At 36.2% G+C, this 72,089-nt stretch overlaps 1 pseudogene; it reads left to right on the top strand.

Moving 5' to 3' along the window:
• Positions 1–14,863: 14,863 nt before the first annotated feature.
• Positions 14,864–65,849, top strand: LOC149214206 (L-gulonolactone oxidase 5-like; annotated as a pseudogene).
• The last annotated feature ends 6,240 nt before the right edge of the window (positions 65,850–72,089 follow it).

Below are 72,089 nucleotides of genomic sequence, written 5' to 3'. Positions count from 1 at the left end.
TTAGAAGGTAGTTAGAAATCACCTGTAACACACACTCACTCATCTAGAAATCACCTTACACACACACTCACTCATCTGTTTATAAAAACTCCATTCCATCTTAGGAAGATAAATTGACCACAAACAACACCCCCAAACGACAAAAAGACTCTAAGAGGTTGCTTAAGTACATATAGTACACCTTCACTTCATCAGCTTACGAGCCCCGGGTTGACAATTAATGATATCAATTTAGGAACACTAAATTGACTAAACATTTTGGCGCCGTTGCCGGGGAAGTGAAATTAAGTAGCCATATTCTTAGAGAAAAAAAAAAACATAAAATTTCAAGGAAAGAAGTTGATAACCTATCAAAGTATGCTCTCCTCTTGCACTTCAAAGTGATCTGGAGGATCAGAAAAGAGAAAGTTATTGATTTAGTAGTTTCTTGAGTATGCTCTCTTATTGCACCTAGAGTGACCTGGAAGATCAGAAAAAGAACTATTAACTTGACTTGAAGAAAAATAATAAAAAAATGACATGCATAGAGCTAGAGATTCTAGGGGAAGGTTTTTAGCTAGAGCTCGAAGTTCAATTTTTACAAGTCCATCTGCTTCAAGGGATAGACAAGAGACACCTCCCTTATCTCCAACCGACACTCCTAGTCCTAGAATTCCTGGAATTCAAGAGCCAAGAGTTGAGTCTCCCACACCTTCTATTGAATTTGAACCAGGAAGAGACTCTTCTCTTTCTCCTACAGAAAGACCAATTGTAATTGAGGAAGTAGAATCACCTGAAGAAGAAGGAGAAATCTCTTCTCATTCACCTTTTGTAGAGGAACCAGAAGATTTTGAAATCCCTAGGAGAACCATCATGGCAGAGGAAGAAGGAGGTGGTAGAGGTAGAGGTAGAGGAGGAGGAGGAAACAACAACAACAATAATGGAGGTAGAGGTCCCCTTGGAGGAGGAAATAGAGATGGGGATAATTCATTTGGGTTTCCCATTGTTAATGAGGATTCCCGAGCCACTATGAAAAACATATCACCATCTGTCCTCCCAAATTTCCATGGGTTAAGAACTGAGGACCCTGAAACATTTTTATTTGAATTTGAAGTTGTGTGTCGAACTTATGACTATCTGGATGATACTCAGAAACTCAAATTGTTCCCCTCAACACTAAAAGATCAAGCTTTGAAATGGTTCATGGGGTTACTCACTCAATCCATTAGGTCTTGGGATGAAATGAAACAAACCTTTTTGGATAGGTATTTGGACTATTGTATGCCTACTAATCACAAGGACGAGGTATTTAAAATGATGCAAAGAGAAGATGAGAGCTTAGAAGATTTACTTGAAAGATTTCAATATAACTTGAAAAGAGCAAAAATGAGTAGCTTGGATGAAGAGACCTTAAAAGCCCTCTTATTAAAAGCCATTAGGGATGAATGGATAGATATCTTAAACATGATGGGGAAAGGGGATATTTCTCAACTTTCACTCAATGATATAGCAGAACTCTGTATCCATCTCTCAAGGGGCAAATCAAAAACTCAAAAAGGGCCTAGAGATCCATCTCTCCTTAGAGCAAATAAATCTGCAACAGGATCAGTAAGTAGGGCTGAAATCGGCAATATGCTTGATGAATTCAAAACTGACATCTTAGGGAGTCTTAGTGAACAACTAGATACCCTTAAGATTCACAATAAACAAAAAGCAGAAGCTGAGGCTTTGGCCATCTTTTGCCCTAAATGTAGAAAGAAACATGCTTTAAGGGAATGTCCCTTGGATGCACACGTTGTAGAAACATGTGTAATTTGCTCAGAAACTCATGAGACCAAGGATTGTCCTTCAATTCCTGGCCTCAAAGCAATCTTTCAAGAGGATCCAAATACTCTCGAATCTCTTTGTTTTGTTGCAAGGAGACCTTGGCAAGGGCAACAGAATCAAGGGTTTAACAACTCTATGAATTTTCAACCCCAACCAAATTGGAATCCTTGGCAACAACCTTGGCCTCAACCTCAAAATGCTTTTCAAGCATGGATGCAAAGCATGCAAAATCCTTATGGGAGACTTGCTCAATTCTATCAATATCCTCCATCATTTCAGAATCAGCAAGCTCCACAACTTCCAAATCAAGGTCAACAACTATCATTGCCATACCCTCAACAACAACAACCTCCTCCACAAAATCAAAATTCTCAACTCTCGCTTCAATCCCAGCAGAAGTCAAATCAACTTCCCTCTCAGCCATTACCAAATCCAAATAATAGGAACCCTCAAAATGCTTACATGATGGAAGGTCAACCATTCCCTACCTATATGGTTGTTCCTCTCAATGAAGTACAACTCAGATCAGGTAGAATCCTAGATCAACCTTCTACAAGTGTTCAACAACCAAGCATTTCTGAGGAAGAATCTCTCAAAGTCAATAAGGGTTCTGAAGTATTACTTCAAGACCAAAATATCCAAAAAGAAAAAGAAAAAGAATCAACCTCTACAACTCCCATAGTTGAGCAACCTACATCTTTAGCTACACCTCCTTTTCCTGAAAGATTACAAATTGACAAAGGAGTGGAAAAGCAAATTTGGTTGCCTGACTATAGTTTTCTAGATGAATTGAAGAATGTCTGTATCAAGATTCCCTTGTTACAAGCCATTAAGGAAATTCCCATTCTAGCAAAGACAATAAAGGAGTTGAGTTTGAAGAAAACAGTAAAAAGAACCAGAGATACCAAAAGGATACATCTAGTTGGAAAAATTGCAGACATTATGATGGGTAAGATTACCATGCAAAAGTATGTAGATCCCGGTAGCCCTATTGTCAAAACTCATATTAATGGGGTTGAAATCCCAAATACTTTGATTGACTTAGGAGCCGCTATCAACATCATGAGTAGACAGACCATGGATCAGTTAAAGCTTCCTAACCTTCTCTTTACACCTACTTTGCTGCAACTTGCAGATAGATCAATCATTAAACCTGATGGTGTATTGGAAGATATTCCAGTCTCCCTAGATTCTTGGGAATATCCAGTTGATTTTATGATTCTAACTCCCAAGAAAAATCTAGGAGGACATCCTCTTATCTTAGGAAGACCTTGGCTGGCCACAGCTGATGCTTTCATAAGTTGTAGGTCTGGGGACATGTATATATCAGATGGTAATTCTACCAAGAAATTCAACTTGTATCCTCCAGCAAAGGCAATAACAGAAATAGGAGAAGATGAGTGGGTTGATGATGAGGATACTATTCAACCTGTTCTAACCATCTCTGAAATCAGTGAGGATAGTCAAATTCTAAATACATTAGAAAATTTTGAAATACCTTTAGAATATGACTCTACACAGTTTCAGTTAGATGCAGACATTGAATATCTCTCCTCTAGACAGATGTCTCTCTTCTCAATGGAAGAGTTTGGTAGTTCTACAGTTGAAATCCTTCCAGAAAAAACATTGAACATTAACAAAAACTTGGAAAGACCACAACAAGAAGAATTAACTAAACTGTTGCAAAAACATTCCACTGCCTTTGCATGGGAATACACTGACATGAAAGGAATCGATCCTAAGACTTGTATTCATCACATCTATATTGAAGAAAACAGCAGACCTATTAGGCAACCACAAAGAAGGATGAATCCAAACCTTAGGGAAATCGTGAAAGAAGAACTTCAGAAATTGCTCAAGGTAAACTTCATTTACCCCATTTCAGATAGCCAATGGGTTTCTCCCTTGGTTATAGTGCCCAAAAAGAATGGTAAATGGAGAGTTTGCATTGATTATCGAGAATTGAACAAGGCAACCTTAAAGGATCATTTCCCTCTACCTTTTATTGATCAGGTACTAGACACTTTAGCAGGTAAAAAGTATTTCTCATTCTTCGATGGTTTTAGTGGGTATAATCAAATTCAGGTAGCACCTGAAGATCAAGACAAAACCACATTTACTTGTCCTTGGGGAACTTTTGCCTACCGAGTACTTCCTTTTGGATTGTGCAATGCACCCGCTACATTTCAAAGGGCTGTACTAGGAATCTTTTCAGATCTGATTCATGATTGTGTAGAGGTATACATGGACGATTTCACAGTTTATGGTAATACATTTGAAGAAGCTTTGGAAAATTTGGAAAAAGTACTGATAAGATGTAAGGAAACAAATCTTTCTTTAAGTCATGAAAAGTGTTTTATGATGTTTACTGAAGGGATTGTTTTAGGACATCATATTTCAGGAGATGGGATTAAGGTTGATAGATCCAAAGTTGAAGTCATCTCTAAGTTACCTGTTCCAAATTGCCAGAAAGATGTTAGAAGTTTTCTTGGGTTTACTGGATATTACAGAAGATTTATTGAAAACTTCACTAAGATAGCATCTCCTCTTTTCAAATTGCTTACCAAAGACTGTGAGTTCAAGTGGGATCCTGAGTGTCAATCTGCTTTTGAAGCTTTAAAGACTAGAATATCTGAAGCACCTATCTTAAGGGGGCCAAATTGGAAACTCCCTTTCCACATTTCTACTGATGCTTCAGATACAGCTCTAGGAGCTGTTTTGGGACAAAAGGATTTGATCCCTTATGCCATTTATTACACCAGTAAAAATTTGACTCCCACTGAGTTAAATTATACTGTTACAGAAAAAGAGTTCTTAGCTGTGGTACATGCGATTAATAAGTTTAGACACTACATAACCGGCTATGAAACCTTTGTCCATACTGATCACTCTGCCATAAGATATTTAATGAACAAACCTGTTGCTAATGGTAGAGTTACAAGATGGCTTTTACTCTTACAAGAATTCAACATTACTGTGTTAGATAGACCTGGAAAACAAAACACAGTAGCTGATTTCTTGTCTAGAATCCAAAACACTAATGAAGATTCTCCAGTAGAAGATAAGTTTCCAGATGAATACTTGTTTGCAGTGACTACCAAAACTCCTTGGTATGCAGATATGGCTAATTATCTGGTTACAGGGAAGCTACCTCTACACTTATTTCCTAATGAAAAAAGGAAAATCATTCAGGAGAGTTCACATTTTTCTTGGATTTCTAATGAATTGTTCAAAACAGGGCCAGATTGTATAATCAGAAGGTGTGTTCGGGAAGATGAAATGCCTGACATTCTTAAGGCATGTCATGATGAACCATGCGGCGGGCACTTTGCTGACAAGAGGACAGCCTATAAAATCCTTTCTCTAGGATATTATTGGCCTTCTCTCTTTAAAGATGCAAAGCAGTATGTTAGAAGGTGTGACATCTGCCAAAGAGTTGGGAGACCAACTCCTTCAAATGAAATGCCACTACAGCCTCAGGTATGCATCGAACCCTTTGAGAAATGAGCTCTAGATTTCGTTGGACCAATTAATCCACCATCAAAGCAAAAGAAGTATATACTGGTTTGTACTGATTATGTTACTAAGTGGGTAGAAGCGAAAGCATTGCCTTCTGCCACTGAAAATTCAGTTGTTCAATTTCTTTTTGAGGATATTTTCACTCGTTTTGGTGTCCCAGGGGAAATTGTGACAGATCAGGGCAGCCAGTTTACATCTAAATTGATGGAGAAGCTGATGGAGGAATATAAGATCAAGCACATAACATCTACTCCATACCATCCACAATCAAATGGCCAAGTGGAATCTACCAATAAAGTTCTTGAAGGCATTATCACCAAGACTGTTCATCTTCATAGAAGAGATTGGGCGGAAAGGCTTCCTGAAGCCTTATGGGCCTATAGAACTACATGGAAGAACACAACAGGACATTCTCCCTATGAACTTGTTTATGGGAAGGAAGTCCTGCTCCCCATTGAGTTTCAAATCAAGACCTTCAAGATGGCAGTCCAATTGGGAATGAGCCTCTCAGAAGCCCAAAAACACAGAATGGACCAGCTAAATGAGCTAGATGAAATAAGACAAGATGCAATTCTAAGGACCGATCTAGTTCAGCACCAAAGATCTAAATGGCATGATCGTCATATCAAAGAAAGAAAGTTTCAGAAAGGAGATTGGGCTCTATTGTTTGATTCAAAGTTCAAAGACTTCAAAGGAAAGTTTCAAACTCATTGGCTTGGGCCATATGAGATTGATGAAGTCTTTAGCAATGGAGCAGTTCGAGTGAAAACTATTGATGAATTTCATACTCCTCTTATTGTGAATGGCCATCGCTTGAAAATCTACCAAAAGCCATTCTCAAAAGAAGAGTTTGTCAAGTTGTTTAAAGAAGATTCTGCAATCAGGTTGGTGGAGAAGGATTCTTCTCCTCCATCAGCCTAAGCTTTGGTTTTTGAAAAAAAAAAAGAAAAAAAATAAATGTATAGGCCTGAAAACCAGTCTCTGATTGGCAGTCCTATACAGAAAATCTGAGGTGAAAATCAAGGCCACCTGACACCCCATATTTTCTATAAAAAAAAATCTCTTTTTCTTCCTTATTCCATCCCATTTCATCATTAACAGCCACTTCATCCACCATCTCATTCATTTAATCACTCTCACTCCACCTCATTTCTTTCCATCCATCCATTCATTACATTTCATTCCACCAATAAAGTCATTTTTTTAGATTGCTAAAGTTGTTTTGTGCAGCCGGAGAGTACCACTGCAGTTTCCGCAACTGTCTGGCAATTCTGCAGCCATTCAGCAATTCCGCAGCTCTCTGCACCTGCATAAAAAAAAAAACACAGTCTGTTTGAAAAATTTACAGTTCAGAAGTCATCAACAATAAGTGGAAAAGAGTCATGCAACAGCAATAAAAAAATGAAGGGTTAGTGGCAAATGATCAATAGCAATCCAAGCGCGGATATGAGGTATGATCTAAATCTTAAACCTACGGTTATATCATTTTGCAAAGTTTCCGGGATTATGTTTTTTTCCATTTAATGTAATGATTACCAGTCTTTCCCATCATGCGACCAAAAATCCACGTATTCCCCAAACTTATCGATCCTGTTCATCACGATTTTGAAACTCCATTACGGCTGCTCCTCCATTAAGGTTTTTGTACCTAAGTGACGTAGACTACTGTACTACGTCTCTCTACGTCATAATCCCGCAGCCAAGTGTAAATTCATGACCGATACCTAAGGACCTAACCGTTTCTACCCATCATTTCATAACCCTCCTACGCTCGTATCATTCCATTCACGCTGTTTCATTTCCACAGTTCCCTTATTCCGCTGTGCTCACTACGCTGCTACCTTAGCCATACTCTGTTTTACTACTTCCTCTCTACTAATTTTGATTACCAGTGAAAGTATGTTACGGCTGTTACATTAGAGCCGTAAATCTACTGTGTTAAGGCCACTGTTGAAGCCGTGTAACCTTTTTTCCAAAAGTTTTAGAACAGAGCCATAGAGCCAATGGGTAAACTCTTAAGGGCAGAACCAGAGGGTTCAAAATTTCTGGAGGGATATCCTCAAGTTAAAGAAGCATTACAGAAAGCAAACTGGCTTCAATGCATCCAGAAATTCAGAGGTTACCACAAAGAGGTTACGAAGGCCTTTGCACGATCTTTTGGAGACAAAGACAATCAAGTGGAGATAGGGGATTTAAAGTTTACAGTCACTAAGAGCAGCATAGCACAAGCCACTTCACTCCCACAAACTGGAGAAAGATGGTTTAAAAACCGGTCAGTACAAGATCAACAGTGGAAGCAAATTTTAAAGAATACAGGTATGGATACCAGCATTTTTACAAAAGGGATTCCTGTTACTTATGTCAAGGAAGAATGGACAACTTTACTTTTATTAGTGCAAAAATTCTTTACTTGTGAGGGAAGGTTTGGAGTTTTATATTTTACCATGCCAAAATCATGATGCATTTCTTAGGAGATGATATTAACCTTCCATATTTTCTACTCTCAAGTCTTAGAAAAATGTGTTCAATTGTCCAAAGGAACCCAAGAAACATTGAGCCACATCTGTATCATCATGGGCTTGTTAAAATGCTAGTTGAAGAACAGTTGAAAGCAAAAAGGGATACCTGGGAAAGATTTCTTGTGAGAAACCACTTCGAAGATGCAAGAGAAACCTCTGTGCCTAGAAAGAGTAGAAGAAAAAGAGAAGAGGTTACCCCAGAAACTGTTGTCCAAGAAGAAACTATCGAGGACCTTGTTGAAGAAGAAAATGTTGGCCATCATTCTGAACATGAAGTTGACCCTGAACCTGCTGTAGACATTGATCAAACAGTCCAAGGAATCATTACAGAAACCCTTTCAGAACTTGTCCAAGAAGCTGCTCAAAAGAGAAAGGAGAGTAAGAAGAAACAAAAGAAAGATAAAGGAAAAGCCATAGCCCAAGAATCCTACCTTACTCCTGAAAATTCCAGCGAAGAAGACACTCAGCCCTTAGCACAAAGAATGGCCAAACTCCATGAGACTGCCCTTTCCAAGAAGGTGGAAAAACAAAAGCAAAAGGCACAAAAAGAAAAACAGAGCATCACCACCGTGAGAAGGAGCAGAAGGATACAAGATAAAGTGGGGGCCACAAAGGGTAAAAAGTCACTCATCATTGACTTGAGCACACCTGAAAAGGTTGCTACAAGACTTGACTTTGAGAAAAGCCCTCCACACGCTGAGTATGTTGAGACTAGTCCTCCACGTGAGGAAAGTCCTTTTGAGCATGAACCTGAATCTGAACATGGATCCGAATTTGAGCATGAGCCTAGTCCAAAGAAGTCACCAGAGATTGACCCGGACCAGCAAAGAGTATATAACTATTTGGAAACATTAGAACAAGCTGTCGCTGGTCCAAGCACTGTTCTACCTCTTGAACAGCAAGTTCAATCACTGAAGCAAGAAGTATTTGAGCTAGAGGTACTAAATCGCCACATCAAACAAGAAAATGAAAGACTGAAGGAACAGAGCAATGTGGACAAGATGGTCCAAGATAATACCATGCTTCATATGGGCCTTTGGCAAAAGGAAAAAAAAAAGCTCAAGAAGAGATGCAGGAAGTTAAACAGAGCTTTGATCAATTTAAAATTCAGATGTTTGATGAAAAGACCAAGAGTCAATGTGGCCACACAAAGGAAGAAGAGAAGACTAGATGTCTTAGCAGAGGCATCTCAGCAGGTGGATTAAACAATGTTTTCGTTGCATGAGGACATGCAACACCCTCGTAGTGGGGGTATGTAGAGCTTCTAACTTGCACTTGATTATCCATCATTACCTACAACTTTTCCTCACTTATCTCTCTCTTTTGCCTTATTTTCCTTGTAAACCTACCCAAATCATTGCATTAGATGTCTTTAAGCATGATCAAGTGAACTTTGCTAATGTGTGACTGTTTTGTTTAGATTTTGACATATTTACAGAGATTCCGCAGCTGTCTGGCAATTCCGCAGCCATTCAGCGATTCCGCAGCTGTTCAGAGATTCCGCAGCCTTTTTGTTGTTTGATATGCTCCACGTGTCTTCTCAAGGAACGAGCCACATGGGCATGTTGGGTTGGATGTACACATGGATTGTATGCTATTGGTTGAGCCAAACCAGTCACGTATGCCCTTGGTCAACGCAGGTATTCCCTCGGTCAAACGGTCAAGTTCTGAACGGTGGCACGGGAGCCGTGAGCAGTTGGGACACGGAACTGTAGCTGGCACCTCTTCCATGCCACGAGGACAGCTAAAGACAGGATCCAAGCATAGATTTGTCTCCCATGATGACCGTTTCCCTTAAAAGTGCACGGATTTACCTACGTGTTTGCTGCACAAGCTAGTTAGCTATGACTGCGTATTGCTGCGTAGTTAATAGGTTAAGCTGTAGTTGCTTAGTTCACGCAGAGAGTAGTTGCCTCTGTGCTTATAAATAAGCGTGTGCTAACGCTTGTAGATTAGCTTTTGGATTATTGTAATTGCTGCGCTGATTTTGTATAAAAACTCTGTTTTAAGAAGGCTGTTCCTACAGCACTTTTCACTGTATTTTTGACATGTTGTTTTTATAAAAGAAGACTGTTCTGTTCACCTTTTAGTAGCTGATCTTTCAAGTTGGCTGCGTGGATGGAGGGCCCCCATCTGTGACAGCCCGTGTACATAGTGTTTGGTTTCATTTTCATGCTTTCAGCAATCTTTATTTCTTTCATCATGTATAATAGCATACCATTTGATTTCATGTCATTTCATTTCCAGCCTTTATTTTAAACTGATCAGTATTGTTCTTTTGCAGGTTTTTAACCTGGGATTGTTTTTGTCTTTGTGTATTTGCTTTATATCTGATGGTATTTTCAGTTGACAGATTCAAAGTTGCTGCCTTTACTTTATTTTCATAGCTGATTTCTAGTTTAGTTTCTCAAAGTTGTCTGCTAACATATTGATGGTCTCTTTATCGTAAATTGTTCATCTTTTAGAGATCAGAATACTAATAAATCACAGCTGGCTTTGAGTGCTTTTTAGACTAATCTTTAACTATTTTCTAATCGTGCTTTACATAGTACCATATGTTGGAAGCATAGAGTTAGGAAGAGCTGAACATTATAACTAGTCTTTAAAGTAGATTTTTCTCATTTTTGATCACTTTTTAAACTCATCTCTAACTACTTCCTAATCGTGTTTTACATAGTACCATATGTTGGAAGCAGAGAGTTAGGAAGAGATAAACATTATCATTGGTTTTTAAAGTGATTTTCTTACCTTTTATTTGCAGCAGCATGAATGGTGTCTAGTGCCATTAGAAAGTGGTTCTTTGCTTTCAGTTCATTTCAAGTTATTTATTTCTTTCAAGCTTTTTCTTTGCAGTTTAGAAGGTAGTTAGAAATCACCTGTAACACACACTCACTCATCTAGAAATCACCTTACACACACACTCACTCATCTGTTTATAAAAACTCCATTTCATCTTAGGAAGATAAATTAACCACAAACAACACCCCAAACGACAAAAAGACTCTAAGAGGTTGCTTAAGTACATATAGTACACCTTCACTTCATCAGCTTACGAGCCCCGGGTTGACAATTAATGATATCAATTTAGGAACACTAAATTGACTAAACATGTATCATAACAATTTAGTCAGTTTTGATCTGAGTATGGGAATGCCTACCTCAACGATGATATGTCTACATATATATATTTTGCATTGAATGTTTTTACAGGTTCCGACTGGGGTGTCCACAAGATGATCCTTGAAATGATAAAGTACTTCACTCTTCATAAATGACAGACTCTATCTTCATCTATTACAGACTTCGCACTTTAGGGGGCAATCTGTTGCACTAAAAATTGTCACCTTGACATTCTGCAATTTGTGTGAGTCCATTACCACTCATACTTTCCTCCTTTGCAAGTCTTAAGCCTCAGTTCCTCATATCAAGCCTTGAAAACAAGAGAAATCCCTCAAAAGTCTTTAAAACTCTGGTTCCACACTTTCTCTTTGCATTACCTGCGGTCCCGCACCTAATGGTCATGTCCCCTACACACCTGACCGCTCTATCTCTGTGTGATGGGTGCGGACCCCTGTAAAAGTTAAAAAGGCGCGAGTACATTCTGAAAAACTTACTTTCAGTCATTTCTAGAAGCTTCTGGAAGGAATCTTGTGGTGACAAGTTCGCTCTCTTAAGGTTCATGCATCCCATACCTTAAGGAGCTAACCACTTGATGTGAGGAGCTTATCCCTTTGAAGGAGGATTCTATCCCTTCATAGGTGGACCTGTAACCTCCTCCTCTGCACTATAAAATGAAGCATTGGGCTGGTTACTTGGGAGGTTAGAAGCTGAATATTTTTGAGGTGAAATGCTGTTGGAACTTAGTCTTCTTTAGTTGAGCTTTTATGAGGAGTGATTACATACCTCTAAGATATCATTTGGAAGAGTGCAAGGCTTGTCAAAGTAAAGGAAATTCCTGTTTCGGACCCCAGGAAGAGCTTGTTCAATATCAAGGTTGAAAAGGTTGTGAGGTTCTTCTACTTCAAAGTTAATACAAATAAGTTTGTTTTTCTCAATAAGCTGTTGACTCATGGTTTATTTTATGGATTCCTTGATCACCATAATAGGCATGATTTATAATACTTACTATGCAGGTGCTATTTAATGTTTGCTTATTTGTGATTGTAAGTCTTTAAAGATAACTCTTTCGAACAATTGAAGGATGACTACTACGAACAAGCGTTGGATCTAAGGTAGGATCTTAACACCTTTGTAGTATTTACTTATAAATCACATATGTCTAGAGAAAGATAGGTTTGTTTGTCCGTTTGTTGCTAGACTATCTTCTGATACTAGAGAGATTGGCCTTGTCTGCAAGATCGATTTATCCGGCCAACACTCATCCACTGAGAACTGTGAGGATCAATTGTCGAGCTTCTACGACCACAACAATGGCATCAAACCTTGCTCGCAAACTACTGAAAACTTTCTCAACTATTCTTATTTCTTCAAGTGTATCACCATGAGACCTGATTTACATTCTCAGGCTCTTTCATACAAAGTGTTTCAAAGTCTCTTCTCAACATTTGCAGCTTTGTTGTCTTGACTTTTGCCATGCCTTGGTAAGCTGTCTAGAGGGTGTCCCATGCTTGCCTAGACTTCGTTGCTGCTGCAACCCTTGGGAAAACACTTTCATGAACTGCTTGAAAAATGTAGAAAAGGTCTTTTGCATCCTTCTTCCTGTTGTCTCTTAACAAATCTCTTTCTACTTGAGACATGACATTGTATGCTGATACATATTTTGGTTCTTGAAAACCATTCTCTAGCAAATCCCAAATGTCTTGATAAGAAATCAGGGCCTTCATTGTAATAGCCCAATAATCATAATTTTTTCCATTAAACTAGGTATTTGAGGATTACTCTTGATGTTTGCATTTCTGAGTATAAGAAAAAAAACTCTTTACCTGCTGGTAAATATGCTAAAAATAATCTACCCTAAAAATAATTTTAACTACTAGTAAAAACACTTGTTTTTACATTAACAGAGTTTAACCCGCTATGATACCATGTTAGAAAAATAGAATTTATGCGGAGAGGCAGAGGGGAGAGGTAGAGGGAAGTTGTTTCACGAATTGTGCAGCTAGATTTCGCCCAGTTAGATTTAGCGCAGCTATACAGAGCCTTAATAAAACACAGACTTCACTCACTGCAAAAACAGAGTAAGCTTGAAGCAACACAATAAAACTTAGTATTAAGTTCAAATCCATGAAAATACATTCAGAGGGTTAATAAAACACAAAATTCACTCACGGAAAAAACAGAGTAAGCTTGGAGCAACACAATAAAACTTAGTATTAAATTCAAATCCATGAAAATACATTCATATGAGACTGGGCTCATTCACAAGTAAAAACAAAGGTTTATAGTGATTTACACTTGACCGGGGGTTGCCGAATAACACACAATAAAACAGAGTAACTGTTGTTTTCAGACGCCCACCAAAATTTGCTCCACGATTTTCTCCTACCTACCTCAGAGACTCTTCCTAATACAAAATGACTTTTACATTCATATTTATCTCAACATACAATTTGACATTAATACATGACATAGCAAAATAATTAATATGTTGTTGTTGTTGAGTGTGGACAGTAATATAGCGCAGGTGTTTATGGAGTATGGGCAATAGTTGGGGCAGTAAATGCTTGCCCGTATTTGCTAAAGTTCATTAAATTCCTTAACCTCTGTGATGTGTTGTGTAATGGTTCGCGTTTGTTCTGGCTTCAATCCTTTTAGATGTGTTGTTAATGGTTCGGGCGATACTTCTGTTCTAGCTTCAGTCCTTCCATCTTCAAACAAAGATGCAACCTACAAATATACTTCTCACAAGTATGGCTGCTATCAGGGTGTTTAACGCAGTGGTTAGGATTAATATTTCCAATATCCTGAGCACAAGTGCCTAGAATCCCCCTAACCAGTAAAAATTATATAGAACTAAAATTTATATCTTTGAGCCTAGAAGCTTGCTTTATCACTGAATAATAGAAAAATAATATTTTGTATAAAAGAAATTGAATATATTATAAAGTAATTAAAAGTAAAAAATTCTCATTAAATTATTTAAATCTTATATTTTCCAAAAATATTTCAATAAGAAATTTAAATAAACTATTTGAAAATCTATATTAACTAATTTATATAGATATCAACTTCATATATATCTATATATATAATTAATTATTAAAATAAAATATTTTAATATTATATAAAAAAAATATATTATATTTTAATATATATTATTAACATATACTTAAAAATACATTAATAAACACAAATCAAAATGTTACTTCAAAATTTTCCTTTCATTCCCGTGCTAGAAAATCCAAAACAACTCCTATCAAACCACGGATCTAAACGGAAACTGAGCAATATTTCCTAACCTATTCATTATTTAATACAACTTTCACATAGTACCCGATGAGCCATACATCCAGCCATAGCTTTTATAAACCCGTTTTTCTGATGAGTAATTCTGGTCCGAATTACCAGCCATGGCTTTTATAAACCCGTTTTTCTGATGAGTAACTCATCGTGGTCCGAATTACTCAATCGTAAAAACGGATACATGGCCCAGTCAAAAACTTGTATTAAATAACCAGAAACTCATGTCCGCAACTTGCGAGAGAGGTGACGTCAATAGATGAGATCAGCGATTCCTCCTACCTGAACGCCCTAGTGATCGTGTGGTTCTCATGCTCCGCTTGCCCAAACTATTTTCTGTAGTGTGTGCGCTCTGTTATTGGTCATTTGTGTGTGATCTCGTGCTATGCTTTCCTTCTGTTCGCCCCTGTTGTGAAATCTAGTCCAGCCGGACCCGACCCGTCATTGAATGTTCGGATGGATTTACCAACCGTACAGTTTCTAACGCTTATGGTGTGTTCCCCGACCTTAGTACCTGCAGGGCTGTGCAAGTTGTCTATCCTGCCACCGAAAAGAAACTTCTGGCCTCCGTTGCCGAGGCCGTTCAGAAGAATCAGAAGATGAGAGTTGTGACTCGTTACTCGCACAGCATTCCTAAGCTTGTATGTCCTGGTGGAGCGTCCTGTCTGATCATCATCACACTACATCTACACCGTATTGTCTCTGGACAAGAGCAGAATGAGGATGACGTTCGAGAGCGGTGTGACTCTTAAGGATCTCATTGATGCCGTTGCCAAAGAAGGTCTTGTGTTGCCTCATTAGCCATACTGGTTGGGTGTAACTCTAGGTGCAATGCTAAGGACTGGTGCTCACGGTAGTTGCCTCTTCTGTAAGGGCAGCGCTGTTCATGAATTTGTTGTGAGTATGAGATTAGTAGTCCCTGCATCGCAGAACGAGGGATATGCCAAGGGTGTGAGCCTCACTGAAGCCGACGAGGATCTTAATGCACTGAAAGTTTCTTTGGGGGTTCTCGGAGTCATTTCTCAGGTATTAACGGAATAACCTAGAAATATATAGCTGAATTCAGATATTAATTTAATATCCTAGAAATATATAACTGAATTCTATTTAATTTTAATAGAACACATTTAGAATTTAAGCGATCGCATAATAAATATTCTCCAATAAAACTATGATGTACTTTTATTGATGAGATGAGTGTGAGATTTAGATGAGATTAGTTTTCCGAGAGAATCACATGGATTTTTATTTATTATTATTATTATTTATTATAATGTTAGATTTAATATATTAATATTTTTTAAAAATAATTTTTTGGACAGATTACATCGAGTAATTATTCGGAACCAATGTATCGAACCCTCTACTGTGGTTCATCAGGGTAAATGTGGAGAATCTGATCTAACCTCAACAATATATATAGGTGTACATGCTCTAGAGAAAACGAGAAGAAACCAAAATGAAATGTTGGAAAATCAAAAAGTCAAAGAAATAAAATAATTTTTTTTTTAATTAAATAAATAAATAAGTAAATTAATAAATAAATTAGTAATAATAATAAAAGTAATAAATGTTGATGTTCGGAACTACTAAATTTATAGAGAAATTTAAGGGAATCAAAAAGCAAGATTCATTTAAAAAATAAATAAATAAATAAATAAAAATTATAATAATAATAACTATAAAACTTGAATGAATAAACAAAATAAAATTGGAAACATAAAATAAAATAAATAAATAAATTGAATGAATAAATAAATTAAAATTGGAAATATAAGAATATGCAATGTCTTAAAAATAATAATAATAATAATAATAATTTTAGGAATGGAGAGCACGGATCCAGTTGCAGCGAATTTTCCAACCTTCATCCCTATTCAGATTTTTACCATGCTTCTCAATTTCTAAAGCCTCCCTAAACTTCCTATGATGGAAGTGCTCGATTTTGGCTAAAACATGGGAGTCTTCAATACATATGTGGTGTTTAGTATTAGACGCATGTTCGGGTAAGGCAGACGAACGAGATCTATTATGTGTAATATCTGCCGCATGCTCTTGGATCCTTTGCTTGATGGAATGACCCGTTTCCAAAATAGGGTGTTCCACATGAGCAAGAGACCAAGTAAACCCCTTTCATTTTTGTTTCAGCCTTGAAAAGTCAAAAAGTCGAAGAAAAAAATTAATTAATTAATTAATAAATTCAGTAATAATAATAAAAGTAATATATAAATAATTTAAGAGAATAAAAAAGCAGACTCATTTAAAAAATAAAAATTATAATAATTATAATTATAAAAATTGAATGAATAAACAAAATAAAATTGGAAACATAAAATAAAAATAAAAATTGAATGAATAAATAAAGTAAAATTGGAAATATAAGAATATACAATGTCTTAAAAATAAAAATAAAAATAAAAATTGGGAATGGAGAGCAGGGATCCAATTCTGCTAATTTTCGAACCTTCGTTCCTATTCATATTTTTACCATGCTTCTCAATTTCTAAAGCCTCCCTAAACTTCCTATGACGGAAGTGCTCAATTTTGGCTAAAACACGAGAGTCTTCAAAACATATGTGGTGTTTAGTATTAGACGCATGCCCGGCTAACGCAGACGAACGAGATCTATTATGCCTAATATCTGGTGCATGCTCTTGGATCCTTTGCTTGATGGAACAACCCGTTTCTCCAATATAGGGTGTTCCACATGAGCAAGGGACCAAGTAAACACCTTTCATTTTGGTTTCTTATGGTTTTCTCTAGAGCATCTACACCTATATATATTGTTGAGGTTAGATCAGATTCTCCACATTTGCCCTGATGATGAAGCACAATAGAGGGTTCGAAATGTTGGCTCTGAATAATTACTCGATGTGATCTCTCCGAAAGTCTTTTTAAACAATATGTTAATATTTATTATTATTTTTTAATAATGTTAATAAATGTATTTATTTTACAATAGAATTTTAGAATTTTAATTTAATTATTAATAATTATTAGATAAATTGCGGTGATTTTATTTATATAGAATATTTTAAATTTATCTCAAAAAATAATTATACATTTTCTTTTCTTTAATTAAATTGATTAATTAAAAAATGTTATATTAACAATTTTTATATAAATGAATTATAGTTTAATTAAAAAAAAATTATATTAATAAATTTTATATAAACCAATCATGATTTTTTGGTATGTAATATTGGTAAACCATGATATTAACTTTTGATATTATAACAAAGTCTATTTATATATTTAGAACTTCTATTTTAAAAATAGAATCAATTTTTATAGTTAAGAATTTTGTTAGATGTTGTTAAATGAGTTTTGCTAAAGCAGTGGAGGCACATATTGTGCTTCTCGTAGTGGCGGGTTCAAACTTCTGAAAACATGTTTTACTTTATCGAAATTCTGAAAAAAAAAAAATGTACAACCAGGTTCTATTAAAAGCATTAATAATCCTTCTACCTAAATTTTGTGTAACCTCTAGATTTTGTAGAGCACTAATCTTGATAACTGTGTGTATTTACATTTTTACTATACTTAAATTTAAGAAAATAAATATTATAAAAAAAATAAATATGATAGTATAGTGTCAACTTATGAGATGAAGTATTTTTGAATTTAAGCTTCTGTGATCCATAATCTGAGTTTATAAAAATATTTTTGGCAAAAATCACATCAGAAACTTTTTTTCGACATATCGTTAGGACAAGTTTGAACCACACTAACGCGTCTACAAAAAATTTCTGATGTGATTTTTCCGAAAAATATTTCTATAAACCTGAACTATTTTTGTTATTTAAACTTAAGAGATGAAGTATTTTTTTAATTTAAATTTTCATTGTGATTTACTTTATCTAACTTTTAGAAAATATAGTTTCGAAAATCAAACTCCATTTTCCATGCAAAAGAGTTTGTGAATTTTTTTATAAGGGATTTGGTTGTATTCTTGTTCATTTTTTTTAAATCCGAATAAATCTTAACACCTTGTGTTAGACAGCATTTTTGAGTAATAAACCTATACATTAGATTAAAGTATTTATAGTAAAATTTCTTGGAATTCAATTTAAAAACAAAAAAAAGTAACGTTATTTTTAAACCTTCTAAATCGCTTAAAAAAAAAAAACATCAAAATTAAAACTAATATTATGAAAATGACCCTGTCATTATTAAAAAACTAGTTCATAATATATAGTTATGAATACTACACTCATTAATTGACCAATTAAAAGCCGACTAAAAACACTAAGAATTTGGGGCTTGCCATTTTCTTCTAGTTACACTACTACATGTAGGGGGTTTTAAGACAATATTTAATACAATATTTGAGTCAATTGTCTTAACTTAAGACAAAAAAAAACTTGTGTATTGTCTTAAATATTGTCTTTAAGCGGGTGTCTCAAAATATAATGTCTCAAAAATTTGTCTCTATAAAGACAATATAGAACACATATTATTATTGTCTCTATAAAGACAAGAATTATTGTCTATTAAGAGACAATTTGATTTGTCTCTCTAGAGACAATTTCATTTGTCTCTCTAGAGACAACTTCATTTGTGTCTCTTTAGAGACAATTACATTTTTGTCTTTTTAGAGACAATAGCTGAGATTAAAAACATATTGTCTCTATAGAGACTATATGTCCATAATTCAAACTATTGTCTCTCTAGAGACAATATAAAAAAATATTTTAAAAAAAATAAATAAAATCATTTTGAATGTTCTTTCAAAGTAGTTTCACATTCAAAGTTCACAAATAATGATTTTAATTACCTTAAATCTTTGTTGTTTATGGATACCAACAGAATAAAAAATAGATAAATCCATTATTTTCAACACTAACAACAAAGTAATTTTAAATCTAAATGAAAAAACAATTCTGGAAAGCAACATTGAAAATAATAAGGCAACACACTTATATTTTCTGAAAATGCATTCACGTCATTTGAACATGCAAGATCCTCAGTTGGAACTTCATTTTAAGACATAGTATGAGTCAAAAAAGAAATGTTCTAGATTTCTCCATCCTACAAGAGGGTTTACTCTCTAACATAGAAATTCAAAGCTTCAATCACATTAAATGGTGGAAATTAAATTCATATCTAGTGGTTAAACCACAATTTCAATACCCTTGTATAATTGGAATTGGCTTCCTTGATAAAAAAGAATTGTAATAATGTATATGAATTTGAATTTACAATTGATTGGAAATTCTGTCTTCATGAAGGTTTTACAAAAGATGAAAAATTGACACAGGTCCTGGCAACATGATATAGGCCAATTCTCAATCTATTGGTGACCTACATAATTATCTTCTCCACTATTGGCTTTCACAATTCGAGTTGGCTCCATCTCCTATTGCAGCCCAAGAATTGCAGCAATTGGTATCCAAATTGGTGGTGATATAGTTCCTGAGGAAGCTTCATATCCAATGAATCTAATTCGGGTAATGAACTATTATGATCAACTTCATAACAAGCTAAAGTTGCAGAAAAGTCTCTATCACTAGATGTTTTCTCGGCACTTAATCATTTCTTGGAGGCACACCAAACCACCCATCCTTCTTCCTGTTAAGAATAAAATAATAAATTCCTGTAAGGCAAGTTTTATACCATTGCTCAACCATTTCCAAGAGAGCTACTTACTGAAATAAAATAAAATAAATTTAGTGCACTCTTAGTATTTCTTCATTATCACTTTCCTTGCCTTGCATGTTTCCCAGGAGCACCTGCAAATGCAATAGTAGAGTCATTTTATTTATTTTTATAATAAAAACCCCTACCATCTTTATAATAATTAATAATTGAAATAAAAATAAGATTCTGCAAACTTATTAAACTCTCAATATAAAAATGGATCAAAAACAAAACCAATATACTCTTTAATATAAGCATAAATTTTAATGATGATACCATCTCTATTTTTGGTTGGTAGCACTGTTTGTTCCCAATCAAAGCCCAAAAATGTCGTGAATACTAGTGAAAATACTAGGTAAGTTTCAAACCCTTTTAAAATGAAAGTACATCACCTATTTTTCTCTGCAGTGGGATGGGAAGTATTTGAAAACTCTTATTAGAAGAGTGAACAGAATCTCTGACTAAAACTTGCAGAATCTCAATCAACATTAATACTCAACAATCATATGGGATTTTCCCTAAATGAGGCTTTTATAATTATATATTTATTAATTTAAATTTAACTAGCATTTGCACCAGATGCTGCAAAGGAAACACCATAAGTCGGTAGCGCATATGGAAGAAGAACATAAATGAAAAAAATGTGATATGTTAGGTGATCTAACTATAGCCAAATTTGAATGAAAAAATAAATCTAAATGTTAAATTTAATACAATCAAACAATCTACTCAAACCAAAGGCATGCACAACTTCCTTAGAATAGGATAAGTTTATCGTTATATTTCAGGTTAAAGATACAGTGCTAAAGTTAGATCAGGCAGTTCTGTTTTATTTTTCGTGTCTTTCTGAATTCATTTTTTATCAGTTAGATAGAGTGCAGATCCATATATCTAAGCAATATATATATTTTTATGAACCCTATGTGTCACTTATAAAAGAGAGTGAGAGTATCACTTCCCTTCCATGCTTAGCTAGGGATGGAGTTCGTCTCTCAGCACAATATAATAAGAGGTATAGAACATGTTGTATAGTGTAAAAATTTCTTTCCACATAAAACATGCATTTCTGCATTTTAAGTGTCAACTTGTTGAAAAAAAATATAAATTCAAATGTAAACCAGCGCATATGGGTTATTAATATTACCTTTGTTTAGCAAGAGGGGATTCAATTCATTACTAAATTTACGCCCAAGTTTTACTACTTAAAATGGGAGTCAGAAGTTTGGATTTAAGATGCTACCTTAGCTTTGATAAGCATTCCATCTCCCAGTTTTACTATAGTTAAAGAAGAATCTTTAGACTGTTGAATGGAAACAACTTTAGCATTGAATCTGATCGTTCCTAGAGCCAATTCTTTTGCAAGGGTATCCAGAAGCATACACCTTTTCACGCATCGAACTTCATGATTTCCGCGGATAGACATGAAAAGTACTTAGTATTACAAAGCATGCGAAAAAAAGATGACCAAAATAGTTAATGGGATAGAAAGTACATCATGTCATAGTGGCAATGAGGGAGTGCTGAAGCCATCTCCTAGATGCAGAAATGACTAGGAATAGAAATAAAGAATACAAACATGTATACCCTAGACAAAGAAGTAGCAGGTGAAGCATTAAAGCTAAAATAGAGAAGCAGAAGCATTAATCTGAAAGAACCAACTAGACTAAAAAGTGAGGGATTTGAGATGAGAAGCATTGGATAACAAAATGGGAAAATAGAGAAAACATCCAATGTAAGTGAGATTTTTTTTTAAATAGAAGTTTAAGGTACCCTCTAGATGTGAAATAAAAAGCTACCTGATATCAATCTGGATAGCCATATTTTTTCTCCTCTGTTTTATTATGCTATTTTTGGATACCAAGTTTCATAGGTGCTATGATTGCAAAGAATGTTAAGAATGTTGTGCCCAATAAGAATTGGCTTATATGATTTTGAATTTCTATTGGTTAAACTCAGGGTTCACACCTTTTAGGAGTCCATATTCTAGCATGGCATGGACTATCTGCCATGGAAGACCCCTCTAGTGAGCCCTACGGTCATTGTAATCTTGAAAATATTCAAATGAATATGGACATTTTTCTAACTGTCCACTAGGTGCACCTATATCAACCCCCTGTAAACGGTAAAACTAAAAACCTATTACTCTAAATGCAACGCTGCATGCCTTGAGATAAGTTGTGTGTTGGCCATTGTGGTCTTATTGTTTTGGCGATCAAATCCTGAATGCATGAGGGCAGAAACAATAATACGGTGAGCTTTTACAATTTCTACATCTATGTTTGCTATGGTCTTGCATGCTTTCTGAGACATTTATCAGCCAAGAGTTATGATGGCGTACTTACCATTTTCCAAAGCCGGTGTACGAGAGCTGTTTGGTAAATGTTGAAGGGAAGGAAGTCACCTGTGCCCTATAAATTGGCATACAAGAAGCTAAATTATAGTGGGAAGAGTAGCTGGAGTTAAAGTACAGAGGATCAAATTGAATGATGTAATGACAATACCCTGTAACTGCGGATGCTTCAGGCAAAGGGACTCTGCAACACCGAGAACATCGAGAGCCCTCCATAGTAGTCTACATACACAAATGATAGTTTGAATATATCGACTAGTCACTAAACAAAGAATGTAACTTATGAATTCATGAGGCAAGTGCTAGAATGCAGGGTTTGGAGCATACAGACAAATAAAGAGTATAATTGAGTAATTCCTAATGAACAGCTAAAGTAGCTTACTTTAAATTTTGAGTCTCCTTATAGCTTCTACTCTAAACGCAATGCTGCATGCCTTGAGATAAGTTGTGTGTTGGCCATTGTGGTCTTATTGTTTTGGCGATCAAATCCTGAATGCATGAGGGCAGAAACAATAATACGGTGAGCTTTTACAATTTCTACATCTATGTTTGCTATGGTCTTGCATGCTTTCCGAGACATTTATCAGCCAAGAGTTATGCTGGCATACTTACCATTTTCCAAAGCCGGTGTACGAGAGTTGTTTGGTAATAGTTAATGGGATAGAAAGTACATCATGTCATAGTGGCAATGAGGGAGTGCTGAAGCCATCTCCTAGATGCAGAAACAATAATACGTTGAGCTTTTACAATTTCTACATCTATGTTTGCTATGGTCTTGCATGCTTTCTGAGACATTTATCAGCCAAGAGTTATGCTGGCGTACTTACCATTGTCCAAAGCCGGTGTACGAGAGTTGTTTGGTAAATGCTGAAGGGAAGGAAGTCACCTATGCCCTATAAATTGGCATACAAGAAGCTAAATTATAGTGGGAAGAGCAGCTGGAGGTAAAGTACAGAGGATCAAATTGAATGATGTAATGACAATACCCCTGTAACTGCGGATGCTTCAGGCGAAGGGACTCTGCAACACCGAGAACATCGAGAGCCCTCCATAGTAGTCTGCATACACAAATGATAGTTTGAATATATCGACTAGTCACTAAACAAAGAATGTAACTTATGAATTCATGAGGCAAGTGCTAGAATGCAGGGTTTGGAGCATACAGATAAATAAAGAGTATAATTGAGTAATTCCTAATGAACAACTAAAGTAGCTTACTTTAAATTGTGAGTCTCCTTATAGCTTCTACTCTAAACGCAACGCTGCATGCCTTGAGATAAGTTGTGTGTTGGCCATTGTGGTCTTATTGTTTTGGCGATCAAATCCTGAATGCATGAGGGCAGAAACAATAATACGATGAGCTTTTACAATTTCTACATCTATGTTTGCTATGGTCTTGCATGCTTTCTGAGACATTTATCAGCCAAGAGTTATGATGGCGTACTTACCATATTCCAAAGCCGGTGTACGAGAGCTGTTTGGTAAATGCTGAAGGGAAGGAAGTCACCTGTTCCCTATAAATTGGCATACAAGAAACTAAATTATAGTGGGAAGAGTAGCTGGAGGTAAAGTACAGAGGATCAAATTGAATGATGTAATGACAATACCCCTGTAACTGCGGATGCTTCAGACAAAGGGACTCTGCAACACCGAGAACATCGAGAGCCCTCCATAGTAGTCTACATACACAAATGATAGTTTGAATATATCGACTAGTCACTAAACAAAGAATGTAACTTATGAATTGACAAGGCAAGTGCTAGAATGCAGGGTTTGGAGCATACAGATAAATAAAGAGTATAATTGAGTAATTCCTAATGAACAGCTAAAGTAGCTTACTTTAAATTATTAATCTCCTTATAGCTTCTACTCTAAATGCAACGCTGCATGCCTTGAGATAAGTTGTGTGTTGGCCATTGTGGTCTTATTGTTTTCGCCATCAAATCCTGAATGCATGAGGGCAGAAACAATAATACAGTGAGCTTTTACAATTTCTACATCTATGTTTGCTATGATCTTGCATGCTTTCCGAGACATTTATCAACGAAGAGTTATGCTGGCGTACTTACCATTTTCCAAAGCCGGTGTACGAGAGCTGTTTGGTAAATGCTGAAGGGAAGTAAGTCACCTGTGCCCTGTAAATTGGCATACAAGAAGCTAAATTATAGTGGGAAGAGCAGCTGGAGGTAAAGTACAGAGGATCAAATTGAATGATGTAATGACAATACCCCTGTAACTGCGGATGCTTCAGGCGAAGGGACTCTGCAACACCGAGAACATCAAGAGCCCTCCATAGTAGTCTGCATACACAAATGATAGTTTGAATATATCGACTAGTCACTAAACAAAGAATGTAACTTATGAATTCATGAGGCAAGTGCTAGAATGCAGGGTTTGGAGCATACAGATAAATAAAGAGTATAATTGAGTAATTCCTAATGAACAGCTAAAGTAGCTTACTTTAAATTGTGAGTCTCCTTATAGCTTCTATAATAATGTGTAAAGCCCCCAGATCCTTGTTGCACTATTCCTGTTATATATGCTCCACTTATCAGCCCAAATGCTCTCCATCTCCTCTCCTCCACATATTTCTTCAGTGCTGCTTCAATTCTTTTGTCTTCTTCTAGACCATTCGTGATTGTCATTGCTTCTCCCAAGCACCTTCCTAGCACCACTGCATCCTCAAGTGTAGAACATCCACCTTGTCCTAAGTCTGGAGTCATAGGATGCATTGCATCCCCTGCAACACAGACATTTCCCTTACATAGTTTTCTGAATAACACTGCCCATGGCCACCTCAAGCTGAGTGCATTAATGTTAAAGTGTCTATTTGAGTTTTCTTTACTATATCCAGAATCTCCTCTGGATAGTCTCGAAGTCTTTCCAATGCATTTTCCAATATACTCTTTGGATCACGTCCAATATCTGAATCTGCAACACATCTAGTTAGGCATGCCTTATATTCTTGTTATTTTCTGTCAAATAGTTCACAGAGCTTGTGACTACTATATGAGGATTATAATATCAAGATAAAAAATTCAAACGCAACGCAGTTGTTCAAAATTATTTGAAAGGAATATAATAGAAGGTTTCAATAATTTTTGAAGAATCTATTTTTAAGATTGATGATTTCCTGCACCTACACATTATCCATAGAACAATTATAAGAAAGGGTGCTATAATATCATACCACAAGGAAGTGAACTCTGGGTTGTGAACCAATAAACATCCTTCTCATTGCATGGAACAAAACCTGCCCTCAAATGTTCTCCCCAAAATAGTTGTGCCTTTGGCCCAAACTTATGTCCTTCAGGGTATGTTGCCAATCCCCTAATAGTAGATCTCCCAGAAAGACTAGGGGCTGGAAGACCCAGCCATTCAGCGACTACGGAATTCCCTCCATCACAACCTATCAGTACCTGTGAGTAGAAACAAATTCCAAATGGTTGAGAGAAACATGATAACATAGAAGATATATTTAATGATCAAACTTGCATTCAACAGACCCATGTTGCTTTTTCTTAAATACAAAAGGACATCTAGTACTCGTGTATGAGAGAAACCACCACATAAATTCCTATCTGATAGAAACCAGCGCATATGGGTTATTAATATTACCTTTGTTTAGCAAGAGGGGATTCAATTCATTACTGAATTTATGCCCAAGTTTTACTACTTCAAATGGGAGTTAGAAGTTTGGATTTAAGATGCTACCTTAGCTTTGATAAGCATTCCATCTCCCAGTTTTACTATAGTTAAAGAAGAATCTGTAGACTGTTGAATGGAAACAACTTTAGCATTGAATCTGATCGGTCCTAGAGCCAATTCTTTTGCAAGGGTATCCAGAAGCACACTCCTTTGCATGCATCGAACTTCATGATTTCCACTGAAATACAGGAAAAGTACTTAGTATTACAAAGCATGTGAAAAAAAGATGACCGAAATAGTTAATGGGATAGAAAGTACATCATGTCATAGTGGCAATGAGGGAGTGCTGAAGCCATCTCCTAGATGTAGAAATGACCAGGAACAAAAATAAAGAATACAAACGGGTATACCCTAGACAAAGAAGCAACAGGTGAAACATTAAGTTGAAACAGAGAAGCAGAAGCATTAATCTGAAAGAACCAACCAGACTAAAAAGTGATGGATTTGAGACGAGAAGCATTGGATAACAAAATGGGAAAATCAAGAAAACATCCAATGTAAGTGAGATTTTTTTTTTAAATAAAAGTTTAAGGTACCCTCTAGATGCGAAATAAAAAGCTACCTGATATCAATCTAGATAGCCATATTTTCTCTCCTTTGTTTTATTATGCTGTTTTTGGATGCCAGGTTTCATAGGTGCTGTGATTGCAAAGAATGTTAAGAATGTTGTGCCCAATAAGAATTGGCTTATATGATTTTGAATTTCTATTGGTTAAACTCAGGGTTCACACCTTTTAGGAGTCCATATTCTAGCATGGCATGGACTATCTACCATGGAAGACCCCTCTAGTGAGCCCTACGGTCATTGTAATCTTGAAAATATTCAAATGAATATGGACATTTTTCTAACTGTCCACTGGGTGCACCTATATCAACCCCCTATAAATGGTAAAACTAAAAACTAAAAACCTATGGAGGCTTAGAACACATCCTCTAGTCACAAGGTTTGGAAATGCTGGTAGCCTTACATTTATAGCAAGACATCGATCATCCTCCCTTATGAATCTTGATAAAACAATAGCACAGGAATTTGTATGAAGAGACTCGAGCATTAGAAAAAGACTGACAGGAAATAGATGAGTGCATGTGTTGTGCACGCTCCATCTCATAAACAGAATGAATGTGTAACAATTGTATATACCTATTACCCAGTTGGATGTGAAAAATGGTGTATATATAGAGCGTATACATGAATTAGAATTGTAGCAGAATAAAAAATGCATGGAAATGCTGGCAACCTTAGATTTCTAGCAAAATCAACGATACGAATATATACAATTTCATGAATTAGACTTGTAGCACCTCAAAAATGTTTGGAAATGCTGGTAGTCTAGGATTAATAGAAAAAAACATTGACCATCATCACTTGCGAGCCTCAATAAAGCAATGGAGAGGGCATTTGTATGAAGAGACTCTGACATTCGCTAAAGACTAACTGAAAATAGATGCATGTGTTTTGTATGCTCCAACTCCTAAACAAAAGGGATGACCAGCAGCCCTGTTCCGTGTTGGATGTAAACAATGGTGGATGTACAACATGTATACAGGAATTGCAGCGAAACATTAAAATAGGATATAAAGACACCTTGGGCATACATCCACTCAACGCAAGATAAAATGGACGGAAGTATACACATTGAGTATATGCCGAATCGCGATAGAGATGAAAGAATCCTTTCATTTAGAGGTGGATGAGGAAAGCGTGATTCTCCTCCGTTTCTTGGACCTTCAACACTAGGTGGAACAGGTATCTTTGTTGGACCATCAGCACTAGGTGGAGTCATGTTTGAATATAGTGAAACAAGTGTCTTCGCTTCAACTAAATGTGTAACAGGCCTACCAGTTGATCCTTGGCAGATTACAGTTGACTGGACCTACAATTGGGTGAATTACATAAACGATCAAAACCAAAAAATTATGTTTGTATATGAGATAAAAATCCAAGAATATTTCAAGGACATATAGGCAAGCAACCAAATAATAACCGGACAAAGCATAAGAAATTGATAAATGAAAACAGAGCAGGCTAACTGGAAACATTGTAAGACATTGATCTGTAAAAGCAGAGCCAAATAAAAAGCAGGTACATGAGCCAGAGGTTTACTTTTTCATTTCAATCCAGAATAATAAAAACCATTTGCAAAACTGCTATGACAGAAAATAATTTTTGAATTGAATTGGACAGAAAAAACACATCTAAGGATGGCACATGCATTTTTCAGCAGATTTGCAGCAACCTCAGCTCAACCATATATTAACAGCCAAGTTGGACACTAAATTGGTGTATGATCCCCCTTGTTTGTGAGACAAGGGATCTCATCCACATAACAATTTGACTGCTAAAGTCTACCATACATGTTAGGGAACCTATCTACTTTTTGTACATTGACGAATCAACCAAATCTGAATCTGAATCTACTGAAAACTTCAAAATATGTATCATAAAAGTAGCCTAGGGTTTATTGTCCATTATCCGAAACTTCTTCAGAATCTCAATTGCTTACTTACCCATGTTCGAGGACCAACTCACCTCAACTCAGCCAAACCTCCAAGACCAAGAAATAACACATGAGGTTGATGTCCTTCATGTCAACTTCACTTGCCAGTTTCTTATTGCACCATGGGATAGAGTTTTTTAAACTAACTATTAGGACCAGGTAATCTACATACAACACAAATATAAGCATATCAAATTTATCATAATCAAACAAATAATAAAATTTAGGACCTGCAACAGTCTTAGTGATGCCCATAATCTGTAAGTACTCATAAATCCATGAGTACCAAGCACAGGAGGCTACTTTAGCCCAGAAAGGGACTTCTTCAACTTGCACACATGGGTATCCCATCCTAACAAAGATATTATATTTTAACCCAAGCTAAAACAAAACCATGAGTCACTCTTCATGCCACCTACATCTCTGGCCCTGTCAAAATCCACTAAAGCATGCAGCAGCTCAAAGCACTGTGCCAGTGTTCCCTTTAAGTACCTCGCATACCTCAGACCATGGAGCATATTTGCAGCAACCTCAGCTCAACCATATATTAGCAGCCAAGCTGGACACTAAATTGGTGTCTGAGCCCCCCTTGTTTGTGAGACAAGGGATCTCATGCACACAACAATTTGACTGCTAAATTCTACCAGACATGTTAGGGAACCTATATACTTTTTGTACGCTGACGAATCAACCAAATCTGAATCTTAATCTACTGATAACTTCAAAATATGTATCATAAAAGTAGCCTATGGTTTATTGTCCATTTTCCGAAACTTCTTCAAAATATCAATTGCTTACTTACCCCTATTGGAGGACCACCTCACCTCAACTCAGCCATACCTCCAAGACCAAGAAATAACACATGAGGTGTATGTCCTTCAAGTCAACTTCACTTGCCAGTTTCTTCTTGTACCATGGGATAGAGTTTTTTTAACTAACTTTTAGGACCAGGTCATCTACATACAACACAAATATAAGCATATCAAATTGATCATAATCAAACAAATAATACAAGTTAGGACCTGCAACAGTCTTAGTGATGCCCATAATATGTAAGTACTCATCAAAAAAACAAAGTATCTTCAAAATTTGTTTTGTTGCACACATAATTAGTTTATGTTTGGACCCTCACAACCTAGTGCGCTCCTTAGAAGCTAGAGCGATGCACATTCAAGTTATTAAAATTTAACACATATCAATCCTTTTTGTCCTCTTTTTGGGAGGCGCTACATTAATTGTGGGTGTGGAATGCTCATCACATTGAACACCCTCCTCATTATTTCTGTCTCCCATTCGCTGAAATTCAACAATGGTTTCCTGCCGAGGTTCAGGAATGACTATTGGATGATTTTGTGCAACAAGCAAATCATCATGTGCTTGTATCTCCTCCCCATGCTCACTCCCAGATGTTTCACCTAATTCCTATACACAACACACTTTAACTTGTTATAATAACATTAAAACCTCAAATTGATTTATTGCATTATTCATATAATATTATAAACAACTAACCTCGAATCCATAACCAGTAATTAATTTTTCCCCTCGATTTATCATGTGTTGGCGAAGACCTTGGGAACCATGTAATAAAGCATATTTTAGGTATTCCTCTGAAGCTTCCTTTTGAAACTGGTGAACCTACATTAACAAAGATAATCATATCTATAAGGTAAAATAACTAATAAGATACAATTAACTCAACGTGACCATGGTTACTTTGCCTAAAATAGAAAATATAACAGATGGAAATATCACTTACCATACCATCACAAATACTATTATATCCACCAGAGCCTAATTTGTGAGATCCCATTTTTGACACCCTAGCTTGGGTTGCTTTTCTTGTATCTCGTAGGCGTCTCTTAGCTCCTCCTTGTGCAGATGGCATATAGTTTGGATTTCTGAGGAATTTCCTCTTAAACTTGGCATCTTTCATAAGTTCATCCCACGTCCCTTGGTCTGTGATCCAAGCTGGATGTGGATACATCAAGTTTTTTGTCAACTTTGTCCTTAAATTGGACCTCTTTGAGTGCATGTATTTACTTGCAATCTGTAAAATAAGTTCCTTATCAAATCTAGGATTACCAAATGCTATTACTGCATCTTTAAATAGTTCCTCTTTTTTGGCATTGGCTTGTTTCCTCCAATCCATTTGGATGGTATTTCCAAATAATTGTTCTGCATGACGAAAAATAAAGTGATAAAATTTCAACCCTGTTTCATCCTTCAAGACATTTCCTTCTGAAGTGAGCAAGATTGTAACTTCTTGCATTCCTTTTGTGGTCACTGATGATATTGTTGTAGTCTTGGGGATTGAGGAAGGTTCCCTTATAGATACATTAGGCACTGTGTCACTTACTTCCTGCATTTACAATGAAATTGTGGAACTATTAAGAACCCAACCAAAATATGAAACTATTTTTCATTTCTAAAATAATGATCCTAAACATAACAAATGAAATTATAAAAAAATAAAATAATTTTACCTGTTGATCTCTTGCAGGAGCTACACTCTCCAACAATGACATTTCCCATAACTGAATTTGTTCAATTATTTCTTGTCTGATTTGAACATTTGCAGGAATATCTAGTAGGAGCCTTAACATTCTTGTTTGTGAGTCTATAAGACTCCTCAGAGAAACTTGTTCTGGTCCTGGTGGGAGAATGCTGACTAGACCCACATTTGATTTAGTTAAACCCTCTAACTAAATCAACAACATAAATAATACAAATACCAAAAGCAACATAAATACCTGGTCTGCCATTTTGTATAGAATAATGTAATAGAAATCTGTGACGAAAAGTTTGTGGACACTAGTTACGATCATTACATAAATAAATGTTGAAATATATGACAACATGTAAAACCATAAAATTATTCTAAAATATGTTGGTTTAAACTTTTACACATGTAATACTAATTTCATTGAGGAGTTCTCTGGATTATATTACAAAGGGTAATGCACTGTCTTAAATTGTTGTTGCATAATGCAAAGTAATCTCTGTAGAATATCTCCTTGCTGCCTATAAACATTACTTCACTATCTCATTGCAGCCACAATCAACTCCAAACCAGACCTTGCTTGCCTCAAAACCCCAGACCATACCTCAAGATGATTCGCTGCCACATAAAAACGTTAGGGGTGATTCGTTGCAACAAACAATCCCTTATAGGTGGTTCACTACCACAATTGATACCTCAGGGATGATCTGTTGTCATCAACAGTGCCTCAGAGGTATCTTTCTATCTCAGAATTTCTTCATAGACATATTGCTGCCACAGTTAAGCCTCAGATTTAATGTGTTGCTATAGATAATGCCTTAGAGATAGGACAATGCCTCAGATAATGTCTCAGGGATGATTCGCTGCCCAGATAATGCCTCAAGATAGTTTGCTGCCACAGTTAGTGTCTGTTCGATCATTTATATAAGAACATTCAGAAGTTGGATTCAAGTGACAGATTTTAGAAAATTAAATGAAAGTCTGGTTGGTTGACTCTCTGCAATTATGGATTGAAACCAACGAGGTTCCATATATGGTGCTCAAAAAATAAACAGTGTTCCTAACAAACAAGCATCATTTTGCATATAAAATATTTAAATAAATTATCACCAGTTTATATTAAACTCTGAAATCAACATTTGAAAAGCAACGCATATTAAGCATATTAAGCATGCATGGAAACTACTAATCGGAGTCCAAAGAATTATTATGGTACATGAAGCAATATGGTGTGTTGCCTTAGAAGAGCACCAATATGCAATAAAGAACCTTGAAATATGCTTGGAAAATGAAAAGACATAAAATAATGTAGAGTACTGGTGGCAGAGAGGGTATAAAAACCCATAATTATGTTTAACCCTCCAATATAGTTAACCACACATGGAATAAGTGAATTCAAATGAATGACAATGCAGTGAATGCCCATGAGCTCTGGTTTCATCAATTCATGAGTAAATGTTGGTGTGGGATTAAACCAAATAATGCCAATTTCATGCCTCATACTTCTCAAAGACCTAAGCTACAAATATCATGGCTTGGTATTATACCTATGCGCAGATTTGTGGAGATTTGAGATGTTCAGAGGAGAATCAATCATATTTCCATAACACCCCTCTAGAACCTATTTCATGCTAACGAATTAGAGTCTAGTGCCAAACACATGATCACATATCCAAGCAAAATATCATCCCAGTGCATCTCCTAGAATGGTAGATATGAAGTGACTCAATGTGGCCATTTATTGCACAAAAGTTGAAATATATAACAATGAGCCAATGGGGCGTGCATTTTCATAAAAGGATGACCTCATTTCTCAAAACACACCCAAAGGAACTAGGATCGTTACAATGTTGTATGTTGGGTTAGGGTGCAACACTATCATGTTATAAGACACAATTGCATATAAAAGGTTATACTCCAAGGGATACATAAAGAAAATTCCTTTTCTTGTCTTAATTAGAAAGGAGACAGTTTTTCATTCACAAGAAAGAATTGTTATTTGAGAAAGGAGGCATCATCCAATGAAGTTCCAGATGGCGAAGAATGCACCATACAGTACATTTTAGCTACTTCTGTTCAGGAAAATCCCATCTCACTTGTTAATAATGAAACTCACGAGTATGAGTTTAAGAACTCAGATGCAATTGAAAGATATCAAGATCATGTAGTTGAAAAATAAGAGCAAATTGAACAGGTTTACAAAATTCAAACTCACGATGATGAAGAACGAAAATCACATAAGAATTATAACAGTAGCCAAAATGATGGTTGTCCCATGTTGTCTAATGCAGCTTCTTTGAAATTTGGAGATCATCAACTGATTAATTCATCATATGATGAACCTCAAGAAGCTTACGAGAATATTCGAGTTTGAGATGTTGGTCTGCAACCTCATCACTCAGCTATTGAGGATGAAGTGCATGAAGACAAATTTCATTATTCAGAGTCGAGACAATGACAAACAATTTTATGGCCTTGATGAATTGTATGGTTCGAAAATGGACAGTGTCTCTAGTATGTATGAGCCAATGTCTAGTGTTTCCTAGCATGCAAGTGAGTCATCTCATTACATGGTTGATTGGATTCATGTCTACACACAAATAGAGAGCGATACTTCAAAGCAGAAATTTAGTTGTTCATGTAATTATAAAGAAACAGAACCAGACACGGCTCAGGAAATTGTTGATTCTTCAAACAGTTTTGAACTTGAAGGCAGTGTTGATGTGTTCGCTAGTTCGGGAATGCCTTGACTCTGTTCTAGTTCCCCTAGTATTAATATTAATGATGTGTTCCCTTTGCTATAATGATTTCAATACTCCATTAAACAAGCCCAACCTTACCGACAGTAATGATGTGTTCCTTGTTTAGGTATGGATGAATCTGTTCTTGAAAAAGCAGTCACGACTGAGGAGACTGTTCAAAATAAAATCAATTCTTAAGACAATATTGATTTGTTCCCTTTTTCAGGTATTATTCTTCAATAAAAAATATGGGTTTCCTTTGTATTTATAGTAATGATTTGTTTTCTCCATATTTATAAGTGTTTTTACTCCATGAAACACAACCCAGCCACTAAATCTATGCTTGAGCATTGATTAATTGTTAGAGTATGGGTAATCTCCACTTAAGACCACATGCCGAACCACTACCTTTATGTCTCCATATACATAAAGGTGTGCTTCTTTAGAAGAGCACCAATATGCAATAAAGAACCCTGAAATATGCTTGGAAAATGAAAAGACATAAAATAATGTAGAGTACTGGTGGCATAGAGGGTATAAAAACCCAGAATTATGTTTAACCCTCCAATATAGTTAACCACACATGGAATAGGTGAAATCAAATGAATGACAATGCAGTGAATGCCCATGAGCTCTGGTTTCCTCAATTCATGAGTAAATGTTGGTGTGGGATTAAATCAAATAATGCCAATTTCATGCCTAATACTTCTCAAAGACCCAAGCTACAAATATCATGGCTTGGTATTATACCTATGCGCAGATTTGTGGAGATTTGAGATGTTCAGAGGAGAATCAATCATATTTCCATAACACCCCTCTAGAACCTATTTCATGCTAACGAATTAGAGTCTAGTGCCAAACACATGATCACATGTCCAAGCAAAAGATCATCCCAGTGCATCTCCTAGAATGGTAGATATCAAGTGACTCAATGTGGCCATTTATTGCACAGAAGTTGAAATATATAGCAAATTTCCAATGGGGCGTGCATTTTCATAAAAGGATGTCCTCATTTCTCAAAACACACCCAAAGGAACTAGGATTGTTACAATGTTGTATGTTGGGTTAGGGTGCAACGCTATCATGTTATAAGACACAATTGCATATAAAAGGTTATACTCCATGGGATACATAAAGAAAATTCCTTTTCTTGTCTTAATTAGAAAGGAGACAATTTTTCATTGACAAGAAAGAATTGTTATTTAGAAAGGAGGCATCATCCAATGAAGTTCGAGATGGCGAAGAATGCACCATACAGTACATTTCAGCTACTTCTGTTCAGGAAAATCCCATCTCACTTGTTAATAATGAAACTCATGAGTATGGGTTTAAGAATTCAGATGCACTTGAAAGATATGAAGATCATGTAGTTGAAAAAGAAGAGCAAATTGAACAGGTTTACAAAAGTGAAACTCACGATGATGAAGAACGAAAATCACATAAGAATTATAACAATAGCCAAAATGATGGTTATCCCATGTTGTCTAATGCAGCTTCTTTGAAATTTGGAGATCATCAACTGATTAATTCATCATACGATGAACCTCAAGAAGCTTATCAGAATATTCGAGTTTGAGATGTTGGTCAGCAACCTCATAACTCAGCTATTGAGGATGAAGTTCATGAAGAAAAAATTCATTATTCAGAGTCCACACAATGACAAACAGTTTTATGGCCTTGATGAATTGTATGGTTCGAAAGCGGACAGTGTCTCTAGTATGTATGAGCCAATGCCTAGTGTTTCCCAGCATGCAGGTGAGTCATCTCATTACAAGGTTGATTTGATTCATGTCTACACACAAATAGAGAGCAATACTTCAAAGCAGAAATTTAGTTGTTCATGTAATTATAAAGAAACAGAACCAGACACGGCTCAGGATATTGTTTATTCTTCAAGCAGTTTTGATCTTGAAGGCAGTATTGATGTGTTCGCTAGTTTGGGAATGCATTGACTCTATTCTAGTTCCCCTAGTATTAATATTAATGATGTGTTCCCTTTGCTATAATGATTTCAATACTCCATTAAACAAGCCCAACCTTACCGACAGTAATGATGTGTTCCTTGTTCAGGTATGGATGAATCTGTTCTTGAAAAAGCAGTCACAACTGAGGAGACTGTTCAAAATAAAATCAATTCTTAAGACAATACTGATTTGTTCCCTTGTTCAGGTATTATTCTTCAAGAAAAAATATGGGTTTCCTCTGTATTTATAGTAATGATGTGTTTTCTCCACATTTATAAGTGTTTTTACTCCATGAAACACAACCCAGCCACTAAATCTGTGCTTGAGCATTGATTAATTGTTAGAGTATGGGTAATCTCCACTTAAGACCACATGGCGAACCACTACCTTTATGTCTCCATATACATAAAGGTGTGCTACTTTAGAAGAGCACCAATATGCAATAAAGAACCCTGAAATATGCTTGGAAAATGAAAAGACATAAAATAATGTAGAGTACTAGTGGCAGAGAGGGTATAAAAACCCAGAATTATGTTTAACCCTCCAATATAGTTAACCACACATGGAATAAGTGAATTCAAATGAATGACAATGCAGTGAATGCCCATGAGCTCTGGTTTCATCAATTCATGAGTAAATGTTGGTGTGGGATTAAACCAAATAATGCCAATTTCATGCCTCATACTTCTCAAAGACCCAAGCTACAAATATCATGGCTTGGTATTATACCTATGCACAGATTTGTGGAGATTTGAGATGTTTAGAGGAGAATCAATCATATTTCCATAACACCCCTCTAGAACCTATTTCATGCTAACAAATTAGAGTCTAGGTCCAAACACATGATCACATATCCAAGCAAAAGATCATCCCAGTGCATCTCCTAGAATGGTAGATATCAAGTGACTCAATGTGGCCATTTATTGCACAGAAGTTTAAATATATAACAATGAGCCAATGGGGTGTGCATTTTCATAAAAGGGTGACCTCATTTCTCAAAAAACACCCAAAGGAACTAGGATTGTTACAATGTTGTACGTTGGGTTAGGGTGCAAGACTATCATGTTATAAGACACAATTACATATAAAAGGTTATACTCCATGGGATACATAAAGAAAATTCCTTTTCTTGTCTTAATTAGAAAGGAAATAGTTTTTCATTGATAAGAAAGAATTGTTATTTAGAAAGGAGGCATCATCCAATGAAGTTCGAGATGGTGAAGAATGCACCATACAATACATTTTAGCTACTTCTGTTCAGGAAAATCCCATCTCACTTGTTAATAATGAAACTCACGAGTATGGGTTTAAGAATTCAGATGCAATTGAAAGATATCAAGATCATGTAGTTGAAAAAGAAGAGAAAATTGAATAGGTTTACAAAAGTGAAACTCACGATGATGAAGAACGAAAATCACATAAGAATTATAACAGTAGCCAAAATGATGGTTGTCCCATGTTGTCTAATGCAGCTTCTTTGAAATTTGGAGATCATCAACTGATTAATTCATCATACGATGAACCTCAAGAAGCTTATGAGAATATTCGAGTTTGAGATGTTGGTCTACAACCTCATAACTCAACTATTGAGGATGAAGTTCATGAAGACAAATTTCATCATTCAGATTCCAAACAATGACAAACAGTTTTATGGCCTTGATGAATTGTATGGTTCGAAAGTGGACAGTGTCTCTAGTATGTATGAGCCATTGGCTAGTGTTTCCCAGCATGCAGGTGAGTCATCTCATTGCAAGGTTGATTGGATTCATGTCTACACACAAATAGAGAGCGATACTTCAAAGCAGAAATTTAGTTGTTCATGTAATTATAAAGAAACATAACCAGACACGGCTCAGGAAATTGTTGATTCTTCAAACAGTTTTGAACTTGAAGGCAATATTGATGTGTTCGCTAGTTCGGGAATGCCTTGACTCTGTTCTAGTTCGCCTAGTATTAATATTGATGATGTGTTCCCTTTGCTATAATGATTTCAATACTCCATTAAACAAGCCCAACATTACCGACAGTAATGATGTGTTCCTTGTTCAGGTATGGATGAATCTGTTCTTGAAAAAGCAGTCACTGTTGAGGAGACTATTAAAAATAAAATCAATTCTTAAGACAATACTGATTTGTTCCCTTGTTGAGGTATTATTCTTCAAGAAAAAATATGGGTTTCCTCTGTATTTATAGTAATGATGTGTTTTCTCCACATTTATAAGTGTTTTTACTCCATGAAACACAACCCAGCCACTAAATTTGTGCTTCAGCATTGATTAATTGTTAGACTATGGGTAATCTCCACTTAAGACCACATGGCGAACCACTACCTTTATGTCTCCATATACGTAAAGGTGTCCTGCTTTAGAAGAGCACCAATATGCAATAAAGAACCCTGAAATATGCTTGGAAAATGAAAAGACATAAAATAATGTAGAGTACTGGTGGCAGAGAGGCTATAAAAACCCAGAATTATGATTAACCCTCCAATATAGTTAACCACACATGGAATAAGTAAATTCAAATGAATGACAATGCAGTGAATGCCCACGAGCTCTGGTTTCATCAATTCATGAGTAAATGTCTGTGTGGGATTAAACCAAATAATGCCAATTTCATGCCTCATACTTCTCAAAGACCCAAGCTACAAATATCATGGCTTGGTATTATACCTATGCGCAGATTTGTGGAGATTTGAGATGTTCAGAGGAGAATCAATCATATTTCCATAACACCCCTCTAGAACCTATTTCATGCTAATGAATTAGAGTCTAGTGCCAAACACATATCCAAGCAAAAGATCATCCCAGTGCATCTCCTAGAATGGTAGATATCAAGTGACTCAATCTGGACATTTATTGCACAGAAGTTGAAATATATAACAAAGAGCCAATGGGGTGTGCATTTTCATAAAAGGATGACCTCATTTCTCAAAACACACCTAAAGGAACTAGGATTGTTACAATGTTGTATGTTGGGTTAGGGTGCAACACTATCATGTTATAAGACACAATTGCATATAAAAGGTTATACTCCATGGGATACATAAAGAAAATTCCTTTTCTTGTCTTAATTAGAAAGGAGACAATTTTTCATTGACAAGAAAGAATTGTTATTTAGAAATGAGGCATCATCCAATGAAGTTCGAGATGGTGAAGGATGCACCATACAGTACATTTTAGCTACTTCTATTCAGGAAAATCCCATCTCACTTGTTAATAATGAAACTCACGAGTATGGGTTTAAGAATTCAGATGCAATTGAAAGATATCAAGATCATGTAGTTGAAAAAGAAGAGCAAATTGAACAGGTTCACAAAAGTGAAACTCACGATGATGAAGAACGAAAATCACATAAGAATTATAATAGTATCCAAAATGATGGTTGTCCCATGTTGTCTAATGCAGCTTCTTCGAAATTTGGAGATCATTAACTGATTAATTCATCATACGATGAACCTCAACAAGCTTATCAGAATATTCGAGTTTGAGATGTTGATCTGCAACCTCATAACTCAGCTATTCAGGATGAAGTTCATGAAGACAAATTTCATTATTCAGAGTCCACACAATGATAAACAGTTTTATGGCCTTGATGAATTGTATGGTTCGAAAGTGGACAATGTCTCTAGTATGTATGAGCCAATGCCTAGTCTTTCGCAGCATGCAGGTGAGTCATCTCATTACAAGGTCGATTGGATTCATGTCTACACACAAATAGAGAGCGATACTTCAAAGCAGAAATTCAGTTGTTCATGTAATTATAAAGAAACAGAACGAGACACGGCTTAGGAAATTGTTGATTCTTCAAACAGTTTTGAACTTGAAGGCAGTATTGATGTGTTCGCTAGTTCGGGAATGCCTTGACTCTGTTCTAGTTCCCCCTAGTATTAATATTAATGATGTTTTCCCTTTGCTATAATGATTTCAATACTCCATTAAACAAGCCCAACCTTACCGACAATAATGATGTGTTCCTTGTTCAGGTATGGATGAATCTGTTCTTGAAAAAGCAGTCACTACTGAGGAGACTGTTCAAAATAAAATCAATTCTTCAGACAATATTGATTTGTTCCCTTGTTGAGGTATTATTCTTCAAGAAAAAATATGGGCTTCCTTTGTATTTATAGTAATGATGTGTTTTCTCCACATTTATAAGTGTTTTTACTCCATGAAACACAACCGAGCAACTAAATCTGTGCTTGAGCATTGATTAATTGTTAGAGTATGGGTAATCTCCGCTTAAGACCACATGGCGAACCACTACCTTTATGTCTCCATACACATAAAGGTGTGCTACTTTAGAAGAGCACCAATATGCAATAAATAACCCTGAAATATGCTTGGAAAATGAAAAGACCTAAAATAATGTAGAGTACTGGTGGCAGAGAGGGTATAAAAACCCAGAATTATGTTTAACCCTCCAATATACTTAACCACACATGGAATAAGTGAATTCAAATGAATGACAATGCAGTGAATGCCCATGAGCTCTGGTTTCATCAATTCATGAGTAAATGTTGGTGTGGGATTAAACCAAATAATGCCAATTTCATGCCTCATACTTCTCAAAGACCCAAGCTACAAATATCATGGCTTGGTATTATACCTATGCGCAAATTTGTGGAGATTTGAGATGTTCAGAGGAGAATCAATCATATTTGCATAACACACTTCTAGAACCTATTTCATGCTAACGAATTAGAGTCTAGTGCCAAACACATGATCACATATCCAAGAAAAAGATCATCCCAGTGCATCTCCTAGAATGGTAGATATCAAGTGACTCAATGTGGCCATTTATTGCACAGAAGTTGAAATATATAACAATAAGCCAATGGGGCATGCATTTTCATAAAAGGATGACCTCATTTCTCTAAACACACTCAAAGGAACTAGGATCGTTACAATGTTGTATGTTGGTTTAGGGTGCAACACTATCATGTTATAAGACACAATTGCATCTAAAAGGTTATACTCCATGGGATACATAAAGAAAAATCCTTTTCTTGTCTTAATTAGAAAGGAGACAGTTTTTCATTGACAAGAAAAAATTGTTATTTAGAAAGGAGGCATCATCCAATGAAGTTCCAGATGGTGAAGAATGTACCATACAGTACATTTCAGCTACTTCTGTTCAGGGAAATCCCATCTCACTTGTTAATAATGAAACTCACGAGTATGGGTTTAAGAATTCAGATGCAATTGAAAGATATCAAGATCATGTAGTTGAAAAAGAAGAGCAAATTGAACATGTTTACAAAAGTGAAACTCACGATGATGAAGAACGAAAATCACATAAGAATTATAACAGTAGCCAAAATGATAGTTATCCCATGTTGTCTAATGCAGCTTCTTTGAAATTTGGAGATCATCAACTGATTAATTCATCATACGATGAACCTCAAGAAGCTTATGAGAATATTCGAGTTTGAGATGTTGGTCTGCAACCTCATAACTCAGCTATTGAGGATGAAGTTCATGAAGACAAATTTCATTATTCAGAGTCCAGAAAATGACAAACAGTTTTATGGCCTTGATGAATTGTATGGTTCAAAAGTGGACAGTGTCTCTAGTATGTATGAGCCAATTCCTAGTGTTTCCCAGCATGCAAGTGAGTCATCTCATTACAAGGTTGATTGGATTCATGTCTACACATAAATAGAGAGCGATACTTCAAAGAAGAAATTTAGTTTTTCATGTAATTATAAAGAAACACAACTAGACACGGCTCAGGAAATTGTTGATTCTTCAAACAATTTTGAACTTGAAGGCAGTATTGATGTGTTCACTAGTTCGGGAATGCCTTGACTCTGTTCTAGTTCCCCTACTATTAATATTAATGATGTGTTCCCTTTGCTATAATGATTTCAATACTCCATTAAACAATCCCAACCTTACCGACAGTAATGATGTGTTCCTTGTTCAGGTATGGATGAATCTGTTCTTGAAAAACCAGTCACTGCTGTGGAGACTGTTCAAAATAAAATCAATTCTTAAGACAATAGTGATTTGTTCCCTTGTTGAGGTATTATTCTTCAAAAAAAATATGGGTTTCCTCTGTATTTATAGTAATGATGTGTTTTCTCCACATTTATAAGTGTTTTTACTCCATGAAACACAACCTAGCCAATAAATCTGTGCTTGAGCATTGATTAATTGTTAGAGTATGGGTAATCTCCACTTAATACCACATGGCAAACCACTACCTTTATGTCTCCATATACATAAAGGTGTGCTTCTTTAGAAGAGCACAAATATGCAATAAAGAACCCTAAAATATGCTTGGAAAATGAAAAGACATAAAATAATGTAGAGTACTGGTGGTAGAGAGGGTATAAAAACCCAGAATTATGTTTAACCCTCCAATATACTTAACCACACATGGAATAAGTGAATTCAAATGAATGAAAATGCAGTGAATGCCCATGAGCTCTGGTTTCATCAATTCATGAGTAAATGTTGGTGTGGGATTAAACCAAATAATTCCAATTTCATGCCTCATACTTCTCAAAGACCCAAGCTACAAATATCATGACTTGGTATTATACCTATGCGCACATTTGTGGAGATTTGAGATGTTCAGAGGAGAATCAATCATATTTCCATAACACCCCTCTAGAACCTATTTCATGCTAACAAATTAGAGTCTAGTGCCAAACACATGATCACATATCCAAGCAAAAGATCATCCTAGTGCATCTCCTAGAATGGTAGATATCAAGTGACTCAATGTGGCCATTTATTGCACAGAAGTTGAAATATATAACAATGAGCCAATGGGGCGTGCATTTTCATAAAAGGATGACCTCATTTCTCAAAACACACCCAAAGGAACTAGGATTGTTACAATGTTGTATGTTGGGTTAGGGTGCAACACTATCATGTTATAAGACACAATTTCATATAAAAGGTTATACTCCAAGGGATACATAAAGAAAATTCCTTTTCTTGTCTTAATTAGAAAGGAGACAATTTTTCATTGACAAGAAAGAATTGTTATTTAGAAAGGAGGCATCATCCAACGAAGTTCTAGATGGTGAAGAATGCACCATACAGTACATTTCAGCTACTTCTGTTCAGGAAAATCCCATCTCACTTGTTAATAATGAAACTCACGAGTATTGGTTTAAGAATTCAGATGCAATTGAAAGATATCAAGATCATGTAGTTGAAAAAAAAGAGCAAATTGAATAGGTTTACAAAAGTGAAACTCACGATGATGAAGAATGAAAATCACATAAGAATTATAACATTAGCCAAAATGATGGTTGTCCCATGTTGTCTAACGCAGCTTCTTTGAAATTTGGAGATCATCAACTGATTAATTCATCATACGATGAACCTCAAGAAGCTTATCAGAATATTCGAGTTTGAGATGTTGGTCTGCAACCTCATAACTCAGCCATTGAGGATGAAGTTCATGAAGACAGATTTCATTATTCAAAGTCCAGATAATGACAAACAGTGTTATGGCCTTGATGAATTGTATGGTTCGAAAGTGGACAGTGTCTCTAGTATGTATGAGCAAATGCGTAGTGTTTCCCAGCATGTAGGTGAGTCATCTCATTACAAGGTTGACTGGATTCATGTCTACACACAAATAGAGAGTGATTCTTCAAAGCAGAAATTTAGTTGTTCATGTAATTATAAAGAAACAGAACCAGACACGACTCAAGAAATTGTTGATTCTTCAAACAGTTTTGAACTTGAAGGCAATATTGATGTGTTCGCTAGTTCGGGAATGCCTTGACTCTGTTCTAGTTCCCCTAGTATTAATATTAATGATGTGTTCCCTTTTCTATAATGATTTCAATACTCCATTAAACAAGCCCAACCTTACTGACAGTAATGATGTGTTCCATGTTCAGGTATGGATGAATCTGTTCTTGAAAAAGCAGTCACTGTTGAGGATACTGTTCAAAATAAAATCAATTCTTAAGACAATACTGATTTGTTCCCTTGTTGAGGTATTATTATTCAAGAAAAAATATGGGTTTCCTCTGTATTTATAGTAATTATGTGTTTTCTCCACATTTATAAGTGTTTTTACTCCATGAAACACAACCCAGCCACTAAATCTGGGCTTGAGCATTGATTAATTGTTAGAGTATGGGTAATCTCCACTTAAGACCACATCGCGAACCACTACCTTTATGTCTCCATATACATAAAGGTTTTCTGCTTTAGAAGAGCACCAATTTGCAATAAAAAACCCTGAAATATGCTTGGAAAATGAAAAGACATAAAATAATGTAGAGTACTGGTGGCAGAGAGGGTATAAAAATCCAGAATTATGTTTAACCCTCCAATATACTTAACCACACATGGAATAAGTGAATTCAAATGAATGACAATGCAGTGAATGCCCATGAGCTTTGGTTTCATCAATTCATGAGTAAATGTTGGTGTGGGATTAAACCAAATAATGCCAATTTCATGCCTCATACTTCTCAAAGACCCAAGCTACAAATATCATGGCTTGGTATTATACCTATGCGCAGATTTGTGGAGATTTGAGATGTTCAGAGGAGAATCAATCATATTTCCATAACACCCCTCTAGAACCTATTTCATGCTAACGAATTAGAGTCTAGTGCCAAACACAAGATCACATATCCAAGCAAAAGATCATCCCAGTGCATCTCCTAAAATCGTAGATATCAAGTGACTCAATGTGGCCATTTATTACACAGAAGTTGAAATATATAACAATGAGCCAATGGGGCGTGCATTTTCATAAAAGGATGACCTCATTTCTCAAAACACACCCAAAGGAACTAGGATTGTTACAATGTTGTATGTTGGGTTAGGGTGCAACACTATCATGTTATAAGACACAGTTGCATATAAAAGGTTATACTCCATGGGATACATAAAGAAAATTCCTTTTCTTGTCTTAATTAGAAAGGAGACAGTTTTTCATTGACAAGAAGGAATTGTTATTTAGAAAGGAGGCATCATCCAATGAAGTTTGAGATGGTGAAGAATGCACCATACAATACATTTCCGCTACTTCTGTTCAGGAAAATCCCATCTCACATGTTAATAATGAAACTCACGAGTATGGGTTTAAGAATTCAGATGCAATTGAAAGATATCAAGATCATGTAGTTGAAAAAGAAGAGCAAATTGAACAGGTTTACAAAAGTGAAACTCACGATGATGAAGAACGAAAATCACATAAGAATTATAAATGTAGCCAAAATGATGGTTGTCCCATGTTGTCTAATGCAGCTTCTTTGAAATTTGGAGATCATCAACTGATTAATTCATCATACAATGAACCTCAAGAAGCTTATGAGAATATTCGAGTTTGAGATGTTGGTCTGCAACCTCATAACTCAGCTATTGAGGATGAAGTTCATGAAGACAAATTTCATTATTCAGAGTCCATACAATGACAAACAGTTTTATGGCCTTGATGAATTGGTTGGTTCGAAAGTGGACAGTGTCTCTAGTATGTATGAGTCAATGCCTAGTGTTTCCCAACATGCCGATGAGTCATCTCATTACAAGGTTGATTGGATTCATGTCTACACACAAATAGAGAGCGATACTTCAAAGCATAAATTTAGTTGTTCATGTAATTATAAAGAGACAGGACCAGACATGGCTCAGGAGATTGTTGATTCTTCAAACAGTTTTGAAGGCAGTATTGATGTGTTCACTAGTTCGGGAATGCCTTGAATCTGTTCTAGTTCCCCTAGTATTAATATTAATGATGTGTTCCCTTTGCTATAATGATTTCAATACTCCATTAAACAATCCCAACCTTTCCGACAGTAATGATGTGTTCCTTGTTCAGTTATGGATGAATCTGTTCTTGAAAAAGCAGTCATGGCTGAGGAGAATGTTCAAAATAAAATCAATTCTTAAGACAGTACTGATTTGTTTCCATGTTTAGGTATTATTCTTCAAGAAAAAATATGGGTTTCCTCTGTATTTATAGTAATGATGTGTTTTCTACACATTTATAAGTGTTTTTACTCCATAAAACACAACCTAGCCACTAATGATCTGTTGCAATAATTCTAGAACAAATTAAACAAGCCAAGCTTCCAAATAATAATGATATGCTCCCTTGTTCAGGTATAATTGATTCTATATTTGAAAAAGAAGAAACATTTCAATCGATTTTGTAGACTATAACAATGTGTTCCCTCATCAAGGTATGTATGATTTTTTGAAGCTCAAGCCGATGAAGAATGCAGTAAAGAGTATCTTCAGGAAAATCCCATATCCCTTGTTAATGATGAAGGTTTAGAGGATGAATTGAATGATTCAAAAACCACTGAAGTGTATCAAGTCTCTGTAGTTGAAAACGAAGAGTAAATTGAACAGTTTTCCAAGAGTGAAACTCAGAATGCTCAAGAAATTGTATCTCCTAAGAACTACAATGAGGAAGCTCGAGAGGTTGTGAAGGATGAAGCTCATGAAATCAAGTCTTATTTTTCAAACAAAAGCAAAGTGTGTTTTGGACTTGATGAGTTCAATGGTCCTCAAAAGGAGGAAGATGAAAACCAACAGATTTATGAGAATGAAGCTTATGAAGGTGAACCAATGGATTGTGGCAACACTCCAGAATTAAAAAATAAGCTTCAATTTGATGCAGACAATTTGAATGGTGCTCACCAATTCGAACTCCTGCCAAAGGCTTTGTCTCTAGAAAATCTGTCACAGCTGGAATCATATAGTGAAGGTCAAGAGCCTGGGGAATGCAGTGAAGAGGAGCTTTTAGTTCTAAATGATGTTCAAAAAAGTCACATCTCACTGGTTAATGGTGAAGCTCAAGAAGATAAATTGAGTGATCCCAAAACTAAAGAAGGATATCATGACTCTATATATCAAAGAGAGGAGCATTATGAACTTGCTTCAATGGCTGAAACTCAGGATGTTGAAGAAACCATCTTTCACAAGCAAAATGATGGCTCTCCTGATGCAATTTGGATGAAAGTGAAAAATCTTGAACAGGTAGATATGTCCAATGAACTTCAAGTAACATATAAAAACATTCAAGCTTCAGAGGATGAAGTGCATCAAGGCAACTTTTCAGACAATGGAAATGAGTTTTATAACCTCAATGAGTTGTATGGTTCAACTCCTCAAAAGGAGGAACATGTAGTTGAGTAGATCACCATGTATGTTCACATTCCCTTAACAGATGGTGATCAAGTGGAACATGGATCTTACAATGTATCTATGGAAAAAAATGAAGTTGAAGATGAAGCATATAAGGAAAGCATTAGTATTGTTGATGGCATAACTGATTCAAGTCAAATTAAAGAGAAATTGTTTGATATGGACAACCATGGAAAACATGAGGGATTCATTGCCCCTAACAAAATTGAGGGAAAAGAGGATGAGCAGGAAGAAAAATCTATACAGAACGAAGCTGAAGAGACACAAGAATTCAAAGTTGGACAAAATATACAACTTGTGAAAGTAGACACAGTGGCCAGCAACCAGGAACCTTCTAACATGGATACTCCATTGAAGATGCCTATGCTTACAAAAGGCCTTGATATATCTCCTTGCTTGAATTCTTTGTTTGGATTGGACATTAGTGATCCATTAGATATGCCCAAGATTATGGAGAGTAATGATGCATTATTTTGTTAAGGTATAGCTGATTCTCTTACAGAAAATATCTCAGAGATTGTTACAGAAGCTGCATGCAAGTAGGAACTTTACCAATTGGATAATCCTTTGAAGACCCCTGAGGTTACAGAGGGATATAATATAGCTGTGGAAAAGAATGAAGTTGAATATGGAGCATGCCAGGAAAGCATTTTTATTGTTGATGGCATAACTGATGCAAGTCCAATTAGAGAACAATTGTTTGATATGGACAACAACGAAAAACATGAGTGATTCATTGACCCTGCCAAAATTGAGGGAAACAATGGCCAGGAAGCTGGAGAGACCCAAAATTTCAAAGTTGGAGAAAATATACAGATTGTGGTGAGAAAGCAGGAACCTTCCCAATTTGATACTCCATTGAGGATCCCTGAGGTTACAGAGGGATATAATATATCTCCTTGTTTAAGCACCTGATTTGGCCTGGACTCCAGTATTCCATCCAAAAGTTCAGGAACTTAGAAAAAGTTACAATATATCCCCTTGTTTAAGTATGAATGAATCTCTTCTAGAAGACAAGGATGTGTGCAATCAGCAACTTTCCTTGGATAATCCATTGAAGAGGCTTGAACATGCCGAGGGACCAGAATATGATACCCTAGTGAAAAATCTTGAGCTTATAGAAATTGATGTGACATCAGAGACTGAATATTTGTCACTACATGTCCCACTTGGAGACCATGTGTGTGTCATGGAGAAGGATGCTATGGTTTTGGATGGGATAGATCATTCTGAAAGTATTCTCCTCACATAAAATCCTGTAGAATATGGAGAAGTAGTTGAGGGTTATACTATTTTGGATGATATGAATGTTCCTAGTAAAGGGTATTCAAGAAGAACCAAACTTGTAGACAGAATACCTACTTTGAGAAATAGATTACAAAATTTGCAATTGGACTTACAAGGACCATTCCCTATATTGTTGATAAAGAAAATTTCCATATTATATGTGATTTTATCTTGCTGGTAAAAGCAAGTTGTGTGTGGTATGGACCTATTTCATGCTAAAGAATTAGAGTCTAGTGCCAAACACATGATCACATATCCAAGCAAAAGATCATCCCAGTGCATCTCCTAGAATGGTAGATATCAAGTGACACAATGTGGCCATTTATTGCACAGAAGTTGAATTATATAGCAATGAGCCAATGGGGAGTGCATTTTCATAAAAGGATGACCTCATTTCTCAAAACACACCCAAAGGAACTAGGATTGTTACAATGTTGTATGTTGGGTTAGGGTGCAACACTATCATGTTATAAGACACAATTGCATATAAAAGGTTATACTCCATTATTAATTTAAATTGTGATGCTAATTTACAACTAATTATTGAATTTTTTGCATTACAACACTAAAAAGAAAATATAATTGAGTGAAAAAAGTGGAACCAACATCACAAGAAAAACCCAATATGGTATGATGTGCTCTTGAAGAAACCAACCATGTCAAATGTGAGGAATATCAAGAGAGGATGAATGTAGAAAAACCCCTAAATCTTGCAGAAATGGTGAGGATCCTAAAGTAGAAACACTCCTAAATCTTGCAGAAATAGTGAGGATCCTAAAAGAAATACTCTAAATCTACGCGATAGATAATGAAAGGATAATCCAAGAGAGAGAAAGACCGTTAGAATTGAATGCATTGTTGCTATAAAATCTATCTGAAATTCAGAAGCAATTGCAACAAAGACCTAATGATACCAATGATTAATTTCAAAGATAAAGATTCGTTGAGAGGTTAAAAAACACATATTATCTACAAATAAAATGAGGAAAATCACCTCCATAAAAATACACCATGCTAAAAGGATAGATACATCTAGTAACAAATCATTATTTGATTCGTCTAAGGTTGGGATAGTCAATTCATATGAGCTTCTTGGAAATGGTTCCAAGAGTGAATTACATAAGAAAAATAAAAATAAGCATTCTTGAACAAAACTTCCTTGAAGGAGAATAGATTCAAATCAAAATAATGCAAGACTTTAGGAAATGGTATCAAGATGAGTTTCTTAGCCAAGATAAAACTATAATAGAAAGATATAAGTGTGAAAAAATACTAGATAGTTACTTGCAAAACAAGAAACAAGAGAGAATAACACCACTAAGAAATTAACTAATGAACGAGAGAGACAATTCAAATTTCTAATAAAATCTAATAATATGTTATTGATGAACATGAATGCAATATATAGACTCTGCTAGAGACCAATTAATTCAAATTAGGTTGGGGTTCCATGTTCATGCACTAGTATAATTCAAAAGTACTTTCCATAGTTGGAAAACACGTTAAATTATACTCACAAACCCAAATATACCCTGAAAATAATCCCAATGCCTACATCTATAACATGAAAATAATCCCAATTCCTACAGCTATACCAATGACTACAGCTACGCAAGGAAAATAATACCAATGCCAACATCTTTGCAAGGGAAATACATCAAATTGAAAGGAAAATACCTGTGGAAAATAAACCCTTTGTTGTCTTCCTTGAAACTTCTAGCTCGGCTTCGAGTTCCTTTGCAAAATAATAGTGAAAGCCCCAGCATATAAAAACTAAAACAATTTGGCGCCAAAAAGATTTTCAGCCTCTACACCAAAAACTTTTCAGTGGTTTCAGCTGTCTTGTTTCCATTTTAAGCCAGCCTATTTCCATTTTAAGATGGCCTAGCCTGTTGTTTCCTGTTGTTTCCCACTTAGTCGGCGCCCATGTCTCCCACTTTTCCTAAGAATGAGGGTCTTAATATCTATCTCCCGCCACCCACGAATAAACGAGTATGTTCTCTGTTGCCGTTGGGCCTCACGCCCTTAATGCCCATCACAGAAACCCTAGTCTCGTGGCTCTCAAACATTGGTGTTTGTCTCTCCATTTTATCGACAAACCCTCCATTGTAATGGGGCAAACGAGGAGGAAGGTTTGGTTGATGACGAGAAGGAAGGTTTGGTTGTAGAAGCAAAGGTGTTGGTTCATTGCAGTGTGGAGGAAGGTTTGGTTGATGAAGATGCAGCACCATTTTCCAATGGATTCGTAATGGAAAGTCGTGGCAGGAATCAGGCAGGGAATGGAGTAGTTCCGCCAGGCCCACCGCTAGATTCTGTTCCATCAATTCCTCCCAAAAGCCCAATTTCTCGTGCCGTCTGGAGAATCCCTCTGGAACAAATCGAGGCGATTCTCTAGCCATCTCTTAGCACAACAGAAACAAAGTGACATTGGTGTGGCACTGTCACCATCTTGGTGAATCTAAAAACATTTCTCAATATTTTTCGTTCCTCTGTTCCTTGCAGAAACCCTCTTTGTTCCTTGAAACCCTCTATGTTCCTGTATATACTTATGAATACAAATTGGTAACACCAAAGTAATTAAGCTATCAAACCAATGAGTCATGAGTGATCTTGCAAAGCCATCACCATTGTTGACAGATGAATTCGTTAGTGCAAAAATATGATTGCGAGTTAATGTAGATCAACGTGTTTCTACAAGCGGCTTTGAGAATCTAAGTGTGGAATCGCCATATTAGAATATTTTAGAACCAATTATGTACGCAATTGGAAATAAAATGGTATTTAAATCGGACATTGGTTCCCTGTTCGATTTAATTCATTTAAAATGAGGAAATCATACTTAGGGAAACCCTAACCTGCAAAATTGAACCTCAAAAATATTAAATAAAAAATGAGTACATCGAGCATGTAAAAATGAAATCAAACCTTTGCACATCGACCTTGGCAAAACGAACCTGGGTGCATTGGCTGCAAAATAACTCTGAAAAACATGAAATTGAAATGGGTACATGGAGCACGTAAAAGATGAAATACTACACATGTTCTCTAAGATAGCATTAACCGAGTTAATAATTTAACTAGCATTGGAAAACTAAGTAAATACTACCTAATTTAACTAGCATTTATTTTCAAATAATCAAGTATCAAAACCAACGAGTTATGATGATATCTATGTGAATCGTAAAAGTAAGTCAATACTACCCAATTTAGCTAGCACTATAAATATTATTCAAAGACACAATGATAAGCATTAAAATTTTGTTGAATACATCTAGTTACTTGTCATGTCTTCACTGCTAAGTTTTGGTACAATTATAGAGTATCACATTGTGATGTAAATGTAGTCTAAATTAAAAAATTTAAATTACACCATTTATTACTATATCTACTAAACATAATACAATGACCACAAGGTACCACTACTCATACTAACATGACAAATAATTGAGCTACCACTATAACAAATAGATTTTCACTACCATGGACATAGATAAATTAGGGATTACTTTTTCACATGTATAAAAAATATATAGATATAGTTTCCCATTGTTACTTCTATCACACTACTTATGACAACACTTACTTTAAGACAATCTCCCCTTAACAATAAGGACATGATTATTGAAGCAACCTAATTTAATAATATAAAAGAGAAACACATTTATTATATTGGGACAAATATACTAACCTTGGATCTATCAAGGGAGGAATGGGGTCATATTACTATAAGTGAAAACCTCTTTTACAATGTGAACTTTTGAGTAAATTTTTGCATCATATTTATCATCTCAGCACTTATAGATCTATGTGAGTTCTCTTAAACAATTTTATCTTAATTGTTTTAAAACTAACATTAGACATTAAGTCAAGCTGACTATTCACTTTCCAAGGCAAAGAATATGTCAACTTGGCAGTTACCTGCATTATAACTTAATATTAAATACTATTCTTATTTTTTATATTAATATGAATGCTTCTAATATTTAATATATTGTTAAGTAGATTACCCATTGAATAATTAGTGAAATATCTAATATTGGATGAGAGAGTTGTAAGGCTAAGATTTTGGCTACCACGGGTTAAATTTGGTGTTTGTATCAAGTCATGCAAAATTAGATTTCACACCTCTCCAAGAATCAATCAAAATAATTTACACATACCAATCAAAGGCATTCAATAGATGGTTAAAGTAGTGGTTGGGAGGAGTTCATTGTCAAAAACATCCAAGGGTTTCCAAACTAGAGAAACAAGGGCATGTGTTTGATTTATGGGCTAACGTTTGAAAATTTTCTACGAGAAGAGGAGTTGGTGGGAGTCCTTATGGCAAGGGCTTGCACCTCTTCCTTTATTTCTTAAAGTAGGCTTGAAATAAGTGATTATAGATATATGATACATATAATATGCAAAGCACTCACAACACAATAATATTGAACATTTGCATGAGACATAATTTATTTTCAATATATTTTTTCTTTAAAAAAGGAAATATATGCTACCATGATGCAATACAATGATTCACCAACATTGGGCACCAAACAAATGAATTGGACCATGGATGTCACGTACGATGACAATCATCCACGATAAACTATGATTATTAGCCACTCTGCAATCAAAGGCACAATGCAGGGACAACATGTATCCATCTTGGAGGACAGTGGGGAAACCCAGAATTTTATTGATGCACAGTTGGTGGAGTGTAGAGGCATTCATAGTTTGATATATATCCTGAACAACGTGGGCGAGAGAGGATGCCCATGCTTCACCTAAGTTGTCTTCTTGATTGTTGGTTAGATATGTTGAGGATATGGTTGATAGGACAAATGTTGAGGATATGGTTGATGGTTTGATATTGAAGTCAAAATCCTCCCTTAACCCTTTAGCCAAAAAGATGTCTCCTCAAGTATCTCCAATAATATCATATGAAGATTCATAATATTTAACTTGGAATTATGGCCCACCATGATCATCTAATAATTAATTGAAATAGCAGTAGACCCCAATTTAGGGATTTGGTGGATCATATGGTGGGACTATGCTAGTGGGAACCCTAAATAAATGACTTGAAACCCCCTTGATTTTCTACCTTGATGGCATTCATCTCCCAAATTTCTTGTTGGATACACAAGTCCTGAAAACATGACAAGGAAGATGAGAGGAAGTTGACAAGGACATTAGGTTGTCGTAGAACATCATAAAGTGCATCCATATGGATGAACATGGAATGGGAATTAAGGTCATAAAGTCATAAAGGTCACAAAGGTGCATCAAAATATTTTTGGACTGTCCCAAAGGTAAATATACAATTCTTGTCTCCTATAAAATAAAATATACATTTATTGTGGTGATAGTATCCACAAGATTCTTAGAACTAGTGGTATAGTGTTTGGCAATGAATGAATAAGCAAGAAAAGGGGGAAAGTATCTAACAAATATGGTTAGAGTATGCATCAAATTCCCCATCCTTGAATGAAATGGTGGTTTACATAGGGCTCATGAGAGAATATGGGATGGAGGGTAGATTGGCATGGTCAGAAAATGAGAGAAGGGTTTTATCTACTAAAGGAATATGGGATGGAGGTTATGTCTAAGTTCAGGGAGGCTTTTAGCTTTTTTGACAAGGATGGAGGTGGATGTATCACAACAAAGGAGCTCAGGACAATAATGCATTCTTTGGGTCGAAACCCCAATGTATATTGGAAGTGGTCCAAATGTTTTATATTCAATAATCCAGTCTCGAATACAATCAACCACAAAAGAGTAGTTATAATCTACCTGTAAATGCAACATATTAAATACACCATTCCAAAATTATTTTTCTGAGGAGAATCAAAGAAATAGATGAGTCTGGCTATCCATTGCCTCCATACATAGTAAACAACAACCAAGCCCACTCTGTCCTTTACGACACATTGTCTCATGCCAAGATGAAGCCAAAAATATACATTAACTGATATTCTTAAGTAGAGCAAAAATATGAAGCCAATATACAGAGATTCTCTGAAGGACTGCTCAAACTAGAGTCAACTTGCCTCCTATGGAGAGCCACCTCTGTGCCCATGATAAAAGTTTACAGTGGATTTTCTGTATAAGTCAACTCCAATCCTTAATTCCATAACAATTAGGTTGGAGCATAAATCTAAGATTTTCAAAATCTGCATCCAATGCAGTGGAGATAACACCAAAAATATGATAAATCTCCAGTACCAATGCATCATATCGGTAAGAAGAAATCATATGAGATTTATTATTATTCATAAGGAGTGCAGATACCGATCAAAAGAGGTCAATCTACCAAATAGTAACACATCATCGACAAATATCAAAGGAGTAGTTGTGACTTGTCTACTACACAATTACATTTAATCCATCTACCTCCACACCTGCAACCAAAATTACTTCCCTTGTGAATTTTGTGACTAATTCTTCCACAATCCAATATTTTATCCTCAATGTCTTCTTCTCGCAAAAGTTGTCATAGATACTTTTAAGTAGGGATATTATCTACTAACAAATATTCTGTAATTTGCCTCCACCATCCTTGTAGAAATTATGGTGTAGAGTTGCAACTACTTGTGAAGTTTTAATCAAAATCACAAGACACAAACCTACTCTATTGCTCTCTCGAAGTTAATTCACAATTTAGAACAAAAATTTCATACATGCAATAAAAAATAACACACATGCACACATAATTTTTCCCAAGGAAAGAAATATGCTAAAAAACCCAATCTCTGCTTGCATTAATATGATGAATAGAAATGTATTGCAATTTATTTGCTCAACTGAGCACAACCTACAAGTGAATACCCTGTCTCTCGTCTCATTGAGAAGCTATAACCCAAACTTAGTAAATTTCTACCTCTGTTTGAGCCCATATTTCCTTACGCAATTCCTTGAGAAATTAGGCCACTATTATTTAGTAATTTTTACAAAATGGATTGTGAAATTCCCAAGGTTGATCATGTGACTACATGCAACACCTGTACACTCAAGGCTAGTCTACAATTGATGTTACATTGCCTTGGAATCTCCAACATATTTGGGTAACTCAAATTCTCCATGCACTAGATATTTTGGGTTGATTGATCAATTAATTGGATGATCATTGAGTTTGACTAAAGTCCCATTGCACAATTGGCTTTCCACTAGTATGGGCTCTGAAATGTTCCATGATAATTGCTTATTCTTCGGGCTTGGTTTTCAAGGCAAATTCCAACGTTCACTCTAAACTAACTATGATCATCAATAACCACTTGGTGAATGCTAGTAGTCAACCAGTAAACCAACCACACAAGAATTTGAAACTGAATAGGTCAAAATGAAAATTAAGTATGTTAACGCAAGAGTTCAATAAGAACTTGAATTTAGTTACTCGTGCCTACTAGGGAGATTTCCATTAAAGGAAATCATAACACAAGAAACAACGCAACAAAGTATAAGTGATCTGAATGATGATGTTGCCAAATATGTAAGTGAAGGACTCGAAAATTTATAGTGATCATGGGAATGATAGATCTCGAACAAAGCATGATGATGTTGTTGGGGAGGGATATATCATTGTGGAGGGATGGATTTAGTTTCTAAAAGAGTCTCAACTCAATCTACCCAGTTGGATGGATTGTTTATCTCAGATACATTGAGATTGGTTAAATTCAGCTTATCGGGTTCATGAGGGTAGGAGAGGGAGGCGAAATAGAGATGGGAAGCTTAACAGTCATCCAGAAGGAAAATATATGCCTGCATGTAAAGGTAAAGGGAACGTGAGGGGGGTAATTTGATTCAAACAAAGGGTGAATTATGCTTCCCTGAATGGACATCATGAGACTGTGTTTAAGATTCACCATTCTGAAGCTGCGAGAAGACTAGAGTGTAAGCACAAGAGAGAAGCTAAACATATTGTGGGTTGTGAAGAGGGCCAAGAAGGCCCTTTCTGGTTCTTCCTCTTTTATATTGGAGACACAAGATTTAAGAGTGTTTATAAGGTAGCAGTAAAGATGAGATGGATTGTCAAGCATATGCTGGCATGGGTGTTGTTGGACTGTCACTGTGGAAGAAATGATCCAATGGATAAAATGAATGTTTACTGAAAAAGAAAATTTCAATGTTGAGGTGCAACTTGGGAGGGGTAGCTGATGGTTCCCTAAGCTAGGTCAAGTGCTTGCAATGGATTAAAGATCAACTTCTGCTGCAGAGTCTCACAAGGAATATGATTATGCAATAACTACACCTGAAAAATTGGAAGTCAAAGTCTAGGACTCATTATAAAGAAGTGGTTCAAACAATAACCACTAAGTTTTGAATGGGATCTAAAATTTGACTTTCTCAAAAATGAATGAAGTTGGAACCACTCTGAAACAACTCAAAACAATTAATGTTAGTATAAAAAATTTAAGTAAAAGCTGACATTATCCTTATCTTTCCTTTTCAAAAAGGAAAGATAAGGAGAATGTCAACTTTTACTTTAACTTTAAAAATTAAATATTACCATTAATTACTAGGGTTAGGTTTTGTAGGGCCCTCGAGTTAATAATTTTTTTTTCCTTTTCAGTATTTTTTATTAAAAAATTATTATTTGGTGGTCATTAGCTATGTTGCACTACATTCTTTAGAATTGGTCAGTTTATTAGAGAACTAGTGAATTTGGTGTTTTAAGGTTAGTTCAATACAAGACCAACCTTAGCCAATCTGAACCACCAAACTAGACTAGTACAACTCTAAAACCATTGGGACCAACCAATTCCACTAGTTCTAGGCTAGTTCCAATAAGAGTTTTCCCTTCTCATCTTCCTCTGAAGTCGTTTTGTTGGATCCTTTCAGAAATGGTGATTTGGAAAGTGCCATAAACTGTCGAATTGTTGTGACCACCTAAGATCATAAGTAGTTAAGCCTTGGCAAACAGAAATTTACAAGGACCTAGTACAGACATCCCAAAAGATATTTAGTGAGGATGTGCATGCAGGGAACTATTACAAACCTCCCAAGATACTTAGTGAGGACGTGCATGACCAAAAAGCATAAAAAAAATATATCCACCCTCAAAAACCATGCCCAAAACATTGAAGTGTGGTGCAAAACAAATTGCTGGTAGGCTATTAATGCTACCAACAATCAGTCGCTCTCTAATTTCACAAGAAGCTCCTAATCAAGCTACCTCCTCCACTATGGTTATAGCAAGTTCTTACAACTATGTGAGCTACAAGAAATTAAAACTACCTTCGAATCTCCACCAATTTTAGGGAACTTGACTTCTCTTCATGCCCCAACTATTTTGGGTTGATTGATCAGTTAACTAGATGATCACCGAGTTTGACTGAAGTCCCACTGCTTAAATGACCTTCCACTAGTTCCTCCAAAAGTTAGAACTAGTTTAACTGACAACAACCTGAGATAATTGACCTTTATTGCCACAAGTTAGCAATCGCATATGCAGAACTAAACTCTAACTCCTCCAACTCGAATTTATTGAGTAAACTAGGTGACACAAGCCATGTCACACAAGTTAACATCATCCAAGTTGTTTGTTGATGTGGAAATTTGAATTTTTTCAATTTAATCAAGGAAAAATCAAATTGAGAATTTCTTGCTACATTTTTCAACACATAGTTCATTGGAATGTATTAATTTCACTACGAACTTGGCATGGTTCACATGTTAAGTTCATAAGGTTTTGGGCTGATGTGGTTCTATGTGTTGTGTATATAAATAATAGGTACCCAACTCTTGCTATTAGAAACAAGACTCCCTATGAAATGTGGTATGGCCACATTCCTTCGGTCAGGCATCTTAGGGTTTTTGGTTCCTCATATTATGCCTTCATACCTAAGGAACAGATAAAAAAACTCAGTGCAAGGAGTCACAAATGTATCTTCTTTGGGTACTCATACCTCCAAAGCATACCATCTCTATGATGAAGTGAATAAGAAGTTTATAATATCTAGAGATGTGATCTTTCTTGAGTCTTCCAAGATTGACAATGTTGTTGAGTGGTAGCTTAATTGTTTGGATATATTCGAACATGCAAAGTATTTTCAAGAGTTTGATAGTGAGATTCCACTTCTCCTTCTCTTAGCTCTATAATTTCTATGAAGAGCCTTGAAGAAATCAGGTTGAAGGAAATTCCTTCACCTACTTTGTCAGGAAAGAGCTAAGAGACTATTGGCAGCAGGTAGCCAAATCTGACAAGCGGTGAGGGTACATGCAAGATACAAAGCAAGGATTAATGCAAAGGAGTGTACTGACTACATACATATCATCAAACATCTTTCATCCCACTTAGGATGCCTTGCATCGTGCCTGGTTAGTCATAAGATCATGTTGGTCACAACCTCAGTAGCTTAAATAAACAAGTGGTAATACTCTTCATCTTCTAAGCTATGTAATAAACAAGTGAAAGGGAGCAAGACACGTAGATCAAACACATGGAATGACTTTCAGTTCTTGCAACCATGAATGTCATTGAAGACGGAATGATACGACAATGATAAGCAAACTTTTAAGCTACATTAAGAGGTGTATTTCAAAATACGTGCTTTTTTTTCCATACCTAGCCACCAAAGGGTTATCCATCAGATGGAGTCTTCATGTGGTCCTAATATTCTATCATACCTTGGGTTTCTTGGTCTGCTTATTTTTCTCCTCAGCTCCTTGAGAGTCATCTATCATGTCATCTTTCTTCGTGGCCCGTGAGAGACATAATTGTGTAGTTTCAATGGGCAGTGACTGTTGCGGGATGAGGCCTTCGGAGGATACATTTACATGGTTTTAGGATGTAAGGCACTACTATGGGACGAGGCCCTGGGAGGACACATCTATGCAATTTCAGGATGCAAGGTAGACTGGGTATTCAAGGGACAAAACTGCACAATTTTTGGAGACAGTGGGTTCCGGCTGAGGGAAGGACACTGGAGGAAACCACTACGCATTTTTGAATGGTAAGGGAGGTTGGGATTTCTGCGCATTGCACGGTTCGAACAAGCAACGGAAAAGCTTGAGGGTTACATATGTGAAGTGTGTAGTTCAGGAAAGTTGGATGAGGCTAGGTTGCTAAGGAAACTCCGAAATTTAGCTAAGTGTGGGATCAGTGGAACTTATGTGAATAGTGATAAAACTTCACTACGATCACACACTTGAAAACTTATCGATACAACATAGACCACCCAGAACATTTAACACATACTTCACTTAATGCAACAACCTTTGTGGCAGCTTACGGCAAGTGCGGCTTCGATTATAGACTTTGGGAGGATAAAGGCGACACTTGTGTAAGAGTGTGTGAAATGAGTGTTAAACATGTCTCATTCTCATAAATATTTCCCCTTGAAGCAAAACAAACCTCCCTTTGCATGACAAGCGATTACCCCCATGCCCAAAGATGACACATTCTATGTAAAGATAAAAGCATGAACAACTCTTCAAATCGAAAAGGGGAGCTTGAGATCATCAACTTACCAATAAGTGACTAAGGAACGATTGATCACAATATCCATAGTAGGCTCTGAAATTTAAGTGTAGGCCAAAATTTTGGAGGGTGTTGCAGCGTCTACAACAGAGCCTTCACCTTCTTGCTAGCTTCGTTTTCAACTAGTGTCTTGAATTCTAGAAACTCAGAGAATGTCTCATCTTTATTCCACGTGAAGAAGATCCAACACTTCCGTCAGAAGTCATCAATAAAAGTGACAAAATATTGTGTCTGACAGTGTAGGTTGTCGAGAAAGGTCCATAAACATCATAGTGGATCATTTCTAGGACTGCATGTGCTTTGTTGTCCTGATCATGGAATGTGGATTCTATGTACTTTTGTAATGTACATCCTTTGCATATATCCTATTGCTTAAGTGCTCCTTTAGAGAGGCGAGTGGTTATTTGTTCTATAATATTCGAGGTACCATGATACAAATGACCAAGTATTTTGTGCCAAAGTTCATCGACATCGCGACCTTCACTTTCTCCGCCTTAGTGCTTAATGTAGCACATTCTTCCACATCTAGCTTATACAGGTTCTTCACACGAACCCCAATCTGCTTCACCTGCCCCGTGGCTATGTGTCTCAGGAATGCTTTTCCTTTGTTGAATATCACTTCACAACCATGGTAAACCAACCACTCAGTGAATGCTAGTAGACAAACCCCTAATCCTTTACCTTTACCTTTTTTTACTATCGCCTCATATTGAAATTTTGAAGACAAAATATTTCTTTTCTCTTAAAAAATTGTCTTAAAGTCCCCCTCCGTGTAGTAGTGCCGAATGCAACAATAGACAAGTTGTCTCTAATCGTATCAGCATATATGAAAGGGACAAAAGAGGAATTGATGTCCGAGAAATCTTGTCAGTAAAACTTGTCGTGTTCTTCTTAGTCGACTACCCCCACAAAACAAAGAGCCCAACAAATCGTTGTCTTTATATAAGATAACGTGAATGGTAAGTAAAATAACAACCTCGGTATAGGCGCAAGACAATAGTTGTCTACAAGCTGGCCGACTTAGGGCGCACTGTCACAGTCAATTTTTCAGTTGTAATTAGATAATATCATCTTAAATTGATATGTTTGTGTCTTAATTGTTAATTGTATTAAACATAGGTTTGATCTAAAGTGGTCATTGTATTAAATATAAAGTTTTGTCTCAAAATATTTTTGTCTCAAAATATTTTTGTCTCAAAATGCTTGTGTCTTAAATATAAAGTTTTGTCTCAAAATATTTTCGTCCTAAATTATTTTTGTCTTAAATATAAAGTTTTGTCTTAAAATATTTTTGTCTCAAACCACTTTTGTCTTAAAATATTTTTGTCTTAAACTATCTTTGTCTTAAATATAAAGTTTTGTCTTAAAATATTTTTGTCTCAACCTATTTTTGTCTTAAAGTTTATATTTAAGACAAATCAATTGATATTAAATTTTAATGTAAAATAACTAAAATAAAAAATGATTTTTTAAGACAAAAGATTTCTTTTGTCTTAAAAGTGTCCTTGGTGTAGTAGTGTTATGTCCAAGGGGTTCATTACCTCCCTTTCCCATCATTGCCTTGATTGAATGAGGTGTTCTTTCTACAAGCTATGCATGACGCTGTTGTAATATAATTGAAAACACTTTCGGTTTTCATAATATGTTTGAAAATAATTCTTGAAAGTTTTTTAAAGCTATAATTATGTTATTTTAAATTTTTAAAAAAAATATATTAATAAAAATTATATTTTTAAATAATAGAATAAAATTTTAAAACATTATTTATTAATATATTTTTTTGTAAGTTTGGGTGTTTTTCTATTTATTCATTTCAATAATAAGGGAGGTTATAATTATATAAATGATATTAACGTTCCTAGTGGGAGACTAGGTCTGTTGGTCACCATACTGCATTATAAGCTATCCAAAACATAAATAGTCCGAGTCTATTTAACCAACCCTTATAAAACTAATAATCTAGAAACCATGTAGTAAGCATAAAACTGTAAACATAAATGCTACCCAACATATACAACAAAATTTAAGCCAAAATTATCACACAAGACTTCTGACACCTATTCATCTTGCGATTCCACCGGAGTTTTCACTTGAACCTGGCAATTTAGATTGTGGCAAACATGGAATATGACGCTCAATGCCGCCCAGGCAGGCGCTCTGGTGCTACAGCTAAAGTTGAATTAGCTGGAGCTCTTTCTGAATGTCTCTCAAACCTAGATCTGACTCCACATTTGTTGTGATGTTGAGGGAAGAAACCATTGCTTTAGCCATAATAGATTTCATAAGCCAAAATAGATGAAAAAAATATTTATACAGAGTGAGGTGGTCGATGGTATAACCAGGGTCAGGAACCAAATCACTCCAATCCTCTGCCCACGGCTCGAGCTCATCTTTCAGATTTAATTTTGCCTCCCATGTCGCAATCAATTGCTTCACCTGGGCTGAGGTCCCTTCACTATAGGCTCGGACTGTAGTTTGTAAGACCTCGACATTCGTTCTCCTACCACGGTGACGTAGAGTCGTACCAGAGGACGAGCAAATTTCTTTTCTTTTACCACCCTAGTTCTTGCCGCCCAAGGCCTCACCTCGAGGAGGAGTCTTCACCATAATGAGGAGATCCAAACCACCTTTCATCAGCATTCTCGCACCTTCCCATGCTCGAGAGCTAACCCTCTGTACAAAGTCTGGAGGGGGAAGTGATGTAGGGGGACCTGGAGTAGAATCAATACAGAGAACCAGCCTAAAATCAAACATTAACTTAATGGAAGGGCATAAGAACAGAGGTAGTGCCGAACGACACTGCACCACTCAAGAATTCCACCACCCCAGCCAATACGCAAAGACAAACATGAACCCTCCTCGAGTGTGAGGCACCACCTAAATAGTTACGATGGCCCCCATCCACCCCTAAGCCCAAAGTCCGTAGACTCAGCCCTGATCGAAAATCAGAACCCTTAGTCGCCACAGGGTTTTCCAGTGCCATTCAGGCTTAGAATGGGAAAACCCATCATCAACATGCGCAAGAAACATTATAAAAAATATCTGGAAACTAGTAAACATGCCCATACGCGATAGAACATTGCCAAATAAAATGGATATCGACATAACATAGTCGAGAAGGTCAAGATTTCCAGTCACAGAAACTACTAAATTAACCATTGTTTTGTTTCCCCTCCAAACATGAGGCGTATCACAAATTGCATCCCCCAACTCAAAATATAGGAAAAGCATGATAACATACGAGACTGTATACGCCAAACTTGAGCAGAAACAGGCAGCATCTGAGTATTTTCCCCGCGTTTGACGCACTACGAACCTGCACACAATAACCTTAGGCTCCCTCAAATGTCGTAGACACCAATTCAAAGGCTAGACAGATGTTCTTAGATGAGTTCCACTCCCACCACCTATAAACGTTGATGTTTGCCTTACTTTACGTCGTGGATCTAGAGAGATCAACGACCCTTCACAATATCAACACGAGAGAGAGTAAGAGAGAGAGGGGGGTAAGGGTGTGGGAAAGACCGCCCACCATTCCAAGCATTTAATCGCTCAATCATGTCAATGAACCCATACAGGTCACATTATTTATTAATATTAATATTGGCATTTTATAGATTTAAATTTAATCATTCCCGTTAAAATATTTAGTTTGTTTAGATATTATTTTTAAATATTATGTAGCAATTCCATATTGAGAATTGAGAATAAAAAGCATGATTTCAAGTTTAATGAATTGCAATAAATTGCAAAACGCACCCTAAATATAGTTCTAATATATGCAATTGCGTATCCGGTGGCTCATCTTTCGGACACAGAAGATTTTCGTGTGTTTTCGTGAAAAATATGGTGAACTTGATCCGAATCTACTCAATAATATTAACCCTCTTCTAACATGTATAGCTCCCGATTTACCATTTTCGGCAGCGATCTTGTTTGTACAGATTCATTTGATTGGCATAAAAGATTGTACCGGAGCCGAAGATTTTTGTATCAATGCTGCTGATCTTTATGTATTTGTCGTGCTGCGCAGGTCACCCTCCAATTGCAACCTATGTTCAAGCGTTCCATCACGAACGATCAGCAAAACGACTCCGATCTCGAAAGGAGGATAACGCAGTTTGGCCTAGAACACGAATTCGCAGATGTCACGTGGTACCCTGATCAGCGAAGGGTCCTTTATAGAGTGGACGACCGAGTCCCTGTTAATACATCCGGGATGTTGAAATGATAATTCCAACTGCGGCATTTATTGCATCAAAACCGCCAGTTCCTTCCCCGCACCGCTTTTCAACGAACGCTGGTAATTTTCAAAGGGCAGCGATCACAATCAACGATGGACACGTGTCTGAGCAGTCCTTGCCAAAACCACCATTCCCGGGCGCTTAAAGTTCGGCAAGATGAGCTGTGCGATATCGTTTACCGCCGTCCGTTAGTTGAGGGCAAGATCAACGGTTGGTAGCTCATGAGAGTGAGGGTACTTCACTGCTGTCTGTCCCAAAAGATTTTGCCGTGCGATATGGTAGCAGCTCGAACTAGAGGTGAAGTACAAAAAATTTAATTTATCGCCATGAATGTAATTAATGAATTTATTACGGTTCGTAAATTTTGGTAAGGGTTTTAATTTTATGTTTTTTTTTCACTGGAGTAACCATGTAATGTAGCGCAGCAAAGCGCGAATGTATTTTTTTTTGTTGAGAATATGTAATGCAATGTAATACGCAGCAGCGTGAGACAAAAAAAAATTGTAAGAAGTGAAAAATTACACACAGTAGTGTAAAAAAAAAGTTGAGAATATGTAATGCAATGTAATACGCAGCAGCGTGAGACAAAAAAAAATGTAAGAAGTGAAAAATTACACACAGTAGTGTAAAAAAAAATTTGTGAGAGACAGAGTGAGGTTCTTGCACTGCGTCTGAAGCAGTCTGGCTGTGATCCCTTTGTTAGAGGAAGTTTTTTTTTGTAACAGTTGTCTGGCTGTGATCCCTTTGTTAGAGGAAGTTTTTTTTTGTAACAGTTGGTTTCCTTTTAATGAATACAACTTTTTTTTTGTGTATGTGAAGCTCTGTCTCCCAGAAACAATTTTTTTCTCTGTGTTAAGAAACAGAGCATTTTTCTCTGTTTGACTGTTCTGGAATTATCAGAAATTCCCAGCACGGGAATGGAGTAAATAATTTCCTAGGGTTTCGCCCTGCATCTGATCATCTACTAGCCTTTACCAGGATACTAGGTAGGAAAATCCAACATGAATAGTCATCCAGATTGATATACATATGGATATCGATATCGAGACTGAGTTTATCAAATTCACTGTTCTTAGTTTCTTAATTCGTTAATGTTTGAATTTGCAGAGGAGGAGGCAGAAAGCCATCATAGCATTCACACCAAGTGCGTATTCTCCTCCATTCACGTTAGGTCCATGATTAAACTGGCTACAGGGCTGCAGAACAACGATTGCGAGTTTGTTGATTATCCAGTGATTGGGTATCAGAACAAAATGCAAGCTGCTGGATCGTGTCTCAGTAGCCCCGAGGACGGATTGGACACAGCTTGCGGATGGGATCCTCGAATCAAGGGAAGATTACTCTTCTTTCAGAATGGATTTAGTATCAGTGTGTCCAAAATCGGACAATTTCTTTCAGACGTAAGGAAACTTAGGAAAATGTTTCCAAACAGTTTGTGTGGGGTTGAGTTATACCAAGGTTTTCTGATGCGATATGTAAAAGCTTCAAGTGCTTACTTGGGAAAACAAGAGGATTCAGTTGACATCGAAATGACGTATTATAGAGCCGACGACCCCAACACTCCCAGACTGCATGAAGATGTGTTGGAGGAAATTGAGCAAATGGCTCTCGTGAAATATGGAGGTCTGCCTCACTGGGGAAAGAACCGAAACATTGCATTTGATGGGGTCATGAAAAAATACAGCAAATACGAGGCGTTTCTGGCAGCCAAAACCAAATACGATCCAAAGGGACTCTTTTCCAATGAGTGGACAGATGGTATTCTGGGAATAGGAGAGGCAGGAGTGATCATAAAGAGGGATGGATGTGCTCTGGAAGGACTATGCGTGTGCTCAGATGATGCGCATTGTGCTCCTGATAAAGGCTACTTCTGCAAACCTGGGAGGGTGTACACAGAAGCCCGCGTTTGCAGCCACACTGAAAGCCCGCCAGGCTGGATAATGGAGACAATAGTATGGCCTTTACTTACTAAGATAGTTCATACTAGTATCGTCCTTGCTGTAAGTGTCTGGTTATATCAGCGTTGTTTAAAGAGCCGTCCTCATTGAGTATTGTGTATTTATGTGATATTGTGGCCAGGTGACCCCATACTCGTATGTATTGCATTTGAAATAAAGTACCTACTTCTCATATTTTGATGAGAGAGCAGGTCACCGACAGTTTCAAGATCCGTTAAAAATACTTCAATGCATCTTTTGCACATTGATTGCCGAAGCTACTGTTCAACCTACATTGATAAAGGAGTTGCTCCACATAAGCTTGGAAGTTATCGCTACTTTCATTGTTCAATTTGTTTATTCTCGGAAAAAGTAGTGACTCTGATTATTTGGCCTATTATTTTGAAATTTATTATTCTATGGATAAACTTCTTTTAGTTGATGAAGATGTGTTCTCAAATTCCATTAAAACGAAACCCCAAATTTTTAAGCTTTCGGCTCCAGGTTTAATATACACTATCCACAGAACCAGGGACTACGACTTAGCACTTTTCCAAAGTTTTGCTTGTATCCGGGATTTGGAATAATTTAGTAGTAACTTCCTCGCTAGCGACTCGGATTTCTTTAGACCTGGAGATGTCTCGCTCCATATATTTCCCACTCCTTCGATCCATATGTTCCTCCTTTGATCCGGATGTTTTGTCAACACGTATATGTTTTGTAATCCAGATATTTGCTGATTCCGTTCGTTACTATCTTGCACACTTTGCAAGGCTCGGATATATTTTAGCCCCCTTTCTAACCTTGCAATGGGGCCACCCCGAATGACTTATGGTCCATATATAAATTTCTATCCTGATTCATTTCTCCTTTATAAAACATTTGGTGGGGTCCACTTAGAATACCTTCTTGTCCACCTTATAAACTTCTATTTAGAAACACTGGAATCTGGCTCATTTGCAATGTGCATGCTCGGTGAGGCTTGGATATGGTTTGATATGGATAACTTTTATTGCACAAATTTTGAAGTCTTGTTGTGGGTTCACCTTAGATACTCATGTTTTGGGCGTGTTTTCAATCTGAATCTAGGTTTAAGCTACACTATTAATACTTATGAAGTTTTGATGCTCCTCAACCTAGATACTTTCCTTAATTTCAACTGCACATTAGGCCACTTGACCTTTTTCTTCAACCTTAATCCACGTCTCAAGTATTATGGAATTCTCTCTTGTAGTAGAACCTTCATCACATTAAACTATTCTTTTAGCTTTGAAATCTCTTTGTTAAATTCCTTATCACCCAAATTCTTTCTTCTGCCAAACGTTCTAGCATTCTCTTCCATCTTTCTATGGCTTTTCTCTAGACTATTTTTTAGACTATCCTTAGTCATCTTCATCTCTTTCTCTATGATATTTCCATGCTCTACTATGATCTATGTTAAAAAATTACTACAAATGCATAACATATTTATTGAGAAGAATATTAAACCATAATCAACAACAAAAAACATGCAAACATAAACAACAATGTTTACCGTGGGAAAACCCCAACTCCAGGAAAAAACCCAGCCAATGGACTTCCATTAGTCCTTGGTCAAATCCCTTCCAAAGCCATCCAAGTGAGCCTTCACTGCTCACCTCCTTGGCCCATTACAATGAAGTCTTCCAAGCCTCTTAAAGGCTCCATTACATGCAATCCATGGGAAGATTACCATGGGAAACCAAAAAACTATGGGGCCAAAGCCACTACTATTGACCCATTCAACTTTAATTCTTTCCTCAAGTCAATTTTACCTAACAATCCCCCCTTAAACCTTGACTTGGGGTTTCCCTAACAAAATCCCCATGCTCACTCTAGCCTTTCCCCCCTGAAAGTTTATACCCAAGGTATCTATTAACTCATAATGCCCCCTATCATCTAGGTCTAACATTAGACTTTACCAGCAATTTCTGAGGGGTATGCATGCCTTACCAGAATTTACAATAGTATTCCCATTTACATACAATATAATTTTTAACACCATTATAATAATTATTTTTTAATTCTTGTCATCTTAATCCATCCTCTCACCTCAAAACACCTGTTAGTCTTCTCATCCAAGTAGAACCACATTCTACGAATCCATAATAAATCATTTGATTGACACATTCTGTCAAAATTAATTTCCATGCAAATAATAACCATGGTTTCTCTCTCTATGCACTTACGCATCGCGTCCTCCATTGGGCCTCCATGGTATCCTTTGGCACCAAAAACTACAACAATACATATTCTTCAAAATATGATATTTTTATAAGAAGATCCATAACCTAAGGAGTGCCTCCTACACTAAAACAATGAAATCGCCTATAAATATTTTTCCATGCTAATGATTGTATTGTTGCCTTGAATATACATACTTTCATAAACAATCTTCATTTATACAATCATTGCAGTCCTTTGTTCTCCACTTGTTAGGTATGTCCATGTGAAACCTAACACTCATTGCCTCTTGCAAGGCATTCCATCCCTACTAGTTTTGGAGGCTCAAATCGGCCCTAAAAAACATCAAGATCTCCACGGTTGTGCAATCTCAAAGCTGGATGACCATATGGAGGGTCATCTTCTACCTCAGTGTGTCCCTTCAATATATGAAATCTAACAAACATACTCTAGAATCTCTCCTCCACTCCATCCATCATGCAGCACACATAATATCTTCACCTTCCACTTGGGGAAAATGCTAATTAGTTTTATTTGGTATGATGTCTTCCCATTTCTCTACCATTATCAATTCCTCCTACAAAATGTGGATGTTCTAGCCGGGATCAATATTCAACACATAGAGATGCTTGATTTCCATATCCATCTGGTCTCTTGGACAAACCCCTATTGCTTCGATGCTTCCAACATGTACAACCTCATCTGCATCATCGTGGTGCCCATGACCACTTATCCACAACATTATTCTTCTCCTTGTCATTGTTATGACACCTCTGCCTGCCACCCGTGCTCCTATGCATCAATCCCACAAACACGATACCCTTCGATTGCAACAACTTGAAACTAGATGCCTCTTGGAACACCACTAATAACTCCAATATCACCCCAACAAACCACGATCCTATTTTCTACAAACAAGCCATAGGTAAAAATTGCACCTGTTGTAATATGTTCAAGTTGAGTAGTCTCCAAATACGATCCCATCAATGTAAATTTCACCAGTGATGTGCCACTCTCTTACACACAACACCATGCTTCCTACCATTCTGTTGTCATAGTCATTGTCACTTTGCAGAGGCTACATAGACTCTCTACTTTGTAGCAAATCTATCACTTATGAACTTCATGTACCTTCACCTAACCACAAATGAATTTTCACATATAATGAAGCCCTTCCTTCTAGTTCCATGCTCCATGCGATTGTCCTCACCATGCACTTTGATGTTGCTACCTACTAACCCACCCCTTTTCAAGAGTTGCAAACACCATATCCATCTAGTATCACCTCAACGGATATACACTCATGAGTCATCACATCCATTGCGATTATCTTGGTATTCTAGACCCATTTGTCCTTTATTGTCTTCACTATCAAGAGGAGGCATACTAGTCTATTTCCACCCCCATTTCCATTATTATTGACACATAAGGCTAAATAAACCCTTGGAAACAACGACATCCCTATGAAGCAAATATCTAGCTATGATACCAATTATTAAAAAATTACCATGAATACATAACATTTTTACTGAGGTAAACCATAAACAACAAAAAAACACATGCAAACATAAACACCAATGTTTACCCTCGGAAAACCTCAAATCCTGGGAAAATCCTAGTCAATGGAATTCCATTAGTTCTTTGTCATAACCTTGGCTATGATAACGAAGTGAGCCTTCACTTCTCACGTCCTTGGCCCTTTAAAATGAAGTATTTCAAGCCTTTTAAAGGCTCCATTACATCAATTCCACGAGAAAATTTCCATGGGAAACCAAAAGAACATGGGCCTAAAACCACTACTATTGACCCAATCAACTTCAACTCTTTCCTCGAGTAAAGTTTACCTAACAAGCTACACACAAGCCTCTATAGTAACAAGTATTTTTTACCTTGTTACACAATACCTCACCAAGATTCTCTCCTCTGAAGTTGGTATTGAAATTTTCCTCTAAACTTGGTATTTCGGTATCCTTGGTTCCTTCCTCTAGAACCTATTGAGCTTACTCTGCTCCTCTTAGGCTTCTACACTTTATTCACTCTTCTCACGATTTTACCCACAATTTCAGCTTATGGAATTGTCTCAACAACTACTCTCCATCCTTAGATGTAGGTTGTTACAGTTCCTCTTTTTCTACAATAGTCTTTGCTACACTTATTTCTTCTTTTTTTATTGCAGGACACAATCAACGATTTCTGTTCCAAAATTACCTTGAAAATCAAAATTTAGGGTTATATTCTCCTTTTGAAAGACTCTCGTGCACTAGTCCTTTCAAACTAAATCTTCACAAAAAGGATAGGGCAACCAAAATATGTGGATATGTTAAGATATCATTGATATAAACATCATAGATATCTATAATATAATATGTTCTCACATGAAAGAATAGACCAATTCTTGAAATAAGGTTGGAGGAGCACCTTGTCATCACAATAGTGTTAAAAGGACACACATGAGAACTCAAATTCATGCTTCATATCTAAAACTCAATAATCGTAAACTTCTTATAATAACCATGCAAAATGAACTCACATCAATAGAGCATTCAATAAATCATTAAACAAATATGTATCAGTTTAGGATTTCTACAGTTCATTTGTAAGATTGAAAGAAGTGATTCATTACATCTTTAATCTTTGTATACACACAATCAGGTATAGAATAAAAATGTTGTACCCAAAAACATAGTACAAAACAACATTCATTGTTGGCACACAAAACTTGTTATATTTGGAAGCAACAATGTACATTAAGACACCATGCTTAATATATCGAACATTAAACAAGTAGATATACAACCTATAATAGCAAATGAACAAAAAGGAAGGGAAACGGGCTGGGTTTGTGGGACCAACCATCCAACTCTTTTCCTCCTGGAAAATATTAAATCACAAATTCAATGAAATAAAAAAATCATAATGTGTGAAACCTGGATAACATTTACATTAAAGAGATTCCTAGTCTTTACATTATGTGGAGATCAATCAGAATCCGGTGACCCTTTCATCCCTTTCTTCTTCTTCACCTTGTGAAAGTAATGATTCTAGTAACCAGGAATCTAAGAAGAAGAAGAAAAATAAGCAGGGGGAAACCAACAATCCATTTACATGAAAGTGGATAATGTTGAAAAATATTACAATATGCCTCGTAAAATTAAATTCCCTTTCAAGATTTGTAAGGTTGACCACCTTCTTAGAAATTTCCCTCGTACTCCCCAAGTATTAGAAGTATGGTACATAGGATCACATTAACCCTTGTTGTCAACCTCTAAAGATCATGTTGGTGACAAACCATCAACCAGTGATAATAAGGTTGACGATAAAAAGGGTAAAGTTAGGTTTCCTTGTAGGTTATGTGAAGGGAATAATCAAACTCACCTTTTCTCTCATATGGATGAAGCCTCAAAATTATTGGAAAACCTTACTATTTCTCAGCAACAAATTCCAAGTGGTTACTTTTAGTTTTCCCCCAATCCTCCATTAGTTGATGAAGTGGTTGATCTGATTCCATCTTCAATTAATATCACTCTCCCTCGGCATGAATCCCATGAGTCCTTTTCCATCCAACCATTGGTTGAGACAGTGGTTGACTCAATTCCATCTTCAATCGGTCGTAATCTCCACTTAGATATTGAAGTTAATACTGTTAAGTTTCTTCTTGTTTCTTTAGATCCAATCAAAAAAGGGGGCATTTCTCCTGTTCGGATGGAACCCCCTCCAAGTAATGTGGTAATTTCCTTTTATTGGAATCAATTGACAAAGCCTCATTTGCCTTCTTACATGCCTTCCAAATCGTGGTGAAGGCTCGTGATAAGAAAATATATCACACTATTATAGACGAAGGCACCACTGTTATCATTCTAGCCTCGACTACTTGACAAGCTTTAGGTTCCCCGCAGCTTGTGTCAATTACTCAAAATTTGTTGCCTTTTAACAGAAGAACCAATGAACCTTTAACGATCCTTCCTCAATTTCCTATTACCTTAGAAGGAAAACATATTTATATTGATGTTATGGTAGTCCAAGGCCCCTTGGCTTTCAATATGCTCCTTTGGCAAGACTATGTTTATCCCATGAAAGTTGTTTTATCCACACTCTTCGAGTGATGTCTTTCCCGCATGATGGAAAAATTATGATTGTTTACCATATTTC

This window comes from Pinus tabuliformis, chromosome 1_1 (genome assembly GCF_031772625.1).
Source record: "Pinus tabuliformis cultivar Carrire ecotype Pingquan chromosome 1_1, CPIR1, whole genome shotgun sequence".
NCBI classification, from domain to species: Eukaryota; Viridiplantae; Streptophyta; class Pinopsida; order Pinales; family Pinaceae; genus Pinus; species Pinus tabuliformis.
Note: the sequence above shows the minus strand (reverse complement) of the source record. Positions and strands in the feature narration are given on the sequence as shown.